The following is a 71,134-nucleotide window of genomic DNA, read 5'->3' as shown; positions in this document are numbered from 1 at the left end:
GTCTCGAACCAGGGTCCTTAGGCTTCACAGGCAAGCGTTTAACTGCTGAGCCATCTCTCCAGCCCTATATCCCTTTTCTAGCTTACTGGACTCTGCTACTGAGTTTTATTCTGACTCATATAGAAGTTCAAACATGTGATGTTTGGCTTTCCGGGCCTGGGTTACCTCACTAAGAATAATCCTTTCCAGATCCATCCATCTTCCTGCAAATTTCATAATTTCACTTTTCTTTACCACTGAGTAGAACTCCATTGTGTAAATGTAATGTGCCACATCTTCAATATCCACTCATCAGATGAGAAATATCTAGGCTGGTTCCATTTTCTGTTTATTTGAGAGAGAGAGAGAGAGAGAGAGAGAGAGAGAGAGATATGCAGGTAGAGAGGGAGAATATGGGTGTGCCAGGGCCTCCAACCACTGCAAACAAACTTCAGACACATGTACCACCCTGTGCATCTGGCATACATGGGTACTGGGGAATCCAACCTGGGTCCTTTGGCTTTGCAGGCAAGCACCTTACTTGCTAAGCCATTTCTCTAACCCATATCAGAAATTTGACACTATCTTTAATTGTTCCCTTTTAACAGCCCCCAAATCAGTCCATCCACAAGCCCCCATGGGCTCTATGTTCTGAATACAATCACCTACCACTGTCATTGCGACCAAGACCACATGAATCTAGACCCCATTTCCTTTCACTTGGAGGATTCACAGCCTTCCAGCTGGGCTGCCTGCTTCCTTAGGGCCAGCCAGCCTGCTCTTCACACAGTGGAATGATCTTACCTTCAGTTTTCAGTTACGGAAATGGCAAGGGAGTGTGCAAAGCTCTTGGGGTTGTATCAGGACACGGAGAGATGAACTGAGCTTATTTGACTCTCTACATGGGAACCCTGGGAGGAAGCCTGGAGACACACTGCACCTCAATGCAGGAGCCATGGGCAGCCAACCACTGGGTCATGAAAGATGCATGTATCTGGAAGAAGATGAAGTCGAGGCATCTCTCCACTCTGGTCTAGCACAGCTCTGACTGGCTGCCTTCTGTGGCTACCGGTGCGTGCCTCTCAATGCTCCCTTCATGGCAAACTTGGAGCCCCATCACAGCAGCACTGCCTCTGTGAAGAGGCCGCCCTCAGCTCTCAAGGGACCTTTGCATAGGGCTGTGTCCTGCTGCATATTTGGTCTCTGTTACTGATGTCCTGGTTAAAGTTTCCATGGCATGGCATGGTAGAACAGTTTGGCTTTAAACGTGAACCTCATGTGACCTCTGAGAGCTCAGGAGGTGGGGATCTGAGAGGAAGGCATTAAACTTCAGGAAAACAGAAGGGAACACTTCTTTTAAAAAAAATTTTTTTAGAAAAATTCTTTTTAGAGAGAGTAAAAGAGAGAGAGAGAGAGAGAGAGAGATAGGGAGAGAGGAGAAAATTGGCATGCCAGGTCCTCAGCCACTGAAATCAAACTCCAGATACCTGCACCACCCAGGGGGCATGTGCAACCTTGCACTTGCCTCACTTCTGTGCATCTGGCTAACATGGGATCTGGAGAGTAGAGCATGGGTCCTTAGGCTTTGCAGGCAAGTACCTTAAGCACTAAACAGTCTCTCCAGCCCAGGTTTTCCTCCCTTTTGGTTTTGTTTTTTGAGGAAGGGTTTCACTCTAGCTCAAGCTGACCTGGAATTCACTATGCATTCACCACCACACCCAGCAACAATGTCTTTTTTTTTTTTTTTTTAATTGGGGCTGGAGAGATGACCCAGTGATTAAAGGTGCTTCCTTGCAAAACCTGACAGCCCAGGTTCGATTCTTCAGTGCCCATGTAAAGCCAGATGCACAAAGTGGCACATGCATTTGGAGTTCATTTGCAGTGGCAAGAGACCCTAGTGAACCCATTCTCTTCTTCTCTCTCTGCTTATAAATAAATAAAAATGTATTTTTCTTTTTAAAAATATTTATTTATCTATTTCAGAGAGAGAGAGGAAGAGGCAAAGAGAAAGAAAGAATGGGCATGCCAGGGCCTCCAGCCACTGCAAACAAATTCCAGACGCATGTGCCCCCTTGTGCATCTGGCTTACGTGAGTCCTGGGGAATCAAACCTGGATCCTTAGGCTTTGCAGGTAAATGCCTTAACTGCTAAGCCATTTCTCCAGCCCTATTTTTCTTTTTCTTTTTCTTTTTTTTTTTTTTTTGGTTGTTTGAAATAGAGCCTTGCTCTAGCCCAGGCTAACCTGGAATCCACTCTGCAGTCTCAGGGTGGCCTTGAACTCATGGCAATCCTCCTACCTCTGCAAGTGCTGGGATTAAAGGTGTTGTGCCACCACGCCAAGCTCCAAAAACATTTTTTAAAGAATTTATTATATATATTAGAGAGAGAGAGAATGTGTGAGTGCACCCTCAGGGCCTCTTGCACATATGGGGTTTTGAAGTTACTATCTTTAAAGGGTTGCTCAGGAATTTGATTGCTATCAAAGGGTGGCTTGTACGCCCATGGGATTATAGTTGATAAGGTAAAACCCTAGATGGTAAGAATTGCACAGGAAGTTAAGACATTTTCACTGTAGACATTGCAAACAAAAGTTAATAGTCTTGTTTGTGAAGCTCCTAGAAAATATCTGGGAGAGTTCTGAGTAAGGCCATGAAAAAGGTCATATGCACTTAGGCCTTAAGCCTGGTTTGTTGCCATTTTAACAAACTTATTTGAAAAATATTTTTATAACAGAAAGGATTGTAGGCCAGCAACATTCACAACAAATGTGAACTCTACTGAATTTTTTTTTTTTTTTTTGAAATAAGGTCTCCCTCTAGCACAGGCTGACCTGCAATTCACTGTGCATATGTAGAACTCGCGGTGATTCTCCTACCTGTGCCTCCCAAGTGCTGGGATTAAAGGACATGTGCCACCACACCAGATTCTTTTCTAAAAATATTTAAATATTTATATTTATTTATTTGCAAGGACAGGGAGAGAGAAAGAGAGGAGGAGGAGGAGGAGAGAGAATGGGTGCCCCATAGCCTTTTGCTGCTGCAAATTAACTCCAGATGCATGTGACACTTTGTGCATCTGGCTTCACATAGGTACTGGGAACTGAACCTGGGTTGTTGGGATTTGCAAGCAAGCACCTTTAACCATTGAACATTTCCCTAGTCCACTCTTCAGGACCTTCAACCAAGTGCCTCAAAGTGTTTTAAGAACACAGATAAAAACGTAGCCTTGTTCTTCACCTTCCTGTCTTCCTCAAAGAACCCCCTCCCCTCCAAAAAAAAAAAAAAAACCTAGTTGACCACTTGGGCATGCAACTTTTATTTATTTATTTATTTTTTTTTTTTTTGAGGTAGGGTCTTGCTCTAGCCGAGGCAAGCCTGGATTTCACTATGTAGTCTCGGGCTGGTCTTGAACTCACAGAGATCCTCCAACCTCTACCTCCTGAGTGCTGTTATTAAAGGTGTGCACCATCACACCTGGCTAAAGCATGTAACAATTTCTTGAGCTTCAGTTTATTCTTTTTTTAAAAAAAAGATTTTATTTTTATTTATTTATTAGAGATGGAAAGAGACTGAGAGAGAGAATGAACACGCCAGGGCCTCTAGCCACTGCAAATGAACTCCAGATGCAGGTGACACCATGTGCATCTGGCTTACATGGGACCTGGAGAATCGGCCCTGGGTCCTTAGGCTTCATAGGCATGAGCCTTAACCGCTAAGCCATCTCTCCAGCCTGAACTTCAGTTCATTAATCTGCAAAGTTGAGGGGGAGGGTTAATAATAAGATGTACACAATAAAGATGAGATGAAAACAATAATACTAAAGATATTATCAGCAGGAGCTGGAGAGATGGCTTAGCCAAATGACCCAGGTTTGATTCTCCAGGACCCACATAAGCCAAATATACAAGGTGGTGCATGCACCTGAAATTTGTTTGCAGCGGCTGGAGGCCTTGGCGCACCAATTCTCTCTATATATATCTGCTCTTCACTCTCTCTCTCTCAAATAAACAAACAAAATCATAAAAAATAAAAATAAAAAGATACCATTAACTATCTCATGCAGTGCTCTGTCTCCCTCAGGTTCTCAGCACAGTGCTTGGCATACAGTAGGCATTGTACACACGTTCACAGGAAGAAAGCATGCATGCGTGATTAGAACGGAAACCAGCCTTCTCCTTTCTCAGAGATGCTATTCTGTTTCCCCAGGCAAGGGGAATCCCACAGCTTTCCAGAAATGGCTGCTTAAGCTTCAGAAACTGGTACATTAAATTGAGAGAAAACAAACAAATCAGATTTTTCTTTTTTTTAAATAATCTCCCTGGAAGCTGTTGGTGAATCAGTAACTAGACATCTGGAGTGAGGTCTGAGCCAGAGCTCATTAAAATCACAGTGGAGGGAAAGCCTTCCTCCAAGAATGTTGCTGTTTGCATATTTACATGATGATACCCATGCAGCTGCCCCTGACCTTATCAGGAAACAGAACTCATGCTGGAGTCCAGATGTGCTGGGCTTCTAGCTTGCTTCCTGCTCTGTGGGACTGAGTCCCTGGGAAACAAGGGTAGAGAGGGCCGGGGCTGCTTCTCCGCTTCCTTTGGCTGCTGCCCCAGCAGGTGTGGTCTCCCATGTCTGGTTGTGGTTCTCAGACTTTACCCTGCATCTTAGTGGGCTCCTAATACACAGACAAGGTAGGGATCAGATGGGGCACCATAATTTCATTTCTAGCAAGATCCCACAATATGTTGGAGGTCCCTGGGCTATATTTGAAGACACGTAATTGGCTTAGGGCAGGTCTTCCAAACTCACCGGGTCATTTGCCCCTGAAACATCAGCAGCAGCATCACCTGGAACCTTGTTTTCATTGTGGTAGTCTTGACAGGGGAAAAAGGTTTAGCCGGGCTGGAGAGATGGCTTAATGGTTAAGGTGCTTGCCTGTAAAGGCCAAGGATCCAGGTTCAATTCCCAAGTACCCACGTAAAGCCAGATGCACAAAGTGGTGCATGTATCTGGAGTTTGTTTGCAGAAGCTAGAGGCCCTGGCACACCCATTCTCTCTCTCTTTCTGCTTGCAAATAAAAAAAAAAAAGTTTTAAAAGCTGGGCATGGTAGCACACACCTTTAATCCCAGCACTCAGGAGGCAGAGGTAGGAGGATGGCTGTGAGTTTGAGGACATCCTGAGAGACTACATAGTGAATTCCAGGTCAGCCTAGGCTTGAGCAAGACCCTACCTCGAAAAACAAAACAAAACATTTTTTTTTTCTTTTTACCTACTAGGGAAGCTAGTGGGAAGATGGAACTGATCATGATACAAGGACAATTTGAAGTTTTGGAAGTCCCCATGAGGCAGAATAGCATCAAGATAGGAGCCAGATTTAGATATGGCCAAGTAGTGCATGTATGAATTGCTCAGTGATGGCTGGGGTGTCTTCTGACGTCTGAAACTCATGGGAGGAATTAAGGGGTGTTTTTTTTTTAAATATTTTTTGTTCATTTTTTATTTATTTATTTGAGAATGACAGACAGAGAGAAAGACAGATAGAGGGAGAGAGAGAGAATGGGCGAGCCAGGGCTTCCAGCCACTGCAAACGAACTCCAGATGCGTGCGCCCCCTTGTGCATCTGGCTAACGTGGGACCTGGGGAACCGAGCCTCGAACCACGGTCCTTAGGCTTCACAGGCAAGCGCTTAACCACTAAGCCATCTCTCCAGCCCAAGGGGTGTTTTTATTTAACACTGGGGTCAAGTTCAGGCAGTACAGTTTAAGTCTGATCATGACTAGGACAAATGCAGCTGTGGTAGATTTTTTTCAGTAACCATAGAGGAGACATTTGGACTAAGTTAACATGTTTGCTTACTTAACTTATTGGCCAATTTGAATTAAACCATCCCGGAGTGGGACTTTATTGTATAAACATGCCACACAACATATATTTAAAGGTGCCATACACTACAAATACATGAAATCATAGATATAGAAATCATAGACTAACAGCTGGACCAGCAGACAACATGAAAAATAGCTACATGAAATCAACATTGATGAACATGTTAACAAGAACCTCAAAGAACATATAAAATTGTATAAAATTCGAGAACACTCTTTTTGATTTTGTTTTGTTTTTGAGATGGGGGTCTCACTCTAGCACAGGCTGGCCTTGAACTCCCAGTGATCCTTCTACCTCTGCCTCCCAAGTGTTGAGATTGTGCTACCATACCTGGCAGAGGAGGCAGGAAGAGACAGAAAGAGCACACTTTATAATGGAGACTCACAGTTTCCTCCAAACATAAAAAAGTATGTATTTTCCAAAACTTTCATAAGAAGAAAGTGTAAAGTTTGTAAAAAGAAAAAAAAAAAAAGGTTATCTTCAAAAGCAAAGAGATGTCAGCCTACAGGATGTTAAAAATACTAAATTAACACCAATTTAAGTGGTGTTCTATAGATGGAAGCACAGCTATATAGATCAAAGGGACATAAATGTGGCCAGAGACAAGCTGCTATGAACAGGAATAAAATCTAGCAGAAGGCAAAGGATGCCATTTGATGGTAGGATTGACAAACTGGATGTGAAATTAACTCATTAACAAGCTGAAGGTGAAATCAACTCATTAAAAATCAGAAGGTGAAACTAACTCATTAACACTCCGAATTCCTAGGCTGGGGAGATGATTCCTAGGCTGTGTGGAAAAGCGTTGCCTGACGCTGAGTGCACAAGTTCCGAACCCCACTTGAAAGGCAGAAGCCAAGCTGGCAGGCATGATGGCGCATGGCATTAGTCCCCGCATTTGGGAGGCAGAGGTTAGAGGATTGCTTGAGGCCAGCGCGCAACTACAGAGTACGTCGCAGGTCAGCCTGGGCTGGAGTGAGACACTACCTCGAAGGAAAAAAAAAAAAAAATTAAAACAGGAAGCCAGTAAGGGAGACCAGCATCTGTCATCCCAGTGCACTGACAGCAAGGTGAGAGACACATACTGAGACGGCAGAAATCTCCCGGAAACTCACAGCGAATCGACACGGAAGAAACACTGCCTCTGTCGGTTCGAGGTGAGCCTGGGACTACAGAGTGAGGTTCAAATTAGAACCTGCGCTAGAATGAGATCTGGCTTCAGAAAAAGAAAGGAAGGAAGAAAAGGGAGGCGGGAGGTGGAGACCCCCTTCTGAACGTGGTCCTCTGAGCTGTCTGGGCTCCACGACACGTGCGCCCTCACGTAGGAACATACACGTCTGCACGTGAGCACAAACGCCACAGGGGACTGAATGCCCGTCCTAGAGGAAATCTAACTCATATTGGGATCGGTTACAAAGCAAATGATGGGCACATTATTTATTTATTTCCATAAGGGAAATTAAAAGGATTTTTCTAAATCTGGTTAGAATGATGTCAAATGGCCTTTTATTTATTTATTTATTGACAGCTTCCATACTTGCAGACAATAAACCATGCTAATTCCCTTCCTTCCCCCACTTTTCCCTTCACACATCCACACTCCATCATATCCCCTCCCAATCTTCATCGGTCTCTCGTTTGTTTTGATGTCATCATCTTTTCCTCCTATTATGAGGGTCTCGTGATGGTAGTGCTGGACTGGAGACCTGCTTTATGGGAGGGAATACATGCCTGGTACTGAAGACCTAATCAAACACCTATGGTGGTAGAGATCATGAGCCTTAGGAGTATAATCCCTGCTGCTGTCTGGCAAAATGCATAAAATATGCCCACCAAACTGCCTTGTAAGTACTTTACTTAAGGTTCATACCCATATGTTAATGCTACTCTCACTTTTAGTTAGAGAATTTTCTCTTTTCAGATGGCGGTGAACACTGGGATTTACCCAAAATGCACCATAGTGCTGAGATGTGTCGGAGTAATGTTCAGCACTGAAACATTTTTATCGCACCCTCCAAGGCCTTTCATTTTAAATCATTCAGTGGTTTAAATTCTTCACAAACCAGGGTAGGCTATTTATAAATTAACTTTTTGGATGAATTATCTCGAGTGTAATAGATAAGACACAATAATAAGGTTATAGGTAGGTAGGCAGATATTAGCAGATCACTGAAGGAAGGACACCATCTTCCCTCCTTGGTATGAAAGAGAGGATGGTTGAAGGATCAGAGCTATGGTCTTCTCCCTTAAGAGTTTAGCCAATGGAGCTCGAGAGGTGGCTCAGAGTTTTAGGCACTTGCTTGCAAAGCCTAAAGGCCCAGGTTCAATCCCCCACTATGTAGACATGTTTCTTTGTAGCAGCAGGAGACCCTCCCTTTTTTTTCTCTCTCTCTCTGTCTCTCTTTGTCTTTCTCTCTCTTTTTTCCTTACAAATAAATAAAAAGTTTAAAAAGTAGATGAACAGATGGGGTCAGGGGGAGAGATTGAGTAAAAGGGTGGGGGGAAGGTTAATCAAAATTTAAAATGTTATGAATAAACCATATGGAAAACTACTTTTTTGGATAATGGTACACCCAGGAGACATAGATTTTTACTAGAAAAATTTCAGTGCCAAGGATGGTAGACCTTCCAGTGAGTTGTTGTCTGGGGAGGGCCCTGATTGCCCCAAAACATTACAGGCTATTGCCAAGGTTCTTGGTTTCCCACCAGGAATAGATGGTAAGACCCTATTGCTGAAGACTCCACATGCTTTGGCTACAAGTTCATTGAGAAATCAAGCTGGAACAGAGCTGAAAACCTCTTCCTTGTATACCAGCTGACAGAAAACTGGAAAAAGCTACGCTGCATGCAGCTCTGTGGGAGAGAGAGAAGTCATCAGTGGAGTAAAACAGCCTCAAGTTTGGCCAGTCAGGCCAAATAGCTCAACAGATGCAATAGTGGCATGTCTGTTATGGGGGAAACCAACTGCCCTCTAATTGGACTGGGAACCTGTTCCATAGGAGGGAATGAATACATGCCTGGTACTGAAAACCTGATCATAAGCCTGTGGTGAGGAAGATCATGAGCCATAGAACTGTAATGCTTACTGTTGTCTGGCTAAACGCATATACTGTGTTCACCAAAGTGCGCAGTAAGCACTTTTATTAACATTCATCCCCATATATTAATGCTACTTGGGCTGGAAACATCCCCTGGAAGGCTTGGCCATCATCCCACAGTCTGAGGAACTTGACTGACAGCTGTCATCAGCAGAAGGTCCCTGTGCACATGGCTTCCTTGAACTTGAATCATTTATGTGCTGTTTTCAAGAAGCCATAGGGATTCACTGACTCCACTGACAGGCAAGAAGTGCGATTTCCCATCTGCTCACTCAAAAACTCATTTCTGCCCAAATGAGGGCATTTAATCAGAAGTTGCTTCCCTTGGTCTCTGCAACTCCCAAATCTCAGATCTTCCTTCCTTCAAATAAAAGGGAAGCAAGAGGATTTCTGAGAAGGTAGGAAAATTCTCTTGAGCATGAAACTTCCTCCCCTAAAGGGTTAGAGAGTTGAGTTACTTGTTGAAGAGGAAGCTTTGGGGGGGGGGGATGTGGTAAGAATTTACCCATTAAAAGCAAAGTAGAAACAAGTAAGTTTATTGAGCACACTGTGAGAGTGTAGTGGGCAAGGGTGGTACATGCCCAGAGGAGACAACAGGCTATGGAGTGTAGTCTGGACCTATCTTCTTTTGGTTAGCTAAACCACCACATAATTCCCATCATGCGAATGAGGTCAGTTTTGGTAAAAGTTTGCTTCCAGGTGGAGGAGGCTGGGCTTACGGGGCACCTACTCTGTGGTACCAGGTCCAGTTAATGCTCATTGGCCATATTCAGTTATGTCATCCAGCCACATGTGGTGTGGCTGGACAGGAAGTGCTGTTTCCCAGGAAAACTAATGAAGTGCCTTTGCTGGGGCCTAGGGAGGAAGGCAGACCTTGAGGCATTTATGCTCCAAAGGAATCTTCTAGCTCTGGCCTCAGGCCTGGTGGAGGAGGGCTCCTGGAGCCATCAACCCCCCCCAGATAGCCATATAGTCCTTGCTATCAGGATACCTGCTGTTCATGCAAGCAGTCATGTCTTCCTTCTGAAATCTAAAGAATGAGGAGAACTGGGGAAGAAGATTTGAACTGAAAAAAATCATGTCTTAAATTCCCTGAAGCAAATACAAGAGAGAGTTTTGTGTGGCCAGAAAGGGGAAAGCAGAGAAAATTGCTTTGGTAACAAATCTGGGAGACAGACTGCTTACAGTTTCAGACATTATCCTTGGTGATATGCAGGGGCTCTGTCCAGTGCCTAGCACCAAAAGTATTCCAAAAGTGTTAGCCTAGGGCTGGAGAGATGACTTAGTGGTGAAGGTGCATGCCTATGAAGCCTAAGGACCCAGGTTCAATTCCTCAGGTCCCACATAAGCCAGATGCACATGGTGGTGTATACATCTGGAATTCGTTTGCAGTGGCTAGGGGCCCTGGTGCACCCATTCTCATTCTCTCTCCCTCTCTGTCTCTAATAAATAAAATAAAAATAAATCTTTTTTTTTAAAGTGTTAGCCCAGAGGCGAATTCCCAGGGAACAGATAGCCCCTTCACTCAATAAGGTGGTCTCAGGGTCATTCAGCTCCCTACAAAAGGAAAGATACTTTCCCAGACCCCCCAGTGTAGCCTCTAGAAAGGGAGAAGAGCTGTGTGCATGGGACAGACAGCTACTCGGGTGCATGGTAGAATGGTGTGGGAAGAATACCACGACAGGGAGACCAGAAACAGAAAGGTTCTGTCGGGAATTTCCATGATGCAACCTGGTCCAGAAAACATCTAAAAGGAAACAGCAACTTGAAGCCTATGTATCATAGAACAGCACACTTTAGAAAAGCACTGTGAGGTAAACCTATATGTAAGTGTGTTAAAGAACACTGTAAATCCAGGTGTGGTGGTTCACACGTGTAATCCCAGCATTTGGGAGGCTGGGGCAGGAGGATTGCTACAAGTGTGAGGCCAACCTGGACTACAGAGTGAGTTCCTGCCTCCAAAACCAAAGAACAAAAACCGATCATGGCATGTCTCCCTCTCCATCTAAAACTCTCCAGTGGAAGCCCATTGAATTAATTAGCATTGCTCATCACTGTGAACAAATAGTGACAAAACAAATTAAAGAGACGAGAAGAGGTTTACTTGGGCTCAGTTTCAGAGATGACAGTTCACTGTTGCAATTACCTTCTTGTTGCTGGAACAAAGCACACAACCAAAAGCAGCTGATGGAAGGAAAGGGTTTATTTGGGGTTACAGTCTCCAGGGGAAGCTTCATGATGGCAGGGGGGAAGCATGGCATGAGCAGAAGCTGGACATCACCTCCTTCCCACAGCAGCTGGAAGAAAGCATTGAGAGGATGAAGCAAGGTCTGGCAAGGACGGGTCTCTCTGGCTATTACAGCCCTAAGTACACCTCCAACAACACACCTCCTCCAGCAAGGCTCCACTTCTCAAATTACCACCAGCTGGAGACCAAGCATTCGGAACACACAAGTTTATGGGAGACACCTGATTCAGACCACCACATCCATGTCAGCAGGAAAAGGCGTGGTGGCAGAGGTCACTTGCTCTGTGGTGCTGAGGGCTTGCTCACAAGACCCAGCAAAAGACAGAAAGCTTGTGCTGGAAGCAGGCTGAGCTATTTGACACTTGAAGGCCCACCCCCAGTGACCCTCCTTTGCCAGAAAATCTCCAACCTCAAAGCTTCCATAACATTCCCAAACAGTGTTTCCACCTGGCGACCAAGTGTTCATACACATGAGCCTGTGGTAGAAGTTTCAGATCGTAAGGATAATGTCCAAAACTGTAGGCAGTCTGTCTCCCAGATTTGTTACCAAAGCAATTTTCTCTGCTTTCCCCTTTCTGGCCACACAAAACTCTCTTGTATTTGCTTCAGGGAATTTAAGACATGATGTTTTCAGTTCAAATCTTCTTCCCCAGTTCTCCTCATTCTTTAGATTTCAGAAGGAAGACATGACTGCTTGCATGAACAGCAGGTATCCTGATAGCAAGGGCTATGTGGCTATCTGGGGGGGTTGATGGCTCCAGGAGCCTTTCTCCAACAGGCCTGAGGCCAGAGCTAGAAGATTCCTTTGGAGCATGCATGCCTTAGGGTCTGCCTTCCTCCCTAGACCCCAGCAAAGGCATTTCATTAGTTTTCTTGGGAAGACATACGCTAATGTATATTCACCAACAACAAACCAAAGAAACAATTCCATTAAAGCCCACCTTGGTGACCCAATGAATTTATTGTTTTATTTTGTTTGTTTGTTTGTTTTTGAGGTAGGGTCTCTCTCTAGCCCAGGTTGACCTGGAATTTACTATGTAGTTTCAGGATGGCCTTGAACTCACGGAAAACCTCCTACTTCGGCTTCCTGAGTGCTGGGATATAAGGTGTGCACCACCACGCCTGACTATTGAGCTTTTAAAAAAATATAGTTGCACAGGGGGATTATTTACAGGGACATGAGTGACTCACAAACAGTTTTAGCTCTTGAAGTCCTACTTGATCATGGGCGATGACATCATGAAAACTGCATCATGCAGTCACACCTTAAATTAACCTTCTGGGTTTTTGTTTGCTTGTTTGTTTTTGGTTTTTGATTTTTTTTTTTTTTTTTTGAGGTAGGGTCTCACTCTAGGCCAGGCTGACATGGAATTCATTATGTAGTCTCAGGGTGGTCTTGAACTCTTGGCAGTCCTCCTCCTGAGTGCTGGGATTAAAGATGTGCACCACCACGCCGGGCTTAAGTTCACCTTCTAAACCTTCCATCTCTGATAAGACTGTAGGCACCTCCCACGATCATAAACAGCTGGAGAGGGGGCTGGAATCACAAGTGAGGGTCCTATGACCTTTCCACCTTCCTTTTGCTAGGAAATATTTGTAGCCCCACTATCATGTCCTTGTCTTTTTAAAAAATTTCATTGTCACAACTACAAGCCAAGTGTATCTCTGCTTCATGGTGGTTATGTTAACCTCAGAGGAAAATGCTGTGCTACCCCACTGGGGAGAATACGTTGTTTGCGGTAGAGGCTGTTTGGGGTACTCATAGACCCATGGAGAATGTGTAGATATGTGTGCAAGTGTGCGTGTGTGTAAGAGAGAGAGAGAACGGTGTGTGAAGAGGATGTGTATATGCATTCAAGTGTGTAAGGGTTTCCAGGCTCCTGTCTCCTCCCAATTTAGTCACAGGACTGGTGCTGTGGAGTGAGTGACGATCTTTCCTCCCAGGCCAGGCTGGGATGGTCGGAGCTTGGCCCCAGCTGACTTCTGAGGGTGGAGCACTGGGCCCATCCTTCATTCCTGGCCTCCTTTCCTGACTTTGAACCAATTCTGAGCATAACATTCCAGGCAGCTCTTCAGAAGCCTGATTTTGAATTATGGTTCCAAGAGCAGAGGTGTTTCCTTCTGTAGGTCCCGGCATCCATGTGCTGCTGGGCCCATGGCTGTGGCTGTTCTCCATCCTCATCCCTCTGCAACATGGCCACAAGTTCTGATCTAGGGCATGCCGCAGAGACCTGTCCAGATGGGTCCTCCTTGCAACATTGGGGGTTCTGAGCCCTTCTTGGTAACCTTCCACTGTATTAAGGGCAGACTGACCCCCACTTCAGTGTAGGCTTTGGAGCCCCCAGGGCCTGGTCTATGTTTCAGCCTCTTCCTAGAGTATGATGTAGCGGCAGACTGCCTTCCCCTCTGAGCTCCATTGCTGCAGCAGTGAAATGAAAATTCCCATGGTGTGTCCCTAGCTCACAGCACTGAGGGAGGATCCCTAGCTCATAGCATTGAGGGAGATCCCTAGCTCACAGCACTGGGGGAGATCCCTAGCCCACAGCACTGGGTGGGGATCCCTAGCTCATAGCTTCCCCTTTGAAGAAGACACAGCCTGTCATGGAGGATTTCTGGGTCCCAACACTGAGGTTCTTTGCCATCCTCTTTATATCCCAGAAGTGCCTATACTCCCTTGATTCGGGCTTGGCAGCTAGGGATCAGGTGGTCTAGGCAACATCCCCCTTACTTGGCCTTTCCTTGGACCTCAGATGGGGCAGCACACACCTCTCTCCCCACTCTCTCCAGACAACACTCCTTGGCAGACTCCGCTCCCTTGGAAGGCTGCCCTCCAGATGGCAGTACCTGATCAATGCTCAGTCTGGGAGGGACAGTATGTGTGTGGGGGTGGGGGTGGGGGGGAGGGAAGGCCAAGGATCTGTTTATAATTTCCACTGTGGTGATTTGAATAGGATGTCCCCCATAAACTCTTGCGTTTTAAATGTTTGGTCCCCAGGTGGTGGCAAATTTGGGTGTTAGAGCCTTGCTGGAGGAAGTATGTAGTTGGCACTGGGTTTTTGGGGTATTATAGCCCAGCTTCTGTTTGCTAGAGTTCAGCTCACTCTCCTGCTGCTGTTTTACTGCTGCTGTGGCAGAGGTGATGCCCAGTCTCTGCTCTGCCATCTTTTCCTGCCATCATGGAGCTTCCCCTCAAGACTAAAAGCCAAAATAAACCCTTCCCTCCCAGCAGCTGCTTTTGGTTGGGTGTTTTGTCCCAGCAATGGGAAGGTAACTGCAACACCCACCAAAGGAACTAGACCCTCTTTATCTAGAGTGAGGTTCCCATGGTTCTCATCCACAAGAGGACTCTCTAGAGCATTCTTAGAGAAAAATGGAGCCCCTTGTTGGAAGGGCTGGGGAAGGACACAGCAAGGGCTAATGGAGAAGAGAAGGAAGAGCCAGAGACACATGTTGGCATTTGAAAGGAACACTGAGATTTAATTTTTTAATTTTTTTTTTTTCTTTTTTGAGGTAGGGTCTCACTCTGGCCCAGGCTGACCTGGAATTCACTATGCAGTCTCTGGATGGCCTCGAACTCACAGCCATCCTTCTACCTCTGCCTACTGAGTGCTGGGATTACAGGCTTGTGCCACCACACCCGGCTGAGTTTAAGTTTTCAAGATGGCATCTTGGCGTGGGTACAGCATGAGCAAGGCCATCACAGTGCCCAAGGTGCCCAAGTGCTGACCTAGAGGCCAGATGAGCAGAAGAGGGAACACCACGGGCAGCAGTGGCACCGGGTAGATACCCAAGACTGCGTCCTACCTCTCAAGACACTGACTCCGTGCCCCTCCACCTGACCCTTCTCCCCAGCTTGCCGTTTCTACTCCTCCCAGCACCTCCCACTTCAGGTCACTCGAGGATATGCCTTCTGGCCTCACTTCCTCAGGTCCCTTTGCCTGACACAGCACCACAGCATTGTCCAAAGTGCTTTTTCAGTTGAATGACCCTCTTCCCCATCAACAGGGAAGTTTCACGAGAACACTCCCACATGTGTTATCCAGAGCCTTCAGTGACCCTCAGTAGACATGTGTGGAACGGATAGGTGAATGACACACACACACACACACACACACACACACACACACACATATATATATATATATATATATATATATATATATATATTGGTTTTTCGAGGTAGGGTCTCACTCTAGCCCAGGCTGACCTGGACTTCACTATGTAGTCTCAGGGTGGCCTTTAACGCACAGAGATCTTCCTACCTCTGCCTCCCAAGTGCTGGGATTAAAGGTGTGCACCACCATGCCTGGCTGGGTGAGTGATTGTAATGAATTTATATCATATCTTTCCTTACATGCTATGTTCCCTAGAGGAACTATCCTGCCTTATCCATCACTTTAGTTGCAGTGGTGGGCTGCTGCAAATATGTCACTGTGTGGGCAGGTCCATCTGCTAGAGGGGGGTCATTCTCCTTAGAGTGGGGTGTGGATGGGCAGAACTATCCCCGTTCTGCCTTTGGAGAAGATGTGAATGAAGGCTTAGCTGTAAGAATTCTGAGCAGCTCAGGGAGCATGCTAACAATAAGGTCTCTCAACACCATGTCCAGTTCTCTACGTGGACCATCTCACATCATCCTTACGATGAGCCCCGGGAAGTGGATCCTCTCCCTGGCACACAGGAGAAGGCCTGAGAAATTAAACGACTATCCGAGGCCACACAGGGAGGCAGAATGACACCACCCAGCCTTTCCTCTCACAGAGCTGATGACAGTCTAGACAGCACAGGTTAAAGAAACAGGGTAGTGACTTGAATGTGGGTTGGCCCAGAAGGCAAAGCCTGAAAAACTTGAACTTGCCTTTGTATTAAACAGTGGTAACTGGGAGCCAGAAAACATGTTCCAGTCCTAGGAGAGCACACACACTCTCTCTCTACCTGCCCCTGTGTGTGTGTGTGTGTGTGTGTGTGTGTGTGTGTGTGTGTGTGTGTGAGAGAGAGAGAGAGAGAGAGAGAGAGAGAGAGAGGGGGAGATTAGTGGTTCTTCTTGTCACAAACTTAAGTCTGATAACCTGCCTAGTGGGATGATGTCAGCAACTCCTTCAGAGAGCGGCACCAAGTTGTCCAGTGCCCCACATAAAGACAGGGCATCACACACTTGGAGGGGGGAGACTTCAGAGTAATAAGAGGGGTTATAGTGCTGGGTGATGTGAACACTGAGGGCTTGAGACCCTAGGGCTGGAGGAGGTTTAAATGAAAACGAGTTCAGCAAGAGTTAGCTGTCTGAGCACTCAAGAGTCAGCTGCTGTAATAACCCAAAGACCATCCCTTGGGGCTCCTGGCTACACTGCTACTGGGTGGACCCCAGGGGTCAGAGAGCATGCTGGCCCCGAGCTGCAGAACTCATTCCTGATGTCCTGGTCAGCACACGGTCCCATCGACAAGGCCATGTATTTCTTTGGTTTTATTATTACAAACACACCATGGCTCCATCACACTCAGGAGGTCTGGGCTCTACATTTCTATACACCCTTTCTTTTCTACCGGGACGGTGCCACAGAGAAGCGTCCGAGCCACACATGGATGTAAGACATACTTGACAGAAACAGTTCAACTCATAGCTTATAATGATGCCATTTCTCCAGCCGCACAAGAGCTTACAAAACCATGCCAGGACTTCCCTGAACGCTGGATTGCTTGATTCACGTCTTGTGAGCTCCAAAATGCTGCAGCTCCCTTTTCCTAGGCATTTGGCATGGGCAGGAAATTCCATGTTTTAGATAGATCCTTCCTGAAGGTGAAGGTCAGACAGTGACGTCCAGATCTGTGCATGCAGTGGATTAACAAGCGTCTTTAGGGGGAACAATAGCCTATGAATAACCCATCTTTCTCCTGCATCCCCTCCTCACCCATCCAAGGCTCAGCTCTCATTTATGGTACAGCCCATGGATATTGAAGTGTGATATTTGGTTTCAAAAACATTCAAATGGTCTGTTTGGCAAATCGAGAGAAATTGGCAGGAAGCTGAGACACATCCCTCCTGTGGTCCTTGTTGCTAGTGTTTCATCCTCTCCAGTAACCGCTGATAGACAGGGGCTGAAAAACAGAAGTGTGAAAGTGAATGGTCGTTCCCAGGTCTGGTTCTTTCTCTCTCTCTCTCTGTCCCACTCTCTCTCTGTCTCTCTCTCTCTCTCTCTGTGTAGGCCAGAGGTCAGATGTCTTCCTTAATCACTCTCCACCCTACTTTTAAATATTTTAGTTATCTACTTATGTATTTATTTGTGTTTGTGTGTTTGTGCAAGTGTGTGTGCATGCGTGCACATGCACATGGGCACATCAGGGCCCCTTGTCTCTGTAAATGAACATCAGACGCTTGTACCACATTTTAAGTCTGGCTTGTGTGGATGGCTTGGGAATTGATCCGGGGCTGTCAGGCTTGGCAATTAAGAAAGAGCCTTTTAACCTCCGAGCCAACTTCCCAGCCCCTCCACCTTATTTTTGAGGCAAAGTCTCTCATTAAACTTGGAGCTCAGTGATTTGGCTAGAGTAGCTGGCCGGCAAGTGGCAGGGATCCTCTGGTCTCTGCCTCCCCAGCGCTGGGGTTATAAGTCACGCCCCGCTTTCCCGTAGATGGGTGGCTGGGGACCCAAACTCAGCTAAGCACTGCCACTCTGGCCCCGCCAGAACTCCCCCCGCCCCAAGGCGGTGCTAAGGATTGATTGAACAAAGGTCTCACATCAGGCAAGATTTACCATGGAGCTCTCTCACTTTGATTATTATAATTTTTTGGTTTTCCGAGGCAGGGTCTCGCTCTAGCTCAGGCTGACCTGGAATTCACTATGTAGTCTCAGGGTGGCCTCGAACTCTCAGCGAACATCCTGCCTCTGCCTTCCGAGGGCTGGAATTAAAGGCGTGCGCCGCCACACCCGGCTCTCTTACTTATTTTTGACACAGGATCTCACTGAGGTGCTCAGGTTGGCCTTGAACTCATTCTGTAGCCCAAACATTGAACCTGAAATCCTCTTGCTCGGCTTCCCAAGTATTTGGGACGACAGGCCTGCACCCTCAGGTTCAGAATCTTGAGGAGAGAGGCCACATGACTGCCTCTCGGCCGTGCTCCCCTCACATATAGGGAGTTTTGGTTTGTGGAACTTCACATTTTACCCAATGTCTGGTGTTACGGGATTTTCTACATCCATCAGCTTGGAACCACATCCTCACCACGGGCTCCTGCCAAGCCCCGTGTCATATTCCCAGGCTCCCAGAGCCAAAACCCACATCACCCTTGACAGACCGTGACCCTTATTATCTTCATCTCGCAGAGATGGGAACAAGGTTTTGCGTCTGACCCCATTCACCCTGCTGATTTGACCCTAAAGGTTTCTTTTGCTGCACGTCACGTGACTGTCTACTCGCACTGCTAGGGGCTGCAAACGCAGACCACACTTACCGAGCCGCACGGACCTCTGGGCAGCCTGAAAGAAAACACAGGTCATCAGGATTTTCTCTTTTCTTCCCCTCCCCTCACACTACCGCCCTTTCTCTCGAGACAGGGTCTTGCTATGTAGACCAGGCGGGCCTTGAACTTGCAGCAGTCCTCTTACCTCTGCTGGTATTACAGGTGTGGGTGCTATAATCCTTCGTTTAAGGACAATCAGGGTTTTCTAGGACATATTGTCCCCGTACCTGCTCATAAAGTGGCTTTGTATATTGCCACCCCTACTCAGAACAAATGGTGAGGTGAGGAGAGGAAGGGGGAAAGTTGGACCCGTGGATCCCAGAGAACTGCTCAGTCGTAGCAGCCCTAGGCTGGACAAGCCTCTTTCAAGTGAGGTCTGAGGTAGATGTTCTTGAGCTCTTTTGAGAGACCTCCAAGCCAGGCTTTTCCATTCAGGGTAGAGCCTAGATCTGGGACAGGGCGTGGTGCTGTCCCAGAGGCAGCCCCAGGAGTTAAAAGTTTAGGGCACCCAGGGGAGCTTCTATTCAAAATAGGAGTTGTTAGAGCTCCAGGCCTCAGGGTTGGGGTGGGGAGAACTACATCCTACAGCCGCTTCTCTGGGGATTGCAAACCCTCTGCAAAGTGCTCCCTGACCCCAGGGCTCCACCTGACTCCAAGGAGCCCATCTTGTGCCTGAGGGGTGGGCTGGGGAGCTGGAAAGGACGCTCAGGCAGAGTGAAAAAGGTTCTGAGGGGTCAGCAGAGCCAGGGCCAGGGAAGCAGGCTCTGCACACAACAGCACTCTCAGTAGCCCCATACGCTGGACCCACGTGCTGCCCCACAGCGCCCAGAAGCCTCAGAGGCCCCACAGGACAGACCACCATAGGGCCAATTCAGAATGGGCTGCTCTCCTTGTCCAGGCGCATTTCAGAGCTGTTCTGTCCAACAATGGCTTCCCAGTGAACTGGGGCTCAGAGAGGCCTCTGCATGGATGTGTGGGCTTTGGACCGCTAAGGACGCAGTAACTGCTTGAATTCTTATCTCTGAACATGAGGATGTCCCAGTGAGAGTGGAGAGAGCACCCAGGCAGGACAGGGTCCAGGAGCCTGTCATGGGCCCAAGCAGACAGAGTTCCCAAGGTTCCCCCTGCTTGGCACCACCTAGCAGTAGGCTCACCCTGGAAAATGCAGATGCCTGTTTGAAGATTTCAAGAGCGGAGTCGGCCAGCTCATCTCCTCGCTCCTGAGGTCGGTTGGCTAGAGAAGAAAGAAAAGTCCACTTTGGTGTGAGAGAGACCCTGGTAGCATGGCATTCCTGGCAGCATGACTGAGGCGTTGTTGGGTTTTCTGGCTCATTAATTTCCTCCTGTAACGTTTCACACTGCGTGGTAGAAGTGAGCCACTGAGAGAGCCCAGGGCCAAAGTGTTTGCACAAGAGAGGAATGACTCAAGCTCAACTGCCCTAAGGGTAAGAGAAAAACCGGGAACATGGCAGCCAGCATCCCCACACAGGGGACAACTGGGCTAGGTCTGTGACACATGCGAGTTGGGTCAGCATGGTTCTAAGACAACATCGGTTTGGCAAGAAACATTTCCTCAAGTTCGGCAGAGTCGTGTTGCCTTTGAAACTTTAAGTTCCCATTCACTAGTTTACCTATTCCTGTGTGTGTGTGTGTGTGTGTGTGTGTGTGTGTGTGTGTGTGTCTGTGTCTGTGTGTGTATGGGCATGTAGGGTCTCTTGCTACTGCAAATGAACACCAGATTCTTGGACCACTTTTTGCATCTAGCTTTATATAGGTGCTGGGGAATCAAACCTATGTTAACAGGTTTTGCAAGCAAGCACCTTGAACTACTGTGCCATCTCTCCAGCCCTTATCTATCTATCTATCTATCTATCTATCTATCTATCTATCTATTTATTTATTTTTGAGTCAGGCTTTGGTGGCCATCCACATAGGCACTGTGTGGCTATCACTGTTCTCCTTTATTCCGGCCTTTGTTCCAGACAGGAACAAAGTTTCTAGCAAGTGCCAACGGCCACATGCAAAGCAGAACCAGCTGTGGAGTCTTGGGGGAGCCTTCAGGGGTCTTGGGGATGTGATAGGTTTGGGTCTTACCCGGAGGCTGCAGAATGCTGGTGATGGCGTAGACCACGCCATTTGTGGCCATGATGTCCGTTTCAGCGACAGGCTCCTTGTTGACACTTACTACATTGTTTTTCTAAGAGAAGAGACAACGGTCGTTAAAAGGGACACACATTTGCTTTGTCCATTCAGCCAGCATTTTCGAGACATGATCACTCCAGGTCCTGCGTGAGGAATGGGGCGTTCCACGGTGTGCAGCTGGCCCCGCCCTCCGCGGGCCTTCACTCCCTGCTGCAGACCAGACACCTTGCAAGTGGCCAGGTGTTGCTCCTCCCAGCAGCATAGCTAAGGTGGGAGGACACGAGTGCCCTACTTAACAGAGGTGGAAACTGAGACATGGGAGAGGCAGCCTTTAACGCTCTAAGCTATGCAGATGGGACAGCGGGGAACAGATGCCCGATGCCAGGCCTTCAGTTCTTCATGAAATTCCCTTTCTACGTCTCCCAGATGCCCAGCTTGACCTTTTCTTTAATTTTTTTGTTTATTTTTGTTTATTTATTTGAGAGCGACAGAGAGAGAAAGAGGGGGGAGAGAGACAGAGAGAGAGAGAGAGAGAATGGGCGCACCAGGGCCTCCAGCCACTGCAAACAAACTCCAGTCGCGTGAGCCCCCTTGTGTAACTGGCTAACGTGGGTCCTGGGGAATCGAGCCTCGAACCGGGACCCTTAGGCTTCACAAGCAAGTGCTTAACCATTTCTCCAGCTCCCTTGACCTTTTCTAAAGGGAGGCCTGCCCAGAGTAATTCTATCCCCTATCTCCCTGAACTCCAACACCTGAAAGTACAAGATATTTGGGTGACCCAAATTAAACAGATCTCTCCCATCCTATCTCTCCTCATGTATTCCCCTGCTCCCCAGGGAAGCAGCACACAAGGGTTACTCAGGAAAGGGGAGCAGGAACCATAGCCAGTCACACAGAAAAGAGTCCATTCACGTGGCAGCTAGGGATTGGCTGCAGAGTGGCACAGTCAATGTGCAGAGCAAGGGTAGCTCTCAGGGCAGGCGTCAGAACTGAAAGGGCGTCTTAAGATCCAGGGCCATGGGCTGGAGAGATGGCTTAGCGGTTAAGCACTTGCTTGTGAAGCCTAAGGACCCCACTTCGAGGCTTGTATCCCCAGGACCACATTAGCCAGATGCACAAGGGGTTGCATGTGTCTGGAGTTCGTTTGCAGTGGCTGGAGGCCCTGGTGCGCCCCTTCTCTCTATCTGCCTCTTTCTCTCTCCCTCTCTCTGTCACTCTTAAATAAATAAATAAAAATGGGGCTGGAGAGATGGCTTAGCGGTTAAGCACTTGCCTGTGAAGCCTAAGAACCCCGGTTCGAGGCTCGGTTCCCCAGGTCCCACGTTAGCCAGATGCACAAGGGGGCGCACGCGTCTGGAGTTCGTTTGCAGAGTCTGGAAGCCCTGGCGCGCCCATTCTCTCTCTCTCCCTCTATCTGTCTTTCTCTCTGTGTCTGTCGCTCTCAAATAAAAATAAATAAATAAATAAATAAATAAAAAATGAACAAAATAATAAATAATAAAAAAAAAAGATCCAGGGCCATGGCGCGACTCACTGTGTCCCTGGGTTTGAAGGACTAGAGCAGTGAGAGGAAAGGGGATGAAGCTCTCAGGGCATCTATGTAATTGCCTACCATCCTCTGGAGGGCGTCTCCACATTCCAAATCAGATACTTGATGCCCCTGAAAATCTGGAGTTTGGTACTTGTATCTAACTACATTCTCACTTGATTTCCCTGAAGAAGTTCCACTCTTCGGCTCTTTTTCTCTGGGCAAATTGTACTCAGAAATTTTAGTATGCAACTTCAAGATCCTACGTAGGGGGAGATGTGCCCTGGAGACTTCGTGCCATTTGCTGGCATACTCACCGAGCTGACTTCCAGCTTGTCTCCTTGGAGGGACTTCAACCGTACCAGGGCCCCAATGCCTCCACTAACCAGGATTTCATCACCAATGTGGTATTTCAGTATGTTGTTAAGTTCCTCGGCATTTCCTGCAAGGTTGTGGGACAGGGAGGCGACGTTCATCAAAAGGCTGGCGACAGACAGGTGAGGTTAAGGGACCAGAGGGGATGCACGTGGTTACTTCTGAGCTAGAGGGTACTTCCCTGCAGAGGCAGAATCTCTCACTGAGCACCCGCTGTGGTTCTCAGTTCCCAGATCCGCCAGAGCCCGAGCGCCCACACGCCATCACAAATGGGTCCTGCAGTTAAGCGGACGGCTGGGGTCAGCAGGGCATCTCGGGAGCTGAGGAGTTAACCCATACTCCTCTCTGAATGACTCATGTTTCCATCAGCTAAATATTTGCCTGGAAAGCCAGGGACCTTTCCAGTCATTGGCATCTGGGACACTTCATCATCTGCGTGGCTCCCGCCCGTCAGAACCCAGTAGTGATGTATTTATACATTCTGCCCTGAAGTGCATCTTGTGTTGGGAGACGGCTGTTCCCCAGTGAGAGAACTGGAAGCAAGTGAACAGCTGCACTCTGGAGCCGATGTGGTTAGGGCCGAGGGGGGGATTCCCTCCTCAGCGTCCTTCCTCTGCCAATCAAGACATTCCTTTCAGCCCACATCAGCTTCTTTGCCTAACAGGGCAGACATCCAAATTGCTCACAAAGGTGCATATATGTCTTGCAAAAGTTAAAAGAGAGGCAGCGCCTAAATCTGCCAGCTGCCCTCCGGTCTCCAATCATCCCATGGCCAGCCAGTGGCTCATGCCCACCGCCCCCCCGGGGGGTCACTTACGGACAGCTATTCCCAGCATTGTGATAGTGAGAATGGGGAAGTCTAAGCATTTTGGAGAGTTTTCCACAAATCCACAGAGTGTCAGGGGATAGAGCCATTTGTACCAAACATACCTGGAACAGGCAAGAGTTCCCTTCCCATAAAAACACTGCCTGAATGGTGACTATTGGTGTGGGGGGGACTCAAAACTCATCAAAATGCACAGAAGAAGGGACAATTCTATGCTCGTCACCGAGAAACATCTCTGCCACTCTCCAAGACTCATGGACCATTGAAGAAGAGACGGTGGAAAGAATGGAAGAGCCAAAGGAAGGGGAGGAGTGCTTTATAATGCTATTTTCCAGACACAAGTTGGCTGTTGCCTTCATGGCTGATGCTTCTGACCCTTAATATGTAGCTTAGTATGAGGACAAAAGAAAAATAGTGACATCAAAATAGAAGAGGGACCAGTTAAAAGAAGAAGGGGTTCAGTGGAAGGAAGGTATAGACTGGGGACCAAATGTGTGGTGGGAAGGGCTTATGATCAGGGTATATTGTGTATATGTATGGAAGCTGTTAATGACATGTTTTACAGGGCTGGAGAGATGGCTTAGTTAAGGCACTTGGCTGCAAAGCCTAACCATCCAGTACCCATGTAAAGTCAGATGCACAAAGTGGTGCATGCATCTGGAGTTTGTTTGCACTGGCTGGAGTTCCCTGGAGTACACATTCTCTCTCTTTCTGTCTGTTTCTCTTTTCTCTGTTTCTCTCTCCTAGAAAAACAAAATGCGTGGAGGTGCAGAGCCAAGCCAGCCCAGGAGGTGAAAACACCTTTCCAGGTCTCTAACAGCAGGGCCGCTTGCTTTTCCCCAGGTGCCACCCTGCCCACAGGCCTGGAGGGGTAGGTGTTTGGGTAGCCATCCTCTCACCCCTCTTCCATCCCCACACAATTAAAAATGAGGGGATCTGAGCAGGCTCAGGCCACCTGGGGAATATTCCATTCTTGCAAGGCTGAGAGAGGATGGAAAGTTTATGTTCCGCGCGAACTTCTCCCCTTTTCTCAGGAACCTACGTCAGCATCCAGACCCAGACGTTCACTTAGCAATAAAGAAAATTAAACAGGACACAAATTTAGCTCATCACTGACTGCAACCTGAACCTTCCATTCTCCTGCAGGAAAGGAGGCGTAAACAACTTGTGTCCAGAGGCTGCCTAGGCTCCACCTTGCCCCTCTCCTCCTCTGATTCACCTTGCTGGGACACAGGGTGTGCGTCAGAGCCTAACCCCACCCCGCTTTCATCACAGCTATTATTCACGCAAATGTGAACCCTGGACTGTGTGCACTGTCCTCGTCAACCCACAACACTGTGAGCCATTGTTTTTCTGACAGGCAAACTGAGGCTCAGCAACTTGCCAGAGGTTACTCATCCAGTAAATGTCAGAGCCAGGATATAAAGTAATCCAGAAGTCCACATTCTTAGATGCCTCAGGGCTGGGACTAACTTTCTAGGGAAGGCTTTTTTTAATCTCTGGGACTTTGTCTGTTTGCTTTGGGTTTTCAAGGTAGGGTCTCACTGTAGCTCAGGCTGACCTAGAACTCACTATGTAGTCTCAGTCTGGCCTCAAACTCACAGCGATCCTCTGACCTCTACCTCTTGTGGGCTGGGACTAGAGGTGTGTGCCAGCTTGCCCAGCTTTCTGAGAACATCTAATGTGGGTCTGTGGCATCACTATCAGTGTCCTCACAGGTCGCCAGTGGGCTGGAGGACGTCCACTCGAATTCCTTTCTAGCTCTCTGCTGGATTTTGTATCCCAAGCAGCTGACCTCTACCAATGGCATCACTGGTCTCCTGCATCCTCCTAGAGTCAGTTAACAGGAGGCCCAGCAGACAACTGAGCTGAGGTAGTAGGGGGCTGGTGGGGACACTGAAGAGCCTCTCTGTCACGGTCCTGACATGACTGCAAATGGCTCTGTCTGTTTATGTGCCTTTTGTCCAAGCTCCCCCTGGTCTCTGCCCTTGCTTCTGTATCTTAACTTCCCACTGTCGTCATCCCTCAGGCCGTCCCTTAGTCCTGCCCATAGTTCCACAAAATGGTCTCATTAATGAAATCCCTTTGAGCCAAGCCATTGTGGAATGTGCCATATATTTCCTACCAATGCCCTGACGGATATTTCAGAGAAGTGGCGGTGTGAACTTAAACTGGTCTTTACCCAGGAGTCGGTTAAGTTCTTCCGGCGGCAGGGCTTGGAAGGCTTCGTTTGTGGGAGCAAAGACAGTGTAGACCCCTTCCCGGTTGAGGGTCTCCATCAGCCCCGCAGACTGGATGGCAGCCACCAGCATGCTGTGGATTGACACAGAGAAAACGTCACTCAGCTGTGTGTATGTAGAGGTGGATCATCACTGGAGGGGGGGGGAGGGACAGCACCCACCTTGCTGGTTTCCATGCCTGACCTATGTATGCCGGGGCATAGAGGCCGGGGGGTGGGGGACTATTACAGTTCACACCTTCTCTCTTCACCGGTATGAAAGCCACACTCAGAAAAATGGCCAGCAGCCAAAGGCCAGAGGGGAAAGAGGAAGAAGCAAGGCAAGAACTTCCACGGCTAACCCAGAGGCTGGCTGAGCCGCTGCGCCCTCAGTGGGTGCTTCTGGGGAGGACAGAGGAGCCTTAACTTCCCAGGCGCTTAGGCCTGTGGCTTAAGTCAGTGACAGGAAATACTGAGTGTGACAACACCCACTGGTGAATTAGTAAATCAGAGACAAAGAGAACACAGCCAGGAAGCAAAGTGACACAGGGCTTCAGTCACTCGTAAGTGGATGTTGCACAGAGAGACTGGCATGGCCAGAGCCACATGCACTCTGTTTACACCCTTGGTGTTAAAAACTCTTTCCATGCGTATGAGAGTCGTACTCTCTGCAGGAGCCCTGCTGCTCAGCTTCAGGTTTTAAGGGGACCCTCATCCTTTCCACACCACAAGCCTAAATGGTCACACCAGTGTTTCACCAGTATCAGGTAACCCTCTGAGCAAAAAGCAGAGGCCCACTTAGACTCCCTCGCCACCACCACCAAAAACAAACAAACAAACAAACCCACAAGCAATTGCCAAGGCTTTTGCTTGCCCACCAAAACTAGATGGTAAGATCCTATTGCTGAAGACACCATGTGCTAGGACGGTAGGAAATCAACCTGAAACTGAGCTGGAAGTCTCCTCTTCCATGCTGCTGAGCTGTTATAGTGCTAAAAAGTGTTATTTAGGTTTCTAAGGGGGGAAAAGAAAAACTCATCAAAAGCTTAACAAGCAGTGGACCCTGTGCAGAACACAACCAGCGAGCTTGGCAAGATGTGACCACTGGTACAATAGTGGCATGACTGTTACAGAGGTAACCAACTGCTCTCTGGATTTGAGGCCCGTGCCACAGGAGGGAATTCATGCCTGGTACTGAAAGCCTAGTCAAAAGCCTATTGCTGAGGAGGTCATGAGCCTTAGTGGGGGAAGCTACTGCTATTCTTCGGCTAAATGGATATGTTGTTCCCATCAAATTGCCCTCTAAAAATACATGTTTATGCCCAGAGATTAGTGCTTATCCCACTCTTGGTCAGAGAAGCTTCTTTTGCAGATGGAGGTGACTACTGGGAAAATTCAAAACTCGTCAAAGTGCTGAGAAGAAGTGACAGTTTGAGTGCTCAGTACTAAATGAGACATTTCTGTCACACCCACCAAAACATTGCAGAAGAGGTTGGCAGAAAGAATGTAAAAGCCAAATGACGAGGATGAGTGCTTTGGAACACTGTCTTCCAAAGATGAAGTGGCCATTGCATTCTTGATCTAACAGTGGCTGAGGTCACCTGCACCATGTGAGGTTCATCGACATGTCATCATGGTTGATGGAGGAGGGCAAAAAGTAAATGACATCAAAATATAAGTGAAGCTAGTGGGAAAAAAGAAGGGGTTCAGTGGAAGGAGGTATGGGAGGACAAAAGAAGGTGACTGGAGGAAATTATGATCAAAATACATCATGCACATGAATGAAAATGATCAATAAAAATGTTGAAACAAACAAACATCCAACATGAGCACTTGGCAGAAGCCCCACCCTGGGATGAGACTAGTTACCTAAAACGATTATCTCCCTTCAAGACATCCATAACCGTCCCCATTGGTGGGGTCAACATTCGGTCCATGGTGAACAGGGTCCCATACCGGCCCCGCTTGTCATGGGCAGCAATGCAGCTGTTTTCAATGCACAGGCTCTACATAGAAGATGGGCAGAGAAAGGGAGGGACAGGGACAGTTATCCTCCCAGGCAAGGGTCTCCAGACTTCCTCAAAGTGTGTCTTGATGGCATCAACCACTGTGGCCAGTGGATAGATACTGAGGTGGGTCATAAAGACTGGGACAAAATGATGTTTTCTTCAGGAAAGGAAACAATAAACCATGGTCTTTCTCATGGGAAGGATGGCCACTGGGGTCCCACTGAAGTCACACAGAAGCTCTGTGAAAACACTATCAGTTTTGGCTGCCCAGTAAGCACTTCTCTTAATGCTCATACTCATATATTAATACCACTCTTACTTTTGGTAGAGAACCTTCTCTTTTCAGATGGTAGTGACCTTGGGATGACTCAGGAGGCACCATGGTGCTGGGAAGAAGTGTCAGAGGAGTGTTCAGCACTGAAATATCTCTATCTCACCTTCCATGGCTCAGGGTCTATTGCTGATGAGGTGGCAGAAAGAATGTAAGAGCCAAAGGAAGGGTAGGACTCCTTACAACATGCTCCTCCAGACACAAAATGGCCTGGACATCCATGACCTCACAGTGTCTGACACTACCTATACAAGACCATCATGATAGGAGAAAAAGATAATGACATTGAAATAAAAGAGACTGATTGAGAGGGGAGGGGATATGATAGAGAGTGGAGTTTCAAAGGGGAAGGTGGGGGAGAAGGAGGGCATTACCATGGGATATTGTTTACAATTATGGAAGTTGTTAATAAAAAATTGATTAAGAAAAATTTTTTAAAAATATCAGTTTTAGGCTGGAGGGATGGCTTCATGGTTAAGGCATTTGCTTGAAAAGCCAAAGGACCCAGGTTCAATTCCCCAGGACCCACATTAGCCAGATGCACAAGGTGGCACATGCATTTGGAGTTTGTTTGTAGTGGCTGGAGGCCCCGGCATGCCCGTTCTTTCTCTCCCTCTGACAAAAAAATAAATAAAAATAAAATATTAAAAAAAGAATATCAGTTTCATAAGCGGTCCATTGATAAAGATCAAATAGACTGAGACAATTAACTGAGTGATTTAGCCAATGACAACCATCTTTGGTCAAATGGTGTCGATTGGTTCTGGGCCAGGAGCAATGCAGATTTGTGCTTCCTATTAGATAGCATGGGGTAGCTTGGGATTTAAAGACAGAGAAGGGGCAGGAGGTGAGTGAAGGAAAAAGAAGCTTTTCAACAAAGGAAGGCCGAGCTTCCGCTCAAGGAGGCTTCTCTTCATGTGAGCTTGGCAAAGTCCGAAACCTTCATCCTCCAGTCCCAGGTGGCCCGATTCTCAACATTTTAGCCTAACAAGGGTGAGCCTTATTCTCCAAGTCTTGCACAAAAGGAGGTTCCAATCCTTCTACAGGATCTCATGCATACTTTCCAGAGATCACTTTCTCCTCAGTAGAAACCAGTTTTTATATAAGTTCTTGCTTATTGAGGTCTTAAACAAAAATTTTTGTCTTGGACACAGGGTCCCATGTAGCCCCAGGCTGGCCTGCAACTTCCCATGTAGCTGAAGATGACCTTGAACTTTTTTTTTTTTTTTTTTTTTTTTTTGAGGTAGAGTCTCACTCTAGCCCAGGCTCTCCTGGAATTCACTATGTGTCTCAGGGTGGCCTCGAACTCATGGTGATCCTCCTACCACTACTTCCCAAGTACTGGGATTAAAGGCGTGCGCCACCACGCCCGGCTCGACCTTGTACTCTTGATTCTCCTGTCTCTCCCTCCCAAGTGCAAGGATTACAAGAGTGTGCCACCACATCCACTTTTATGTGCTTCTGGGGATTGAACTCAGGGCTTCCTTCATGCTAGGCAGGCTCTCTACCCACTGAGCCCTAGCCCGGCCTTTTCTGTTTTTACACTAACAAACTTCCATTTCTTAGAGTTCAGCCAAGGAAGTATGAGTCAGGACCCAGAACTTACATTCCGGTAAACAAAAACTCTCAGCTTCTTGCCACCCAGTGTGTCCAGAGTCTGCCCATGGTATAGGTACTTAGAGGCCAGCTGGTCTTTGACGATGTGGTTCAGGAGCAAGTTCTTCATTTGGGCATCGATGTGAGGGACTCCATCTGTAAGAGAAGAGGCAGACAGGTCCAGAGAAATAGGCTCCTGTGATGAAGTGGGTGAAAACCTATATGGGGTATGGAATGAAAAGGTGCAGCTAAGTGAAGGTGTTTAGAAGCAGACACACCACAGGGGTCCTCTTTTCTGAATTCCTCATGGTGGCAGCTCAGCTCACCCCTCACCCTGGTCTCTTGCCTAGACACTGGCACTGACGCTGCAAGTGAAAAGGCCAGGGATGCGCCACTCTCTTGGCCGAGGCAAAGCATTGTGTTCTGAGGAAGACATCCCCCAATGGATTCTTGGCTCTGTTAAACAACCAAAAGCTACCCTGAAGTTTCTGATGGAGTCACATCTTCTCTGGGCTGAGGTAGATGAAAGGTCTATTGTCCCACTGCTGCTGTAAATCGGTACAGCGCCATGAAGGTTAAGGGTAGGGTAAGGGGACAGAACCTAAGAATGCTTTCCCCCCATTACCTTTGAATACAGAATTTAGGGGAGCCAGGAAGGTCAACTTCTCCTTTCCAGAGAGATGTGTGCTGAGGCCGGCTTGTTTGAGGAGTTCTACGGCTGTGGAGACGTCGGACTCTGTGGCTAACTCCAGCAGCATCTTAGCTAAAGGAAGGAGAGACGGGGCTCGAAAGCTCACAGGGCCATTGGCATGTGCCATTGTTCACTCCAGAGAGGGTCACACAGCAGCATGGACTCACGTGTTATGAGTCACCAGCCCCCTAAACACAGGGAGGCGCGGTAAGTTGATGTCAGTTGATTAAGGGTGGAGCTGTCCCGGGCCTCAGGGTAACTTGATCATGGCTGAGAGGAGAGGAGGTCAAGTGGCCTATAGTGGCTTCAGATAGCCATTCCCATAGAGAGTGCTGTCCCCCAGGAGATTCCTAGTCTAATGGGATGATGTGAACTCAAACCCAAGTCCATTCAGTCATTGTCCCTGGAATGGCTTTGTCTCTATTGGGAGAGCAAATTCTGAGGTGAGCAAATGGTCCTTTGTTCCCGATCACAGCAGGCAGATGGGGGAGGGGTTCTAAGACAACGGCTATCCCTCTCTGGGTACCTTGAGCCATTCCTCATTGCTGCAAGACAATGTCTGGACCTCTATGCCTGAAGCTCTAGAGTCTTTACAACTTGCCACAGCCCCAGGGTTTTCAGATGATGCGAAGCTGGTCTATGGCCATACCACCCTGAGCCTACTCATCTGATCTCAGAAGTTTAGCAGGGTCAGGCCTGGTTAGTATGAGATTAGAAGATGCAGAGCTGTGCACTGTACCTAGGCAGAAAAATGTCCCAAATTATTGCTGAATCTCCCTATTCCTGCCACCAGGAACTGCAGAAGACAGGGGAGGCTGGGCAGGACATAGGCCCATAAGACCTAGCTTACCTGAATCTGGGATGAGGAGTTCATCAATGAAATGGATCACACCGTTGGTGGCCAGGATGTCTTTGTTGGAGATGACAGCCTTCCCATTGATGGTGAGCATGTCTCCGCTGCAGCCCACCTCCAGTGTGGTGCCCTGCAGGGTCTCCATGGACATCCCTGCCACAATGGCCTCGGCGCACATGGCCGACTTCAGAATGTGGTTGTTGAGCAAGTCTGGGGACAGAGACAAAGAGGCACAGGTCTAGAACCTCCTCTGGCCTGACGTCAGGGCCAGCTCCCAGCCTGCCCATGGCTTAGGACTCTGCTTTCTCAGATGAGAACAGGTAGGGCACAGGACCCGGATCCTTCTCTCCCGTCTGCCGTTATCTAAATCCAGTGTGCTCAGACTGGCTGAAGTGGATTCCCTAGCCACTGGGCAGCTGTGGGATTCTGGACCAGTCATTTAGCCTCCTTGAGTTTCCATCTATCTCATGAGCCAAGTGGAGATGAGGCTGTTGTTTGTCTCCTAGATATGAAGTGCATATGTCTGACCACAGAGCAACAACCATGGACTTGTGGGCATTGGGCTCCACAGTGAATTCATACACTTAGACTGGGAGTCAGGGAGAAAGGAAGACCTCAAGCGAGCCCCCATGGCCCTTCTCTTTTTCTTGGCTTTTCAAGGCAGGGTCTCACTCTAGCCCAGAATGACCTATAATTCACTCTGTAGTCTCAGGGTGGCCTTGAATGCTCAGCGATCCTCCTACCTCTGCCTCCTAAGTGCTGGCATTAAAGGCATGTGCCACCACACCCGGATATTTTCCTTGTTTTTTTTTTTTTCTAAGTATTTTATTATTTATTTAAGAGAGAGAGAGGCAGAGAAAGAGATAGCTAAAGAGACAATGGGGGCGCCAGGGCCTCCAGGAACTGCAGACGAACTCCAGACGCATGTACCACCTTGGGCACCTGGCTTATGTGGGTTCCGGGAAATCGCACCTGGGTCCTTTGTCTTTGCAGACAAGCATCTTAACCACTAAGCCATCTCTCCAGCCCCACCATGGCCTTTTCCCTCTACTAGACTTTAGAAAGTGTAAAATCTGGTAGGGAAAGGTAAAACTGCAGCGAAGGTGGGCAGTTACGGGCATATTCCATTCATCTGGGTTCTGTTCACCTTACCCAGGCTCTACCAGCTGCTAGGCTCTGTCTTACAGGACGGGGCCATAGGACATGGCCTTGGCCATACATTTTTCACTCACTTGTCCCGGTGCTGCTTTAGGGGTGGGGCAGAGGCTGGGCGGGGGTTGGGACTGGTGGAGGCTCCCACATGGGCTCATCCCGCCTGACCTCTGTATGGAAGAAGCTAAAGGGATAGGTGGAGGATGACGTGTCCCACTCCAACCCCAGGCTTACGGCTTCCTGTCTCTAGTGTCCTCTCAATCCTTGGTCTTGCAGCCTCACCACAGAGGGGGCAGGGGGATGGTTGCTTTGTCCCTGAGTGTGGGAACCAAAACTTCTCTGTCATGATCAGGAGGAAGCTCTGAGGCTGACAGTGACAGCAGGCTTGGAAACTGGTTTTGGAAGCCAGTGCTGACCTGACTCATCAGGTGGGGAAAAAAAGGACAACCACACGGGATGGGAGCCAGGTGTGGAGGTGTGTGCTTACAATGAGTGTCTCACGTTTAAGAGCAACCTGCGCTGCACAGCGAGACCCTGTCTCAAATATATATATATATATATATATATATATATATATATATATAGAGAGAGAGAGAGAGAGAGAGAGAGAGAGAGGAAATGCAACTTTTTTTTTGTTTTGTTTTTTCAAGGTAAGGTTTCACTCTAGCTCAGGCTGACCTGGAATTCACTATGTAGTCTCAGGGTGGCCTTGAACTTGTGGTGATCCTCCTACCTCTGCCTCCCAAGTGCTGTGCTTAAAGGCATGTGTAAGCCTGCCTGACTAAAATAAATATCATTTAAAAAAATATATTTATTTATTTGTTTATTTGTTAGAGACAGGGAGAGAGGGAGGTGGTAGAATGTATGCGCCAGGGCCTCCAGCCACTGAAAACGAATTCCAGACGCATGCGCCACCTTGTGCATCTGGTTTACGTGGGACCTGGAGAATCGAACCTGGGTCCTTAGGTTTCGCAGGCATGTGCCTTAACCACTAAGCAATCTCTGCAGCCCATCTTTTTTTAAAAGAACCTATGGAAATGAGGCCTTGAGGGAACACTGCTTCTTGGAGAAGCGAACTGAAGCCCTGGGTTTGGTCAGGTGTGACCTGCCGCAGGGCGAGCTCACTCAGAGGGTGAGCAGGGCCAGGCACCAGATAGGACATTGCCATCCCAGGGCTCCTCCCTGCCTACCTGCCAATCTGGTAGTAAAAACTGGCCCATGAGGGCTGGAGAGATGGCTTAGTGGTTAAGCGCTTGCCTGTGAAGCCTAAGGACCCTGGTTCGAGGCTCGATTCCCCAGGACCCACGTTAGCCAGATGCACAAGGGGGCGCATGCATCTGGAGTTCATTTGTAGTGGCTGGAGGCCCTGGCGCGCCCATTCTCTCTCTCTCTCTCTATCTGCCTCTTTCTCTCTCTCTGTCACTCTACAATAAATAAATCAAAATGAACAAAATATTAAAAAAAAAATAACTGGCCCATGACCTTCCTTCAAGTCCTAGCTACGGTGCCAGAGGGCATGCCCCGGGCGCAGAGCAAAGCAGCTCACTGAGCAAGCGCGTGTGTGTGCACTGGTGTGTGTGCACTGGTGTGTGCATGAGCACCCATGTGATGTATGTATGTGTGAACGCAGACGCATGTGCTTCATGCACACACGCACGGAGGCCAGAGGAGGACACTGTGTGACCTCTATCACTCGTCTGTCTTATTTCATTGAGACAAGGTCTCTTATTGAAACTGGAAATTTCCTTATTGTGACCTGGCTGGGAGGGCTGACTAGCGGAACCCAGCGACCCCCCCCGTCTCCACCTCCTCCCGACCCTGGGGTCATAAGCATGTGTGGTCATGCCTGGCTTTTTTTAAATTTTTATGTGGGTGGTGGTAGGGATTGACCTGAGATTGTCATGCTTGTATGACAAACACTCTTGCCCAGTGAGCCATCTCCTAAGCCCCCCAACAGATACAGGTGCTATAATTTAGACCCCGAATATCCTCCTTAGGCCTGGACCCCAATCCCCAGCATGATGTTACTGGGTGGCAGTGAAAGCTAAAAGGGAGGCCCTTAGGTCACTAAGGGCATGGCTTCTCTCTCTCCCTCCCTCTCTGTGAGTAGTCATAAGCCCAAAAGCCATGGGGGTCACTGACTATGAAGTAGAGCATCTAAAACTGTGAGCCGCTCTGAAGCTTTTCTCTTTATCAGTTCATTACTTCAAGGATGCGGACTAACTGTAAAGGGGAAGCAAAATACGCTAAGATGAAATGAAGTCTCTTCTCTTCCAGAAAGCCTTGCAGACCGGCCGCTGCGTGGGCCCCGTGGCTGCCCTCCCTCAGTATTTCAGTCACTATGCGGACTAGATCATATCACACACAAAGAAAGTTCTTCGGAAGCCTGCCGCCCATTCGGCTTTGTTTCCTCAAAAAGCACAGCCTGGACGTGGTCATCTTGTGGACCCGGTTCCCAGCACCACATGTGCTTTGTGAAATGAACCCTTACCCACACCTTCATGGCCAGAAGGAGGACATTTTAAATTTATAGGGTATCTGTAATGCATCAGACCTCATTTAAACTACACTGTCAAGGTGGGTTTAACTACATTCAAAAGAAATGAAGTCATGTCTGGATTATATTTGGGAGGAATGGGGTGGCTGGGATACACAGGGCCTTGGGGCCTACTTTCCTTTCAGGGGTCTTACAGTGAATTTAGAAGTTTGGTCTTTGAGAGGTCCTAGAGTTGAGAGGGGCCGGGTGGGGGAAGGGCGAGCCCCTTCTAACCTACACTCCAAAGCTGACTCCTTCCCTCCCCTCTGGTACCTGCTGTGGCCGCTGGAAGAATGGAACCAACAACATGAGCCTGGCTAAGCGCTGCGGGGCATTAAGTGTACTTCGGCGTTCTACCCATTGAGGCACTGGAAGACTTATGGGTCAGCATAATGATTCCATTTGAAGGATGCCCCAACCAGCCACCTACACTTCAGGCTGCTTGAGCATCAGACATCCACCTGATCGATGGCTTTGGTCACTTCTGGCTTTGATCTCCCCACATCCGGCCAGGGGTCAGCTGTGAGCCTTCAGCGCCACCTCCCTCCTGTGTGGGATTCTGGGCTCACCAGAGAATCAGGGTTGGGCTCGTCTTAAAGATACGATCATGGGGAGCGACACAAGCCAGCGGTGTGGTGGTCGTCCCGTTAGTCACCTCATGACACGACTACACGTCCATCCTTCCACGGAGTAAGCCCAGGGCTCAAGAGGCGGCAATGGGAGCTGAGGGTTCTCACCTCTCAGGGCCTCTGGGTCGCCCAGGATCCGGTTCAAGGTCTCAGCGGGGATCTTCTCAAAGGCCTCGTTGGTTGGGGCCAGGAGCGTGAACTGGCCGTCACCCTCCAGCACAGTGTTGAGTCCTGAGGCAGCCACAGCAGCCTGTGGGGAGGAGGGAGGATGAATGCACCCTAGGTTCTTCCCTGCAAAAATGCACACGCAGCTTGGGTAGTCCTCCCTCCCCCCCCACCCCCGGGGAGTGGGTCATGGCTCTTAGAGAAGTTCAAGATGAGCGAGAGCTCCGTCCAGAGCTACCTGTGACCATGCATGGTCTCCTTGGGGGCCTGGCCTGGTCCGGGCTCCTGCCACACAGACTGTGTCGCAGGTACTGAACGCGCCTTCCCACCTCCCGCCCTTCCTATCTGAGGTTCCCTCCACCCTCTTTTCTCTGCTTTTTTTTTTTTTTTTTTTTTTGACTCCTTGCTATTTCTATGGGAGATGCACTCGGCACCCTTCCCCGCCCCTCAGCACTCATGGATCCCCAGGTGAAAAGAGAGCCTGTCAGGCTCTCTGCTCTCCTCTCACCTTCCACCCCCTAGTTTTTGGTGGTCATTTAGGAGGGCCTGTGGAGTGTAACGGTCACGTGACCCACTCTCTACACAGTAGCGGGAGTGACCTCCTAAAGGCGTACGCTTCCTGGCGCTCTTGGATGGAGACAGCCTCTTCCACCTGCTCAGCAAGGCCTGGCTACATCTGCCATGCTACTCTCCTCCCCTATATCTGCCTAGGGCTCTTTCCTCCAGCTGACGGCCCCTTCTTTACTGATTCTGCCCTCCTTCCAGTAGCTGTGCCCTGGCCTCGGGGCTGCGCAGGACAGAGACGCTCTCATCCTTTTGGGCCTCCACTCAGCGCATCTCTTCCACCCCTCCCCTGCTGCTCTGCCCATCATTCAGTCGCCTGTTGATTTCACAACAGTATCATGTTGGACTGCCTTATAAATGTCTTATCTATTTCCCCAGAAAGAATATTAGCTGCTTTGTCCATCCCCCGCCCCCAACTTGGCACTTAAAGAACAATACCTGGGCTTTCATAAGCTCCTGTTAGAAAAATGGACATCAGGGAGGTTCAAAGGGGAAAAAGGAAAAAAAAAAAAAAAAAAGAAAAAGAAATAAAGAAAGAAATCTGGCAAACCTAATAGTAACAGACTACTCATGGGACCAAGTTCTGTTAATGAAAAGACGTGCTGATAATTTTGGGGCAACATTCCTTTACAGACCCAGAAGCAAAGCATAGGGGAAGAGCTCAGAGAGTCAGGCTCCCCAGAGCCAGCTAACAGCTGTCCCTGTCCGCTGAGACCCATCTACACCAGCCACCCGAGCATGTTTGTTTCTGTGTTGGAGATCTCCAGGGAGGGCCTGCTCCACTCCCTCTTGTGTACTTTGTGGTTAGAAAGTTCTTGAATCACGACAAAAACCCTGACAGGGCAGCCTGTGTCCACTTCCTCCCGTGCGGCTGGCTGCCAACAGGAACTCCTGCTTGCCCCGCTGGTTATGAGACAGATGGGTGCTAGGATCAGGGGAAGGAGCAGTGTTCTTGTGGCCCTGGAGCAGTCAAGAAACACCCCAAGAGTCAGGCTCTAGATCCGTGTGTTAATAGTGGTGGCCCTTCTGCTAGGTCTAGGTTCTAAGGAAATGTGGGTATGGGGTCCCAAGGTGGGCACAGGCAGCCTGACAGGCCATTCATAATAGGGCACCAAATAGAAAGAAGCATCCAGAAGGAAGGACCCCCTACTCTTTCTCTCTCTGGACACCAGGAGTCCAGAGCTAGGTCTCAGATCAGGGGAGCCAAGGACAGGAAAGCTTTGTCAAACTCGGCACTGATTTAAAGCATTCTCCAGGCTCCCTATGAAACATCCTCAGCATCTCCAGCAGAATAGATCCTTCCAGGCCCCTCTTGGAAGGCCACATGTCTCCAGCCTGGACCTCTACCTGAAGCAGTCCCTCACCCGAAGGGTCTCAAAGGTGTCCTCAATTTCGATGATCTGCTGGATGTTGTTGGTGACGGTGGAGATGACCTTATCGATGAGGTGCACCACACCGTTGGTGGCGTGGTGGTCAGCTTTCAGTAGCCGGGCACAATTAACTGTAACAATCTGCCCAGGGAAGGGGCAAAGACAAGCAGTTAACACAAGCAACACAGCCTGGGGCTGAAGAAATGGCTTAGCGGTTAAGACACTTGTCTGAAAAGCCAAAGGACCTAGGTTTAATTCCCTAGGACCCACATAAGCCAGGTGCACAAAGTGGCGCATGCGTCTGGAGTTTGTTTGCAGCAGCTGGAGGCCCTGGCGCCTCCATTCTCTCTCTGCCTTCCTGTCTCTCTCTCTCTCTCTCTTGCAAATAAATAAATAAAAATAAATTATATATATATATAAAAGAAAGAGTCTGGAATCCCCAGGGGGTGCTGGTGACAGTCCATGCATCCACACCCAGGAGAAGAATGTGGGTTCCATTGAGGAGAAACTCTATAGAGCAGACCCAGGAGGAAAAGGTTGACCTGCAGCTTACAGCTCTGTAGGACGGAACTCTAGATAGCAGCACCCCATATGGGTGAGAATGGGGTTCTCTGCACAGGGGACAGTGCTGTGTGACTGGGGGTGCTCTTACCCCATTGGGATAGTGGTGGATCTGGATGTTGGAGTTCTGGTACATGGAGGTGAGGGCCATGCCGTGCTTCAGCTCGTCGGTCAGGACCCGCCTGTCCACCATGTGGTAGCGGAGGGCATTGAGCAGCTCGATGTTGACGTTGCTCACCAGGGAGTCCAACACTTCCTGGAAGAAAGGAACAGCGTGGCAATTAGAGGGCTGCAGACCCCAGGCTCAAGGGATAGATGGATACGTATGGACTTAGACCTCCCTCTTTGGTCAAGGGCCCTTCCTCCGTGAGCACCAGGTCTGTTGGTCCCCAGTGGGAGGGTGGAGCGATAGAAGAGAGGTGTATTTTAACTTTATCTGAGGAGTTAAGGGGGCTAGGCCTCCTGAGAGAGCAGGAAGTCACCACAGAATCCCACTGTTTGTGACAGATGTCCAGTCCCCAGGGAGTAAGGCAGTGCCTAGAAAGAGTCCTCTGGGCAGAGGGAGCTCCTCTCACCGCTGGCAAGGAAGCCCAGGCCTCATTGCTAGGTGCAAAGATGGTGAAGCTGCCGGGTCCCTCCATCTCAGGCCTCAGTTTCTCTGTGCGGTCTGTGTACAGCTGCGTGGTGCTCGAGCCAACGACGCCCAGGGTCTCATAAAGGTTTGAGAGTGGGAGGGCTGCAGGGGCCAAGAACAGAGAAAGGAAGGGCTCAGATCCATCCTAAGCAGGTACACCTCTGCCGGCAAGGGCAGTGGGAACAGATGCAGACAAAGAGGGGTGAGGAAGTGGGGAGAAAAGCCCACACATCCGTTGCTGGGGTGCTAAAAGCTCATTATGTACTTCTTAGACTCAGTAAGCTCAATGCCTCCCTATGTGAACCCGCTGAATGAGTAATTTCTAATCATTTTAATATTCTTGGACATTTAGAGAAAACAGGGAGGAATGTGTAGCAGAAATAGACATGATCACTGCAGGCCAGTCTAACAGATTAATCCAGTTATTGCAACTAGTTCCCTAAGAGCCTCAGCCAGAATGAAATCAACTATGCATGTTTCAGGCATTTTGTGTATTTTCTGGAAATACAATGCTCTGTTTACAAAGTAGCATGCAAGTTGAAGACTGAGTCTTTTCCTTCCTTTTCTCTCTCTCCTTTCTTTCCTTTAATCTTTTTCCTCTCTCTTCCTTCCTCTCTCCTTCCTTCTCTTTTGCCCTCCCTTCTCCTTCCTTTTTCATTTATTCTCTTTCACTCTCTCACTCTCTCAAAAAATATATATTTTAGTTTTTCGAGGTAAGGACTCACTCTTCCCCAAGCTGACCTGGAATTCACTATATAGTCTCAGGCTGGACTTGAACTCACATCGATCCTCCTACCCCTGCCTTCCAAATGCTGGGATCAAAGGTGTGCACTATCATACCCAGCCTTAAAAACTTATTTATTTATTTGAGACAGAGAGAAACAGAAAGAGAGAGAGAGAGAGAGAGAGAGAGAGAGAGAGAGAATGGGTGCCTCAGGGCCTCTTGCTACTGCTAATGAGCTCCAGATGCATGTACCACTTTGTGCATATGGCTCTACATGGATATTGGGGAAATGAACTCAGGTCATCAGGCTTTGCAAGTAAGGGGCTCTAAATGCTGAGCCATCTCTCCAGTCCTCCCTCCCTCTCTCCCTTCCTTCCTTCCTTCCTTCCTTCCTTCCTTCCTTCCTTCCTTCCTTCCTTCCTTCCTTCCTTTCTTTTCTTTCTTTCTCTCTCTCCCTCTCTCTCTCTCTTTCTTTCTTTCTCCCCCTTTCCTTCCTTCCTTCTTTTGTTCTTGGCTTTTTTTTTTTTTTTTGAGGTAGGGTCTTGCTTTAGCCCAGACTGACCTGGAACTCACTATGTAGTCTCAGACTGGCCTCACACTCACAGTGGTTCTCCTACCTCTGCCGCATGAATTCTGAGATTGAAGTCGTGTGCCACCATGTTCAGCCATTCTTGGCTTTTTGAGACAAGGTCACTCTGTAGCTCAATTTGAATTCAGTTTCACTGTGTAGCTACAAACTGGCCTTGAACTCATGGCCCTCCTTCTGTCTCAGCCTCTGAGTGTTGACATTATAGACATGTGCCACCAAACCTGGGCTAATGTTTATTTTAAAGTAGCGTTGGCAGGTTGAGGGCCCTATATGCCAACTTCTTCCCATTATCTAAGTACTCCTCTTGGGTTAGCAAAGCCATGGCCCAGCCACACTGACCATTTCGTACTCACAGCTTGGGAAATAACCAAACTGCCCCTCCCCCTGTTAAGTTTCAGGGTCATATTCTTAACTTAAAAAATCTATCTAAAAACACAAACTGCACAGTTGCTGTGTGATGCTAAAGAAATGGCTCTGATAAAATTCACAGGTGCCTTGTGGTTCTTTGGCCCAGTGTGGCCATTCCCTCCCAGCTCCCTTCATCACCTATGGGTGAGCCCATCTTAGGCTGTTCTCCAGAGGTGAAATTTAGACAAGGCGTAAGGCAGGGGCAGCTTGGGGCACCCAGCTCAACTAGAGATCAGATTGTATCCGATCCCCAGGGAGGCTGATGAGAAATTGAGAAACTGATCTTGGTGGGTACATGAGAATTCCTCTAGCCACAGTTACCAAGACCAGAGCCTGCTCCTGCTGAGAAGAGATCAGGCAGGGGGATGGGCTTTTTATCCACTAGGTTGCTGACAGGCAGGAGTAGCTCTTGGGAGATGCACCATTTCCAGTTTCCGTTCCCCATCACCACACATGGCCATGGGAGGATGTCACCTCACCCTCATCCCAGCGAGCTGGCTCCCACTCTGCTGCCTCTTGCCCTCCATCCCACCCACAGGCAGGGCCTGACTCACTCACCTGCTGGACAGCCTTTTTCTCCAGGGACCTTTTCATATCCAGGACAGCACTCGTAGCTGATGACTCTGCAAAGAGAGACACATGGGTGTGCCAGGCGGCACGTCACTCCTTCTCCCGGAGTTCTCCAGGCAGCGTCCCCACAGGGACCGAGGGAGAGAAGCAGCAGGCACACATCCCACTCCTCGCAGGACATCATGTGCCCGATCCCAACTGTGCCTCTCATTGGCTGGGAGCTTCCCTTTGTAGAATGCCTTGGCTGTTGACAACACCAGCAGCCAGCCAGCTGGGAGACCAGGCCGAGGCAGCACACGGAACAGCCTGCTTAGAAACACAGTTCATCCAGAGCTGATCTCCAATAGAAGAAACTTCGTACTTAGTGTTCCTGAAAGGGAGCCTGGAGGGTGACAGAGTCTTGCCCTACTTCTACGTGTGGCTCTGAGCTTGCCTCATCTGAAGCGGTCCCATCCCGTCTCTGGAGCTGTGTCACCTATAAGGTGCATGTGTGCACAGCGTGGGGCCCTTGGCTGACATCTCTCATGCTCTCCCAGCATTCTGTCCCTGAGGGTAGGGTATGGGTCACATCAAGTTTCTCTGTTTTTACTAGTCAAACTTAAAAGGAAAAAAAAAAAAACTCTGCTTTTTAAATTTTTTTAAATATACTTTATTTATTTATTTGGGGAAAGAGAGACAGATACAAAGAATGGGCAAACTCCAGACACATGCTCCACCCTGTGCATCTGGCTTTACGTGGGTACTGGGGAATCAAACCTGGGTCCTTAAGCTTTGCAGCCAATCACCTTAACCACTAAGCCACCTCTCCAGCCCCCAAAACACTTCTTATAAACATGCTTGCTTTTCTATTTATTGAAATTTTAAGCAAAGACTCGAGAAATTTCTCAGTGGTTAAGGCGCTTGGGTTCAATTCTCCAATACGTAATCACATAAAGCCAGATGCACAAAGTGGCGCATGCATCTGGAGTTTGTTTTCAGCCACTGGAGGCCTTGGCATGCCCATTCTGTCTCTGTCTCTCTCTATATCCCCATCTCTGCTTGCAAATAAGTAAACAAAAATATATTTTCAGAGTTGGAGAGATGGCTTAGTGGGTAAGGCATTTGCCTGTGAAGCCTAAGGACCCCAGTTCCATTCTCTAGGATCCACATAAGCCAAATGCACAAGGGGGCACATGTGTCTGGAGTTCGGTTGCAGTGGCTAGAGACCCTGACATGCCCATTCCCTCTCTCTCTCTCATTCTCTACCTCTTTCTCTCTCAAATAAATAAATAAATGTATTTAAAAATACATTTTCAAATTTCTTTAAAATTTTAGCCAATAAAAAATATAATTATGGTTTCAAATAATGCTGTAATAAAAGGAGAATTCTGGAAGGCTGCCCCTAAATAACACTTGTCTAAAGTCAAACCTCTGGCTGCTGCTAAAGGTTGCCCACAAGTGAGTCTCTCCTTAGAAGGCCTGGAGCCAAATGCAAACAGCTCACCTTCCCTTCTTCTTCCTTATACATGGGTTTTGTTAGATATATTCATGCAAGATGTTTAATGACATAATCAGGAGAGACAGGCAGCTGGGGAAAGAATGTGGCTTTGATGGGCCAGAGGCACTGGCACCCTGCTCTCCTGACTTCATTTGGATATATTCCAGGGAAGACTTAGTCCAGTGAAAAGGAAAACTGGCTCCTCTGTTATCAAGGGGATGTCTCAGGGTCTCAGGCTGTCAGGGACCTACAGGTGTCACTTGCCTAGAAATGGACACCCAGGAAATGTTTGAGAAGTGCCAACCTAACCATTCTTCTGTGTTCTGCTTGCTCCATCCTCCTCTGAATTCTTCTTCCTCTTCCCCCTTTTCTCCATCCTTCCTCTCACCTGCTTCTTCCTAACCTCGAATCCCTGTACTTATAAAGGTAAAACAGTCTGGGGCCTCTGGATTGACTTTGACCAACCCACAATGCTGTTCTCCAAAACCACAGTGAGCCAGATGCGCAAGGTGACACATGTATCTGGAGTTTGTTTGCAGTGGCTAGAGGCCCTGGTGTGTTCATTCCCTCTATCTCTCTCTCTCAAATAAGTTAAAATAAATCTAAATCAAAGTAAATGGCAGCCAGAGTAAGAACTGACTGACCCACAATTTATAAAGGAAAAGTGGAGTTAGAGAAGCAGGGTCCAGAGACTTGGATTATCTCCCCTCTTCGTAACTAGCAAAGGTAAGTTTGAACATCTGCTTTTCTCTCTGGTATGTTTCCTAATCTACAGAATAGAACGAAATTAAACTAGATGACCCCTAATGTTCCTTCCCACATCACACTCACAGCTCTAGCCAACTGACTTCTGGTGTCCGAGAGACACTTTTATAGGATGGAACCTGCCAGCTCAATGCTGGGAGATCCCCAAACCCAAGCCTGTAGAACCAGGACTGCTCCCCCACACGATTCCAGGCTTTCTTTGGCTGATGCCAGGGTAATGGCAAAAGAGCTGGCCTTGATAAAATGGCAGAAAACTCACAGAGATGCCCCTGTCTGCCTATGATCTCAAAAGAGCTCTTCACTTCAGAGCTTCAGGGATCTGTGGCTAGAGCTGGGGAACTGGGATTAAGTTAAGCTCCTTCAAACTTAGATTCTTTCCAGAAGAGTCTATGTGGAATTCCACAAAGTTGGAGAAGTAGCTGGAAAAAATTAAAAAAAAAACAGTCTTATTCAGAAAGTCCTCCTCTCTGGAGTCCCCATGTGCACATGGGGACTTCATGCTCTATGGCTTGGAGTCCCCAGCTACACAAACTATCCAGAGACTCTGAGCCCAAAATGTTGGCTCCTGGGTTCCATCCCAGGAAACCACAGGACGCCTGAATAGCTCAGGTAGCCTGGCCAGGATTTCTGTGAAGACCAAAGAGAACCTGCTCTTCTCTCTCTCTCTCTATTGTGTGTGTGCATGTGTGTGTGCAGAGATGGAGAAGGTTAAAGAATGACATGGGGAGAAATGGACAGCTGAGGGGCCGAGCAGGGTCAGATCTAAGAACAATCTCAGTCTCAACAAGGGAAGGCGACTGAAAATGGAGACAGAAAGAAGGCTGCACACTCTGAAGCAAAGCGCTCTCTTGAGATCTTGAGCGGGCGGGGCATCTCTGTCCGTCATTTGATCAAGGCCAGCTCTTTCGCCATTGCCCTTGGCCTTGCACACATTTGAGGAAAGCAGGTGGATTTGACAGTGGTGTATGGGAGGCTTCAAAGCCTCTTCTAGCCAAAAGCTATTTCCTGGTTAACTGAGCTTTCTGTTAGGGGACATCTCCTCATCCTCTTGTTCTGGGACCTGTCCCTCCTGGGTGCTCCTGCAGCCTGGCCAGGCACCTCTGACTGTCTAGGACTGCAAATATAGGCCACACATCCTCTATGGTGGGTTCCCTGTTCCCAGCTATGTGGGCAACAGAGTCCTTCTCAGAACCTGCCTGCCTGGCTCCAGGGTGGCAGATATCATCTGTAGATTGCAAGTGGAGAAGGCAGCTCATTGGGAAAAATCAGAACTTCTTAAGCTGGTAGTCTCCACAGTGGCCTATCCAACCATCCATGTGCCAAGTGTACCACTGTATTTGGGCTCTGGTCCCAGGAAGAACACAGGCTCTTTAAGGCAAGAGGCGGAAAGGATGGAAATTATGGGAGCCTCTCCTCTGCCTGCCCCCAGTTCCTAGAGTCCCTGCCCAGGAAGGATCATGCTGCTGGTCTACATCTCATTTCATCATCCAAGGCTGCTCTGACTGGAGGCCCTGGCTATACACAGCCCAACAAGAAACATCCCAAGGCAGGAAAAAGTACACTCTTTAGGGAAACGAGATCCTGAGTATTTCGTTTGAGCTTCTCAGAGCAGAACAACTTCAGGAGGAAAGAAAGGCAAGGTACCTAACTACAAAGGGCATTCAAGACAAGTGTCAACCGAGGCGGAAGTGTGAGGCCCTTCCCACTCTCATGCAATGATCTCCTTCAGATTGGATGGGGAAGAAGTGTCCCTCATGTCTCCCCAAACCTAGTCCCACTGAGTTAATACAAAGGGGATACAATCACTCTCCCAAGTGCACGGCGTGGGGTTTGGCCGCTGTTCTGGCTTTGAGTACCAGGGCATTAGCTAGACGGGAGGTAGATGGGGCAAAGAGTGGAGCCTGCACCCGAGTCTCGTGTGACTGAAGGTAAACCATTCATTGTGTCACACTTTGCAAGACACGTGCCAGAGTAAACACAGAGCCACAGCATCTAGACACTGGCATGCCCCGCAGACTGATGGCTTCAAGTGGCTCATTTTCCACATGCCTGGCCTTGAACAGGGCCTGAGCTGACTCTTGAGACTTCCAGTAGAACGTCAGACCTGTCCCTAAGTGTATCCCAGCATAGGTCTCTGCCATGGCCATGGTGAGGGCCATGGCAGAGATACACTGCGTGGCCTGATGAGGGATAAGGATGGAGACGTCAGATGATAGGTGGATATTTCTGCAACGTTTGTTGTGTGTGATGTGTGTGTGTGGGGGGGGACATGTTGATGGTTGTTAGAGGCTAACTGTGTAACTGTACATAACCCAGTTCCTACGTCCACTGTTAATGATGGGCTATGTGGAGCACCCCCGCATCCAGGGACATAATGGCCACCAGACTTAGAGGAGCAACTGGGAGGTGGCTGGTGGCTCCAGGTTACTGGGCTCCCTCTGACTCAGAGAGGGTTTGTGTCTAGGAGCCATGGCTATGGATTTGAGGCTGTAAAGAGAAACCCGGGACAGTCCATGCAGAGCCCAGGCTGCTCACTTAGACACCTGCTATGTTATTGACACCAGCTGCTAGGTGTGTTTCTCCGTGAGGTGACACAGACTCCTCATTTCCAGAGGAGGAAATTGAGAAGGAGGTATAGGCTTTCAGAGTCTCCATTTTCCTGTGTGCAAATGGACTAATAACAGCTCCATTAGATCTCAGAATGACTGTGAAAACACACACACACACACACACACACACTCACACACACATTCACACACACCCCCAAATGGATGTTTGATAACTTCTAAGCACTCTGTGTGATGAAAATATTAAAATGGGAGCTAAATATGAGAAGACTTGTCAAATCATATTATGAAAAATAAATCTCCATCCATATCCACACACGCAGTAGAGAGGGCCATATTAGCTTCCATAGCTTTCCCTGACAAATGACCACAAATGAAGTGGCTTAAAACCTTACAAACTTCTGACGCTATAGTTCTGGTGACGAGAGCCAGAAATGGGCCTGAAATCACCTCCTCGCTTCTGGAGGTGCCTGCTTTCCTTGGCACGTGGTCGCATCATGCCAGCTTAGCTTTTACCCACACTCACTTTCTCTAGCCCTAACTCGATTGCCTCCCTTCATGGGACCCCCCCCCCCCCTGATGACATCATATGCACCAAATAATCCAGGACAATCTCTTGCTGTCAACATTCTTCCTTAATTGCTTTGGCCAAGTCCCCCTTTCCATACAAGGGAAAACAGTTTCCGGTTTTCAGATTAGGATGTGAACATTCATGACCCCAGATGGTACCTGGGTTCAGGTATGTTCTCAGCAGAAAGGAACCCACATTGGCTAAGTGTACTCGCAGTTTCCAGAATGATCTCTAGAACCATCAGGGAGCATTGCCTGGTAGGGTGTTTGGTGTATGCCCAGTCTCTGTCATCTTAGAGTTGATATTGACGGAGTCCCAGCTTGGTTGCACTGAGAATAGGAATTAGGTCTGGGGACAGACAAGATGGTTTCTCACCAACCTCCTCTTTTGCTCTTGGGACCAAGAGGAAAGGATGTGGGACAGGGAGGAAGAGGAGGGACTCTCCTTCACCTTCAGGTCAGGTATCCTCGTGGCTAGGACGATATCTCTTGCAAATAGGCCTTTAGCTGACGGAAAGCTCCACCAGGCCCCTGCTGGCTTCAGTCCAGCCTGTCAGCGTCCACGCAGCGCTGAGGAAGCCGGCTGGCTCCGAGAGCAGCGGGCGTGTCCTTCCCGCTCCTCCTGGCTCTGGGGGAGAATGGCTCCTCATGATGGCAACCGCTGCTTCAGCAACTGCAAGACTCGGCGACGGACCGCTGCCACCCCTCCTGCCACATCCCACAGTGGCGCTCCCAGTGCCACCGTAGGGACGTTACGGTTCCTGCTAAGATCCTGACACCCCTTGATGTCAACTCCAACTCTGGCCATGAAGGAGACACCCCCTTCTCTGCAGGGACGCATGGGAGAGAACTGGGGCGAGGTACCAAAGCCTCCCTCAAGTGCCCTATGTAAAAATGTGCTGTTTCCCAATCAAAGCAGGGCCAGAAATGAGAGGGACGGACTGTGTATTGCCCACAAGCCTCTCTGAGCCATTATGTCATGCCGGTGCTCTGCAAGATCTGACATAAAAATTGAAGTAGTGCTGAGGGGATGGCTCAGCAGTTAAAGGTGTTTGTGTGCAAAGTCTGCTGGCCCAGGATTCAATTCCCCAGTGCCCATGTAAAGCCAGATACGCAAAGTGGCACTTGCATCTGGAGTTCATCTGCAGGGGCAAGAGGCCCTGGTGCACCCAAACTATCTCTCTGTCTCCCCTTGCAAATGAATAAAAATATTTACAAATTGGAAGTGAATTTCCTTTTTTGGCTTTGTTTTGTTTTCAAGGTAGGCTCTTGCTCTAGTCCAGGCTGACCTGGAATTCACTTTGTGTCAGGTTAGCCTCAAACTCACCACAGCAATCCTCCTGCCTCTGCCTCCCTAGTGCTGGGATTAAAGGCGTGCGCCACTATGCTCAGCCAGAAGTGAATTTCTAAGTAATAAAATTCACTCAAGGCACTAGACTGGCTCACTGGTCACCATTTCTTGTAATAAAAATCCTCCTGACAATTTTGGTGCTTTGACACAGAGCTCCAAGGTGTTCAGGTACTTTGGAAATGCAGAAAAGCTACTGTTGGAAGATGCCAGCAGCTCTACCTGATGAGAATAGGCAGAGGCCAGGTCATTCCCTTCCCCACTGAGAGGTGGCGTTTCAGGGCCTCACAGCAGCAGGCAAGGAGCCCAGGCCCCAGTCTCTCGAGGCAGGTCCCTGGGTCTCTCTGCGTGCTCCGTCACACCACATCTCCACCTGCGTGTGTAGCGTCATCCTCTGCTCTCGTGTTCCAACGTGCTGGCTGCTCTGCCCCAGGACATTTTGTTCCCTTTCATCCCAACCCGTTTTCTGCTGATACTTCTCTTCTTGCTGAGAAAATGCCCTCTGTCTATGCTGGCCATGTGCCAATGATGGAGGCTAGGAGCAAGGAGACCTTCCTTTATAGGCAGTCAGCTATGGACACGGCCCCAAAGAATATAGATGCCACCCTGCCCTGGCGAAACCGGACGAGAACCTCAGACTGAATCAAGAAGATGAAAAGGAGAAGCTTCGTGATTCTTCCTGCTTAATTTTTTTTTTTTTTTTTTTGAGGTTCCTCCAACACACCATATGTGGCCTCTTTCTGAGTCTCCTCCCTGGTCCACCAGCCAATCAAAGTTTTTCATATACATTTGAACTTGGCAATGATGCTCATCCTAATCGGATGTCTAATTTATAAAACAGACCCCATCCAAGTCTCCATGTGGATTTCTGGGATTTTTTTTTCCCCCTCTAGAGAAAGCTTGGGAGTCTTTCTGTTTTACTTCTGTCATATTTCTACTCTCTCTTAAAATAAATCTTGCATAACTTACCCTTCCTCATGTCCACATTTTTCAATTCTTTGTTTAATTATAAGATAAAAAAACAAACAAATAAACTTGAGAGTCGCTGGATGAGGGTTTATAAGCCCATCTAGAGCCCAGAGAGGCATCGTTTGCCCTCAACCCTGTAATACCGAAACAGTCCTTTGTTCCAGCCACCTTTCCTTCTCAGTCCTCGCTCAACTTGGAATTAGGACTCCCTAGGATGACATCAACTACAGCCCCACACCAAGCAAATAACTGTGGCCACATGGTGGTCCAGTGGCAACTTCCTCAGAGATCTCTCTGTTCCATGGACACCAGAGGCCCACAAATCTGCCCTTAGCTCCTGGGGACAAGAGAGATGATTTCCATCTCTTCCTCTTCTCCTCTAGGAGTCCCCCATTTCTTTTCCAAGTCAGCTCCATCTTCCTGAGCCTGAATGTGATGTTCCAGAGAGGGTTTCTCTTATCCTGGATCATGAAGATTCTTTTGTTTGTTTGTTTGTTTGTTTTTGTTTTTTGAGGTAGGGTCTCACTCTAGCCCAGGTTGACCTGAAATTTACTATGTAGTCTCAGGGTGGCCTTGAAGTCACAGTGATCCTCCTCCCTGCCTCCTGAGAGCTGGGATCAAAGGCGTGTGCCACTGCGCCCAGCACGAAGATTTTTAACCAGCTTGTTTTTTCTCTCCTCATTTCCTCTTTTTTGAAGCCTTGCAAGGCAATGCCCACATTCAAGAATTGAATGTATGGGCTAGAAAGACAGCTCAGCAGTTAAGTGCACTCAGGGCCTAAAACCACTTGAGTTTGAATGTCTAGATCCCATGTGAATGGCTGGGTGTGACCATGCACATCTATGACCCTGGTCCTGCCAAGGGAAACAGTGACAAGGAAATCACAGGGACTAGTGGTAAAAGCAGCAACTTCAGGTATCAGTAAGAGACTCTGGCTCCAACAAACCAGAATGGGCAGAAGGACAACAATGAACAAAATACCCGACTTCTGTCTCTGGCCGCTTCAGATGAACTCTCCTCCCTCACCCGCCACAGGCAAGCACACAGGGCACATACATGTGCACACACCACACCACACACACCACACATACCACACACACCACACCACACATATACCACACGAATCACACCACTCATACACACCACACACACACACACACACACATGCCCCACATACCACCCCCCACACACCACACCATAATATACCACACATACATGTGCACATACCACACCACACACACACCACCACACATGTACACACCACATTGCATAAGCACAAAGAAAGAAAGGAAAGAGGGAAGGGAGAGAGGGAGGGAGGGTTTGTGAGATCGGGTCGGCAGCAGCTTGGACTGGCACTGAGCCCTGCCTGACTCCATTGTATACATCATCCCTCTACTCACAACCCTATGCCCTGTCCTCTTCCTGAAGCCAGGGCTCCCCTCTTCCCTCCCGGAGGTGGGGTGCTACCCTGTCACCTCACCATCCTTTCAAAACAAAACATGGGTCCAGGGGAAAATGTGATCATCAGGAAGATCTTGTCGATACACATCTCTGTGGCCTGTGCCTCATCCTGGTACACACAGAGAAAGATGTGGGCAGCCAATGTGCCAATGCAGTGTTGGCCTGGCATGCATTCATGCTCTCTCTCTCTCTCTCTCTCTCTCTCTCTCTCTCTCTCTCTCTCACACATACAAATACACACCCACACACACACACACACAATAATTTTAAAAGAGTATCTTCCCTTCTTTCCCTTGGTTAAGCTGGAAAATAAAGCAACACCACAAGCAATAACTTTAAAAATCACCAACATCGGGGCTGGAGAAATGGCTTGGCGGTTAAGCGCTTGCCTGTCAAGCCTAAGGACCCCAGTTCGAGGCTCGATTCCCTAGGACCCACGTTAACCAGATGCACAAGAGGCACACACGTCTGGAGTTCCTTTGCAGTGGCTAGAGGCCATGGCGTTCCCATTCTCTATCTATCTATCTGCCTCTTTCTCTCTCTGTCTCTTGCTCTCAAATAAATAAATAAATAACTAAAATTTTTTTTTAAAGTCACCAACATCGGAATAAGGTCAATCTAGTGGCTTCAAGTCTTTTACTCCTCCAGTGTTGCAGAAAAGAGGAAGATAAGGGTCCCACAGGGGGCTCAGGAGGTTTTGTAGGGCACATCCTCCAGTCTGCAGGAGAGAGCCAGTTGAGTGTGCCAGAACAGATGAGCGTTCCCGGAATTGTTTAGAACAAGCACACGACTCTTTCCACCGGGCAGTCGTAGGACGCTGAGTGTGAAGCCACCTCCTCCATGCCAAGAGAGGCACCAACAAGGCCTTCTGGGAGCACACTGCTCCACATCCTGTGGGTGCCCTCCCTTCTATATATGTGGTCTAGACTTGCAGATTCTGGGGTGATAATAGCAGCTAGCATGTGCCGAGCAGTACCATGTGCCAGGCACCATATTCATTCTCTGGCACGTTATTCTATTCAAATTTTATAACAACACAATATGGCAGGGCCTTTGGCTCTTTCCATGTTGTAGATGAGGCAATGGAGGATTCAAGAGATGAATCCTCACCAAGCAGGTGGCACAGCCAGGGTCTGAGTTAGAGTCTGAGTCGATGTGTTCATCTGCTATGGTCTCTTGTCTTTGGGCTAACGTCACCAATGACTTTTATCCTCTTCTTCCTCCTCCTCTTCTTCTTCTTTCTCTTTTGGTTTTTTGAGGTAGGGTCTTGCTCTAGACCAGGCTGACCTGGAATTCACTATGTAGTCTCAGTGTGGTCTCGAACTCACAGAGATCCTCCTACCTCTGCCTCCCGACTGCTGGGATTAAAGGCGTGCGCCACCATGCCTGGCTACCCATAACTTCTCTTTCCCAGAGGCACATGCTGGTAGCTTCTCCTTTGAATATTACACACACACACACACACACACACACACACACACACACAATTTTATGCTTCATGCAGTTCCAATTCAGCCCCAATACACACATCCAAGTAAAACAAAGTCTGTCAGCTTCCTAAAATGCCTCTGCCAGCATGCATTCCCTGACATGTTTATCCACGCATCTTCACAGCTCCTTAGGCAGCCTGACCTTTTCCATTGCTGGCCAACCCCAGGGGACCTGCAGCCGGCACGCACACAGTGTGGCGTCCCTGGTGACCACAGATACTCACGTTGATTTGCCACAGATTTTCCTCTGGTACCACTGTTTGCAGTTGGTGAAGTACTTCTTATTGGTGCCAATGACCTTCTGCACAGCGCACACATTGGGGCTGGAAACAAAACAGCAGTGTTAGTGAGATGGTCAGTAAGCTCTCTATCCTGTCATATTGGCCTTCTTGGGTTATCAGAACTATCTAGGGAGGAGGAGAGGCAGGCATCTTGGTGGTTTAGGGTACATTCTGGCACTGTCTATGTAGATTCCCATAACAGTGTCCCCTGAAATAAGAAATTCTTCAATTCTATCTTACATACCGTTGGCATGGGCAACTGTTAAAAATCAAAGCACTGTAGAATTTTAGGTTACATGTTACAGATTGAGAAGCCTAAGTTGAAATTGTGTATTTGCTAAGGAGATTTATGCCTATACTCCACACTGAGCCCAGACTTGGTATCACAGGTTATGTTGTCAAGCGGGGAGAAGGCCCTTCGTACTTCTCAGCCAACTCCACAGACACGCTCTGCATGTCTAGACCAGCTGCCTGCCACAGCCCATCAGAAGGATCCACCCTATAAACTAGAGATTAGGGCCAGCTGCTGTCCATATTAATGGAGCATTCCCCCTTCTAACTCTCCATGGTCCATGACCAGAGTCCAGCTTCCTGATCCCTCCAGAAAGCTTCCTCTGCTATCCAGGTGAACTCTGCCTTCGCTGAGCTGATCTGGGATACAACCCTTGTTTCATGATGCGTATGAAGAGACCTGATGTGGCATGGATGTCTCCTCTTCCTGACTCCCCTCAAAAAAAAAAAAAAACAAAAAACAAACAACTTGGGCTGGAGAGATGGCTTAGTGGTATAGGCACTTGCCTGCAAAACCTAACAACCTGAGTTCAGTTCCCCAGTACCCACATAAAGCCATATTCACAAAGTGGCTCAGGTATCTGTAGTTCATTTGCAGTGGCTGGAGGCCCCAGCACACCCATTCTCTCTTTGTGTTTCTCTTCTCTCTATCTCTCTCTGCTTATAAATGAATAAATAGAATATATATATATATATATATGTGTGTGTGTGTGTGTGTGTGTATGTGTGTGTGTGTGTGTGTGTGTGTGTGTATGTTTAAAAGAACCTCAATTACAAGTGTTCTAGTTCTGGATGGAGACAATTTGGCATGAATTTATTAAAAATACTGGCCTAGAAAAAAATCTAGCTAAAATAAGTTAATCCTCAATAACGGGAAAAACAGAGGGCATGTGTCCAGGGAAGTCTTATCGGGAGCCAGAGAATTTGTTTTGGTATATTTTATTCTATTAAGCAAGCAGGATGGCACTGGGGCCGGGTGATGGTGGGAACTTTCTTCGAAGCCGCTGGGCGAGGAGGCTACTGTGGCTGCCCGGGCATCGCTGGGAGGGTCCTGAGCAAGAAGCAGACTGACTAAGTCAGGGAAGGAAAGAATCATCCACAACCGCCCCCCCCCCCAACAACCGTGCTCTCAGAACTTCACGTGTTACCTACAGGCAGGTAGCGCCTTCAATATCTGTTCCTGCTACTTTAAAAATTCAAGGTCGAGGCAGGAGGATGGCTACAAGTTTGAGGCCAGCCTGGGCTTGAAACCCTGATTCAACAAGCAAACAAACCACAATCCTTTCGTGTACACAGTATCTAGGGAGAAGTTACCTATTTTTCAGTGAGAGCTACACCTGCCATTCCATCACTGAGTCAGGTAGTCTTTGGAGACAGGGGACTGGGTGCAAGTTCCTTCGAACCCTTTATTTCTCTGCCCTATGGCTTTTCCATGTAACCAGCACTTCTGCCCTGGTGCTGTTGCTCAACAGGCAAAGGTGAGTGAACAGGTGTATTAAGAGAACTGATGAGGGGCCAGAAGGGTTCAGGTGACACAGGAACCACGGCCAGCGGAAGGCTGGAGGGGGCGCAGGCCACCTTAGTCCCCGCTGATCTCACCAGGTATATGTGGCCCTTGCACGTTTCTATACACCTGGCTTCTCTTTTTTTTCTGCTGCCCGGGATGCACCAGTATCCTAGTCCTTAAGTAACCCCTGAAGAGCTTCCTCAGGCCACGCTCCAGCCCAGAGTCTTATTTATTACCACGCGATCCCAGAAGTTCTTCCATCCGACCAACAGGAAATCATTACTGTCGACGAATTCCCTGCAACTTTCCGTAGGCGTCTGGCAAACGTTCAGTGGGTCTGTGTGGATGTGGCTCCTGCAGGGCTCTGTGGAGTGGGGTCCCCTGCCTGTTGCTCTCTGTGACAGGAGCAGAGGCTGCGCCCAGCCTCCGCGATGCTCCCTCGCTCACTGGGGGGTGTGGTTGAGTTGTGCGCACAGGAAATCTAGGCTGAAATGTAATCAGAATGAACAAGCCATTTCTGGGCCTGGTGCCTCAAGCATCACAGGGTTGCTGTTCAACTTGGAGCCGAAAGCCCGGGGCTTCAGGAAGCTGCCGTCCAGCATTTGCTTGTGGCTGTTTAAGAAGTGCGCCTGCAGGGCAGGAGAGCTGGTTTAGGATGAAATCTTGACTTCTCTGTTTTTTTTTTTCTTCCCTACAGAAGTGTAGATGCAGTCGGGAGCCAAAGGGCCACGTGGTGGTTCCCCAGCCCTTCCCCCAGCTTCCCTGTGTGCACAAAGTCACTCCCTCTCGCAGAGCTACAGCCTCACCATCCACACGGTGGGACCTCGTCATCGCTGTCACTGCAAGCTGAGGCAGGTGCACGGGGAAGCGAAGGGCCGGTGAAGCCCTGCCCAGCCATGGTTTCGCTCCCCTACCCGGTGAGGATGCCACTTTCCCTTGAAGCAGCCAGTTCTTTTCCGTCCACTTTCATCGGCTCCCGCGTTGAATAGAGGGTTGGAACTAGAATAAGGTCATTCAACGGCACAATGCGTATCAGCTCGGCAGTCTGGTGGCTTTTAAGGGCACAGTCAGGTCACAGCAGTGAATGCAGCTGTGCCTGCATCCAAGTGGCCAAGCCTACGTGTCTGTGCCCTGGATTTCATGGCGGGAGGGGAAGAGTTGGTGCGACAGCTTTTTTCCTGCCATGCTGGGGCTGGGGAGTAAACCTCGCCCATGACATGTAAGCACTCTACCACTGAGCTACATCCCTTTTTTAAAAAAATGATTTTAAAAATTATTTATTTGAGAGAAAGATACACAGAGAGAGAGAGAGAGAGAGAGAGAGAGAGAGAATGGGTGCACCAGGGTCCCTAGCCACTGCAAACAAACTCCAGATGCACGTACCACCTTGTGCATCTGGTTTTACGTGGGCAATGGGGAATTGAACTAGGGACCGGCAGGCTTTGCAAGCAAGCACCTTTAACTGCTGAGCCATCTCCCCAGCCCCTCGATTTTTAACTTTTATTTTGAGAGGTGGTGACTCACTAACTGACCCAGGGTGAACTCCAACTGGCTACCCTCCTGCCTCAGCCTCAGGGGTAAAGCTGGGATTATAAGTATGCACCACCTGTATGTGGTCTGTACATGTGATTTCTTGATCATTCTGCTCAACAGATTACTACCGGCTTTTCCACCTGTGTGCTTCGAGAAGTCAGGCAAGAAGTGACGGGGATAGTAGGGAAGGTGTCACACATCCCAAAGAGCATCTGCATTAAAAAAAAATCCTGGGCTGGAGAGATGGCTTAGCAATTAAGCACTTGCCTGTGAAGCCTAAGGATCCCGGTTCAAGGCACGATTCCCCAGGACCCACGTTCGCCAGGTGCACAAGGGGGCGCATGCATCTGGAGTTCGTTTGCAGAGGCTGGAGGCCCTGGCGCGCCCATCCTCTCTCTCTCTCTCTCTCTCTCTCTCTCTCTCTGCCTCTTTCTCTCTCTGTCTAGTGCTCTCAAATAAATAAATAAAAATAAACAACAAAAAAATTTTAAATTCTAAAAAAAAATGTCCTATTACCCCCATGGTCAATATCCTTTGTGGGCTCTGAAAGGGTGGGGATGTGTCACAAAGATAGATTGTGGGGCTGCGAAGATGGATCAGTGGTTAAAGGGGCTAAGATGGCAAAACCAGCTGGCCTGGTTTCAAATCCCCAACCAGCCATATAAGCCCCAATGGGCATTCATTTGCAGCAGCAAGAGACCCTGGCATACCCGCACACATGTGCAAATAAATAAAAACTATACAGATAAAAGATGGGTCCCGGTGCATTCATTACCTTTGGGGACCCTTCACCGTGGCTGTGTGCAGCTGGCATTCTGGGTGACAGAGAGCTGTGGGAACCTGCCAACTTTGTGGTGAGGAGAGAGGAGGACCAGAGTCATCCCAGGTGGTTTATGGTACCCAAATACAAGGGTCAAGAAAGGTAGAAGCATGAGAGGTGGACTGGGCAATACCACAGCCACTTGTCACGGTTTGACTCTGAGGTCTCACATCCCTTCGTCTTTCTGATCGGTCCCGTCAGCCTCCCAGGCGCAAGTCCTAAGTCAAAGGTGATTATCTCACTTCCTAAGCACCCCAGGACTCTCCCCAGTGACTCCCTTCTTTCAGGACGCCCTGTCTTCTGAAACTCAGGCTGTCGTGGCCTGGCTTCCTTCTACTCCTCAGGGTGGCTTGACTGGAGTCTTCAGCCATCTCCCCTAAAACACTGAGCACCCTCGAGGTCAAATGGGACCTGAATGCAACATGCAGGGGGACCAAAGGTAACTTCCGATCCTAAAAGCCACAGACCCATGCCCAGAGCACACCCGTGTGCGTGTGTGTGTGGGGGGGGGGGTGGTGAGGGAGTGGTAAGGCTCTGCCAAGGGACCTACAAATCCACTCTCACTGCAGACAAGGAGATTTTTTGCTTTTTTTTTTTTTTTTTTTTTTTTTTTTCAGTTTTTTGAGGTAGGTTTTGCACTAGCCCAGGCTGACCTGGAATTCACTATGTAGTCTCAGGCTGGCCTGGAACTCACAGTGATCCTCCTACCTCTGCCTCTAGAGTTCTGAGATTAAAGGCCTGCACCACCTCCCCCTCCTCCCCCACCTCCGCCCTGCTGACGAGGAGTTTTGATTGGATTACAGATCTGCCATTCTCCTGGAGGGCTGGGGAGGATGTCTCCTGTGCAAATGCCAGATCCGGGTGGCACCAAAGGCTTCCCCTAAAGTCGCTACTGGACTTTCTCCTGTATAGTTTTACCTACTTGTGAAAAAGAAGTTGGTGAGCTGGAAGATGTAGCAAAGCTTAAGTGGGTAGGAAGGGGGCATGGCCTGGTTCTGAGTGTGTGTGTGTGAATATGTGTGTGTGTGTGTGTGTGTGTGTGTGTGTGTCTCGTGAGCTCCAAGGGATTCCCTCGTCCACACCTCCCATTGCACTGCAGTCACAGACACCTGTTCCCTGTGCTCAGTTTTACAGGGCTTCTGGGGATCTGAACTCAGGTCCTCATACTTGCCCAGCAAGTGCTTTACCCACTGACCCATCTCTCCAACCCATCCCCTGGTTTTGTGTGCAGAAATACGGTTCACTTCCACCTGGGTCTGTGCCAGGCTCTTTACTTGGGCTTACTCTCCGCCTGGATTTGCCTCTCACAGACTACCCATGTTCCATGTCTCCCAGGAATATCTCCAAAGGTGATGCCCCTTGTGTACAAAATTAGGCTCGTCTCTGGGGCGAGCTCCAACCCTGGCTCCTCTCTTATGGCAGGACCTCGGGAAAGGCTGGTGTTCTTTGGGGACTCGATCTTCCAATCTGCGTATTAAATAAGGTACGAGTGAATTCTCTGATTTTTTTTTTTTTTTTTTTTTTTTTTTTTTTTTGGTCAGGAGGTAAATGTGCCACATTGCTCCTCAAAGTTGGCAGGTTCCCACATCTCTGTCACCCAGAATGCCAGCTGCACACAGGGCACTATTTGGTTCCGAGTGGTGAGTGCAGAGCATGGTCAGGTGCACAGGAACCCTGGCACCTATGATCTTTTTATTTTGGCCACCTGGTGTGGCCACAGACTCAAGTCTAAAGTGACTGGCGAACGGGCCTGGCTTGGATTGGAATTGAGCGTTGCTGGCTGGGCTTCCTGTCTGTCGGGGGGCACCTTCCCACGGTGACTCTGGGCAGGGGGCTGTCAATGCCTGCTTCCACCTAGGGTTGGGAGGCGGAGCGGCTGAAAGCCCAGTGTGTCTTCTGCTCTTGATTTGACTGTGGAGTCACCTTTCAGTTCCTCCATCCCCTTTCTCCACGAAGCATCAAATGCAGCCCTCCCTCCCTGCACCGCCTGCGGGGCTGGTGGCTGCTTGCTTTTTGCTTTTTGCTTTTTTCCCAGGCTTTGTTCCTGGGACGCCCAGGTACACTACCCCGTCCCCAGCGACCTGTCCTTAAGCTCTCCCTCCCTGCCGTGCATGGGAAAGCGGAGGCTTACCCGTGTTGGCGGCCCCGGAGGCGGCTGTGCTGCAGCACCAGCTGGTAGGGTGACTTGGAGGGGCCGGCGAGGGTCGCGGCGGGACCCAGGGCCAGCGCCACGCCGAGGCTCAGCAGGCGCACGAGGAGAGCCATGGAGCTGCGGGACGCGCACCGACCCACGACGGGAGGACGCGCGGGGAAGTGAGAGCGCCCGGGCTGCGCGCCCCAGGTTAAGTAGGGGCGAGCGGGAGGGAGGGAAGGGAGGGAGGGAAGGGAGGGAAGGAGCGGCCGGCCGCAGGGGCGGGGACGCGGGGCGGGGGAGCCGGGCTGCCTGGCGCCTCCCAGCCCGCCGGCCTGCGCTCCCTCCGCGCCCTCCCGTGCGCGCCCGGCCCTGCTCACCCAACACCCTGGCGCCCGCTCCCCCCCCCACCCCTAGCCAGTGGCCCCTGGGCACAGAGTGCGGGTGCTGAGACGGTCCCCTTGGGCTTCTTCCAGGGGACAGTGGGAGTTAAGGGACAGTTATCCCTGACCAGGTACTGCAAGCCCCAGAGATGCCCAGAAGAGTCCTGAGATCTGGCTACAAGGCACTGAAATAAGTCTACGGAGCTGAGCTGGCCTCAACGAACTTTGACCCCTCAGACTGACCTCTGAACTCCAGACACATCAGCCTTGCCCCAGACGCCTCCCCCGACTCACCATCCAAAATGTAGGGCAATGTCTTTTGAGGCTCCAGGTACTCTTGGAAACCTGGAGAAGGGTGGGGTTCACCTCTTGGCACTCATGAATCTTCCATCCTCTTTCAATAAACTCCTTGGCAATCTTATGCACCACGGAGATGGCGCGAAGAGATAGAAAAGGCAAGAACCCTGCGCTGGAGGAGCTCAAAGAAAGGCAGCAAACAAGGCCATGGCAGGGAGGGAGGTATTTACCTCAGCACCCGTTTATCCTCCACACACGCGGCACTCCTGTCCACAGTGGGGAGCAGCTCTGTTGGGGAGGTCATATGACACATGCAGGGTGGAAAGAGGTGCCTTGAGGCCTCAGGAGTCCTAAAGGGGCACCTCACTCAGAGAGAACCTGGTGGCATGGGCTCTTAGACCTGAAGGAGGAAAAGGATTATCCAGGCAAAATGAGACATGAATTCAGGGCACTGTTATCCAGCTGACCAAAGCATTAGACTGGTAAAGAGGAAGGCAGGAGGGTGGCAGGGTCCAGAGCCCAGCTAAGAGTCCTTCAGGTGGCATGCAAGCAAGTGACAGGGTCAGTGTCAGGAGTGGGCTTTGAGATGACCAGCCCAGATAAGGCAAGATGGGAGGCGGGAAAGTCCGGTAACCAGGAGATGACCATGTGGCAGCTTGAACCTTGATAGTAGAGGAGGAGACGGAGGAGGTGTGATTAGGAGGTGATAGACTCAGGAGGACATGGAGCTACATAGGACAGTTAACTTGGATGGCCAACTTGATTGCATTAAGATATGCCCAGGGTATTGGTAAAACACACATTTGGGCACATCTGTGAGAGGGTTTCCAGAAGGGATCCACTGAGGGAAAAAGAGACCTGTCCTGAATGTGGGTGCTGCTGTGTCATAGGTTAGGGAAAACAAAGAGCAAGCAATTTTCTGCAGCCTCCCACCACCATGACATCCTCACCATGGCGGGTTCCATATCCTAAACTGCGAGCCCAATTCAATCTTCCTCCTTAAATTGCTTCTAATCAGGTGTTTGACCTCCGCAATGAGAAAAGTAACTAGCACACAGTCTATAAACACTGGGGGGAGAAAGAAGAGTCAAGGGCGGGAAAGGTGGTGTTGGCTCGGGCGGCCTGGTAGATGGCGGTGCCAGCTTTAAGACAGGGAGGTGAGTAATTTGCTGAGTCTGGGGTGTGTGTGATTCATTCATCCACAGGCAGCTGGATCCCAGGCTTGAGAGAGGTTTTGTAAGGATGGAGGGCCACATCTGAGAGCTGCTCTCCACTGAGGACATGTGGAGCAAGAGGTGTGATGATCCGGTGGGGAGGAGGTAGGGAGTGTCCGAACAGAGGTACGGAGGGCAGAGCAGGCGCAGACAGCCAGCGTGGAGTTGTGGAGAGAGGAGGGAGGCCTGGAAGGAGCTGTTAACGCAGAGACAATGTGCTGCACACAACACGGATCCCAGCAATCCGCCTGCCGCGTCGTCCTTCAAGAGTCAAGTGCACGCTTGATCCCAGAAGACTTCCCCGCCGAGACCAGGAGAACTGGCTGTTTTCACTTGCAGGGAATGACTACCCTGTAGGAATGGGCTGGAAGCATGCCTTCTAGTGCAGCTCCCCGCGAGGGAGATGGAGGGGCTCGGGCAAAGCAAATGATCTCACCGGGCCTCACCCCCCCCCACTCTATAAAACTAGCATTGGATGACTTGAGTTTTTCCATGAACTCAGTGACGAGATCACAGTAATACTTCAGTTACTGTTTAGATATTAAAAAAAAAAAATTCCACCCCATGCTCCACCACCCACCCCCGCTCCCAAGCCATAAAAAGCAGAACCCATGAATGTAAACATGTTCTCCGGTGGCGGCAGCTGTTTCAGAGGCCCCGGCCGAGCTGCAAGAAGGGGGAGTGGGTCTTCCACCCCCAGATGACCCACGGCCAGCAGCGGCGTGCACACAACACAGGCCTTTCATTTAAGAAGCTTGCAGGTTTTTTTTTTGTTTTTTTTTTTTCTCTCTCTCTCTTTCCATGTTAGAAAATCTAAACAGGAGAAAATGAGGCTTGCTTGGAAAGATAATTACCAGACGTTTTCAGGTACTTTAGGAAAATGACTACTTTCATGTTCTGTGGTTCCATACATGAGCCCTAAAAGTTGTTTAGGTTTTGAAAATCACTGTAGTGGATGACAATGAGCCTTCAGGGTCAAGAGATGAACCAGGAATTCCACCAAGCTTCCGGCCCTGGAATCTGACTGAGAAGGGAACTGACTCTAGATGTGAGGTGAGGGACACTCTGCAGCATGATCACCCTTGGGTCACACTACTGTCACCCTCTCCACTGCTCCTGGTAATGTTTACGTATCAGGGAAAACAGCCAAACTCTTTTCCAGAGGAGTCTTAGCCTCTCTAACTTGCCCATACAATGACTTAAAGGCAATCACCATGACCACCACCACCAACAACAATAATTTTATTTTATTCTATTTTTTAAATATTCATTCATTTATTTATTTGCACACACACACACACACACACACACACAGAGAGAGAGAGAGAGAGAGAGAGAGAGAGAGAGAGAGAGAGAGAGAATGAATAGGCATGCCAGGGCCTGTAGCTGCTGCAAATGAACTCCAGATGTAAGTGCCACTTTGTGCATCTGGCTTTATGTGGGTACTGGGAAATCAAACACTGGTTGTTAGGCTTTGCAGGCAAAGTACCTTAACCACTGAGCAGTTATTCCAGCCCAGTAATAATTCAGTTTTAAAAGTATGCGTTTGGCATGAGCGCTCCAAATTAACACATGAATTGAATTTAAGGGGAAATCCCAGTCTCTGGATTCCACACGGCACTCAGAACACAATGGTACTCTGCGCACAAGAGATCTCCATTCATTTAATAAAACCAGGCAAGAAATATCCAGGTGTACTAAGTTTTAGGGATGATTGTAATACTGCTTAGGGGATTTGGGATTTGACTTTTCAAAGGCCTTTCACAGCCTTGCCACTCAAAATTTTAATCTGTAGGGCTGGGGAGATGCCTCAGTTGTTAAAGGAACTTGCTTGTGAAGCCTGCTGGCCCAGGTTCGATTCCCTAATACCCATGTAAAGGCAGATGTGCAAAGTGTCACATGTGACAGGAATTCCTCTTCAGTGTCAAGAGGCTCTGGCTTTCTCATTCCCACCCCCCCATCACAAATAATTAAAATTTTAAAAACTTTTATCTCTAAACAATAGCACCACTCCAGAGCTTGTTAGAACTGCGGGATCACAAGCCCAATGCAGACCTACTGAATCCACCAGGGTGTTCTTACAGAATCTGCCTGGAATAGGTCAGAGAAGACCCCCACCCTCCAACCCCAGGTCTGGCCCGCAGGGTCATGTTTAATAGCTAACAGTTCAGGCAAGAGTGAAGCAACACTCAACTGATATATCTATTGGCAGCAAGAAACTCGCTTGTTTATCTGCCCCTGTGAAACGATCACAGAGGAAAACTCAGCTCCTGCTTCAGGCCACCGCCTGCGGTAGATGACTGTCAAAATGTGACCACCAAGTGGCCTTTTCTCTAGGCCTAGTTGTTGATATTCAGTGTCGTTGACACACTGCACAGGGACAGGAAATTGAGTTGAGTCATCTTCCTTTCTTCTCCCCTTTCAAGGCAGGCTGCGCCAGACCACTGGTTAGTGACAGCAAGACCTTAAGACAACCCTGTGGCTTCAAACTCCCCAGTGGACGGGAACACAGTGACTGTCACAGCCCTGAAACGCCACTCGTTCCCCAGCGCTTGCTCTTCTCAATGACTTGCTGTTTCCCCAGCTTCTCTGAACACTGCCTTTCTCAGTGAGGGCTTGCCAAATGCTACTTTCTGGTTAGAACCCAGATTTCTTTTCCAGGGAAATTGATTTTTCATAAGAGAGTTTCATTGATTTGGCTCAGTCAAAAGACCACAGGAGAATCCAGAGGCACTCTTGGGGTTGCTTTCATTGCCCGTCTCAAATAGCTCTGCATAGAGATGCCCACAGATGACCGTTGGCTGGGTTGTGGAGCTGAGCTTGCCCGTGCCTTTCCTTTACTTGCTTGGAGTTTTCTCACAAGGCAGGCAGTGGACGCAGAGAACCAGAGGCGTACCTGTGGTCACGCACTCCAAGTGCAGAAATCTGCATCCAGCTCACTTTCTTAATTTTGCCGTTGCTGACAAGGCACCATTCAAGGCTTGAGCCCTTGCATTCAGTTTTGCATTTTTCCTCTTTTTGACCCCTAACATCTTCACTCACCAACGTCATACAAGTGCTTTTTCCAAATCTCTCCTCAAAGGTTCTGTTTCACCTTTACTCTTTGAACACCCAGTTTCCTACTGCCCTCTCCTTTCATCACACATGGGCCAGAGCCAGCCTCCTTAACATCCTTTCTCACTCTGACCCTCACCTCTGAGCACCCACCTTGCCAAGTACAGCCTCTGTTATCGCCCTGAAACATTTCCTCCCAAACACTTCTCTTCTAGACACTCGTGATGGCTTCCACTGGAAAGAAAGGCTAGACAGCTCTTTTTTCTTTCCTTCTTTCTTTCTTTCTTTCTTTCTTTCTTTCTTTCTTTCTTTCTTTCCTTCCTTCCTTCCTTCCTTCCTTCCTTCCTTCCTTCCTTCCTTCCTTCCTTCCTTCCTTCCTTTCTTTCTTTCTTTCTTTCTTTCTTTCTTTCTTTCTTTCTTTCTTTCTTTCTTTCTTTCTTTCTTTTATGAGAGTGGGAATGACAGAAAGAGAGAGGAAATTGGCACACCAGTGCCTCCAGCCCCTGCAATCAAACTTGACCCATGTGCCACCTTGTGCACAGGCACGACCTTGTGCTTGTGTCACCTGTGTGTCTGGCTTACATGGGACTTGGGGAGTCGAACATGGGTCCTTGATTTTCTCAGGCAAGTGCCTTAACTGCTAAGCCATCTCTCTGTTGTTGTTGCTGTGTTTTAAGTATACATCCTGTCTTCCTCACCCCATTAAAGAAAGGAAAGAGCTTGGAAAACATTGAAAAGGCTAGGTCGTTGGAAAACACTGACCGAATTCCCTATATGAAAAGATCTTCTGATGCATTATTGTCCTCCTTTTATTACACCTGACATCCAAGTGTCTCCCCTATACCCCTTCGCCCCAAGACCCTTCTTTTGGTGGTGGGAAGAATATGAGTGCTGCTCTCACTGCTACCCAGAGAAGCTTCTCTGTGGAGACAGTGATATACCATAAAGAGAGTCAAAGGTCAACAGAGCTGGAGATAAGAGACTGCTAAACAAGACCCCTCTGCCACGCCCTCCACGGCTCAGGCAACATTGCAGAACAGGAAGTGGAAAGAATGTAGGAGCCAAAGGATAGGAAGGAATACTTTGGGGTACTGTCCCCCGGACACGAGCTAATGGGTGCACTCACGACCTCACAGAGGTTGCCATAACCACCACAAGACCTGCACGATTCTGGGCCCATCAACATTTTCACACTGAGGACGGAGGAGGACAGAAAGAATGAGACATCAAAACAGAAGAAGGACTCATTGCAAAAAGCAGAATGCTCAGGGGAATGGGGTGGGGGAGGGAGACAAAAGCAAGAGGAGAATGCTATCTGATTAGAGTAGGTTCATGTATTAAAATTCTCAGTAAAAATATTTTTAACAATTCCGCTTTTTAATCCATGCCACTGGCTTGAGTGCTGGTATCAGTTCACCTCCTGTGGAGACATGCCTCTTTCCCGCGTTCCCCCACAGGGACCCATGGGCCCTCTTCTGCTGCCCTTTGCTCCTCTGGGCCTCATGTGCACATATCATGTGCCCCCCCCCTTCAAGAGTAGAATCACCATTAAAAAGTCTTTTTTTTTTTTAAGTATTTTATCTTTATTTATTTGACAAGAGAAAGAGGGAGAGAGAGAGAGAATGGGTACTCCAGGGCCTCCAGCCACTGAAAATGAACTCCAGGCACGTGCACCCCCTTGTGCATCTGGCTAATGTGGGTCCTGGAGAATAGAACCTGGGTCCTTTGGCTTTGCAGGCAAACGTCTTAACCGCTAAGCCATCCCTCCAGCCCAAGAAATCTTTTTAAGTAAGTATTTATTAATTTGTAAGCAGAGAGAGATAGAAGTGAGACAGAGATAAAGGGAGAGAGAAAATAGAGAGAATGGGTCCCCCAGGGCCTCCTCCAGCCATTGCAAATAAACTCCAGATGCATGTGCTACTTTGTGCGCCTGGCTTTATGTGGGTACTGGGGAATTAAACTCGAGTCATTAGGCTTTGGAGGCAAACATCTAACCACTGAGCAATCTCCAGCCCTCATTAAGAAGTCTTGCTTACCCTTTCTGGGCTGGGGTATTTTCAGCTATCCTTGACCACCAAGGCTACTTGATGGTGTTTCTCTTATGAAGTAGAAATTCAGTCTTCCCAGGTGGTCCATCGTTTGTGCCTATAATTCTTTCTGGGCCTCATCGTAAGCCCACTTAATAGTTAAGGTTCTGCCTGGCTGTGTTTTGAAAGGTTTTGCCTAAATCCTTTCTGGTGTATTCTCACTGTTTCCAGTGGAGACATCCAGATTAGTGAGGAAACCATAGTGACATTGCTCCGCAACACATCTGGAATTAGACTGGCATGAGTGCTCCTCTGGGCCAGGCTGCAACTCTGAAGGGCTTTAACGAACAGTATTACCGGTGGCCTCCTGCTGCCTTCGAAGGAGCACCACAGTCTGCAGCATGGTGCTCCCTACATCACATCCTGGTTCCTCCAAATCAGGTGGAAGAAGATATGGTGGCTTGAATGTAATGTTCCCCGTAGGCTCTCGTGTTTTAAATACTTGGTCCCCAGCTAGTGGCAAGTTGGGAAAGTTGTTGGGTCTTTGGGAGGTGGAGCCTTGCTGGAAGAGGTGTGTCCCTGGCGAGGACCTTGAGATTTGTTAGCCCAACCCACTGGGGGTCTGGAGCTGGCTCACTCAGACCACATCCTTCCTGTTGAGAATGGATTGCCTCACCTCTGCTCTGCCATGGTGAAATAAATCTGTTCCTCCCACGAGCTGCTTCTGCTCGGGTGTTTTGTCCCAGCAATGCGAACACTGGAGCGTAGTCATTGTCCAGATCAGCACTTCTGCTTAGGCATGAAAGGATAGAACTAAATCCACACAGAGTACCCAGCCATACTCAGATAAGCCACGTGTAGCAGTTACTTTCTCATTGCTTGGATAAAACACCCAACCAGAAGGAACTTTGAACTGCTCCAAACTCTTTATTCCATACACCTAGCAGTCAGGCACTGGGTCCAGCCAGGAAGACAGGGCCCAAAAGCCGGTCTGTTAGCATCTTCATCTAGCTCCACCTCCATCCCCCAAGCCTTCCATCCACAGGGCCCCTGTTGCGTCGATGGGTCATGAATGTGGTAAATGCTGAGTTCTACACAAGATACACAGTGCCCCATACTAACTATCACATATGTTTAGAATGACAAGAGAAGGCTGTTAAAGTGACTTGGATGGCACTTTCCAAAAGCAGCAAAGGCAAGAATCAGCCTCTAAGGTCCCTGTAGACCAGGCTGTGTTGAAGAAAGGTTTAGAATGCTGCAGGGAAGCATTTGTGCATGCATGTGCACACACAAAACACCAGTCTACTAACACATCATTATAGCTGACTGAGGTCAGGTGCTAGCTAAATACCTTCACTCATTAAGTCATGTGAAGCAGTTACTTTCTCATTGCTTAGATAAACCACCCAACCAGAAGCAGCTTATGGCAGGAAAGGGTTTATTTCTTTTCGTTTTTGCTTTTTCAAAGTAGGGTCTCACTCTAGCCTAGGCTGACCTGGAATTCACTATGTAATCTCAGGGTGGCCTCAAACTCATGAGGATCCTCCTACCTCTGCCTCTGGGATTAAAGGCGTGCGCCACCACAGCCGGCTCTAATTCTGGCTACAGTTTCAAGGGGGAGTCTGTCATGGCAGGGAAGGCTATCACAGCAGGGAGGACATGGCATGAGCAGTGAGTCGGCATCACATCTTCATGATAGCAGGGAGGAAGTAGACAGAGAACAGAGATCAGCAAGAAGGCCTGACTATAACACACCAAAGCTTGCCCCAGTAACATAATTTCTCCAGCAAGGTTCCACCTCCCAAAGGCTCCATGATCTTTCCAAACAGAGCCACCAACTGGAGACTCATTATTCAAATAAATGAGGCTATGGGGGACATTTTATACCCAAACCACCGTACCATTCCATCCTTGAAATAATCCAGTGGGTTTAGCCTTGTTATTTCTACTGTTGTACAGGTGGAGAAGACAAGGCTGGACAGGAAAAGAAACTTGCATGAATGCTAACAAAGCTAACAAAGAGAAGACTCAGCATTTGTAGGGAGTAGCCCACTGCCCAAAGCCTACACCCCGTCTCCAGGCAGGGCAGTTGTGTACCTTTGGAAACCTCTCAAACCTTCCCCACTTGCACATTTACTGAGCAAACCCTTCCAGATTCCCAGAAGCCATCATGTGGATGAGGCAGCTTTGGTAAAGAGAGTGCTACTTGTTCCCTTGTCGAGACAAAAGGAAGACCCTGAGCTGCCGGGGTCATGTTCAGAGTCGCCTCGAAATCGGGAGTCCTTTGAATGGATCAGCTAATATTACTGTATTGATCATGTTGCCAGCGCTCCCTGCCTAAAGAGAACCCTGTGCCTTGACAGTGTGGTGAGTCTCAGTGGGCTGAGGCCCCGCAGGCCTGGGAAAAGGACCAGCCACTGTTAGGCTCCTTCTGCGGTAACTCTGCTCCTTCCCAGCAACCCTGCTTCGGGGGCTGACTCCAGTGCAGCCTGTAGGGTTTCAACAAAAACTGAAACTGCTACTCGCCAGGATGGGGCTTCGGCTCCACGGTAGAGTGCTTATCTAACAAGCGTAAGGTCTGAGCTTGTGGCCTAGCATTGCAAAAGGAAAAAGCTGCTCAGCTGGCGTGTGCCAAAGCGGGGGAAAAAATCTGCTTTCTTGAGTTTATAGCAAGGGCCTCCTTGTCTCTTCCTCAACATCTGGATGGGCATCAGAGATAGTTGGCAGCAATGACATCTGACTTTCTGTGGCTTGGACCTCCCAGGGGGATCGCCTTCCAGGCCCATCCCATTAACCACTAGGTATCTTCAGCTCATTAGAGATTCTTCAGCAGCCAGCAACAGGAGCCAGCCAGCTTCCAGCACTCAGCCACCTAGACCCATCTTTAGCCTTCGCACTTCAAACAATGGCCTTTGTCTGACTCTTCAGGTGACAACACTGATCATTTTTTCCTGATGTATTTCATGTTGGAGTTGGACTAATTATGCTAAGTGGTCACATTTCTCTGAAAGCACACAAAATAAGAAATAAAAGGGGGTTCGAGAGATGGCTTAGTAGTTAAGGCATTTGCCTGTGAAGCCTAAAGACCCAGGTTTGATTCTCCAGAACCCTTGTAAAGCCAGATGTATATGATGGCACATGCATCTGGAGTTCGTTTGCAGTGGCTAGAGGCCCTGGTGCATCCATTTTCTCTCTCTCCTATATAAGTAAAAATAAAATATAAAAAATAAGGAATAGCCAGGCATTGTGGCACACACCTTTAATCCCAGCACTTGGGAGGCAGAGATAGGAAGATTACCATGAGTTTGAGGCCAGCCTGAGACTACATAGTGAATTCCAGGTCGGCCTGGGCAATAGTGAAACCCTACCTTGAAAAACCAAACAAGTGAAAAGAAAAAGAGACGGAGGGATGGCTTAGTGGCTAAGGAGTTTGCCGGCAAAGCCAAAGGACCCAGGTTCAATTCCCCAGGACCCATGTCAGCCAGGTGGTGCATGTGTCTGGAGTTTGTTTGCAGTGGCTGGAAGCCCTGGTTCACCCATTCTCTCTCTTTCTCTCTCTCTCTCTCTCTCTCTCTCTCTCTCTCTTTCTTTCCCTCTTTCCCTTCCCCCTCTCCTTCTTTCTTTGTCAGATAAATAAATAAAAATAAAATATTTTTTAAAGGGATAAAAGGAATGAGGGGAGAGGGGTTTTCTTGGCACAGCCCCAAGAATGACAACACTTTGGCCAAGCATATTAAAAGAAAATAACAAACTTTTCTGTAATCCCTCTTTCAATGACTGCTCAAATATCAGTTATCTGCACGAGAACTAATCAAACTAATGATATTGTCACTTCAGCTGACATTTAATACACCAAAGTCATAGGACCACAAAAGAGTTAAGGTAGTCTCAGAGTCTGTGGGAAAAAAAAAAAAAAGTCATGCACATTAGATAGCCCATTTCTGATGAAAATCAGATTAGAAGTTGAGTTAGTCCTATTAGTCAAGCACTGATCACTGATGGTGTTCGGATGACTGGCAGAGTTGGGTCTTGACTGGGTCTCCTAACCCTCGCCTGAGCTCACGCTGCAAGCAGGCTGCACACCCCTTCCAGACAGGAGTGAGTCATGCTCTGGCCGGGAGGCGCTCAGCCCGCGGGGAGCCAGGCACGTATATGGTGAACTCAGCGCCTAATGTATCTGTGGCTCTATACGAACGCATCTCCAGAGGGAAGTGCCAACCACACACCACACGGGTGGGTGGGTGTGGGTGGGGAGCAGGGGCTGCAGGGAAAGCTGGAAGAGGAGCCGGAGGGTTGAAGATTCTTCCCAGAAGTGATTCACCATCTGCTTGAGAGAGAAGCCAGGTCAGCAAGGTAGACTGCTGCTCATCCAGCTAGAAACCGGAGATGGGTTAGCACCGGTGACAGCTGCTGGACTGGCTCTCTGGTTCTTGTTAGCACTTGACAATTCCAGAGAAAGCTTGAAAATGTCACCCTTTTTTTTTTTTTCTTCTTCTTCTTAAATGCAACTCATTCTGACTGGCCACAAAAAATGCCATCCTGAGGTTTTTCTTTTCATTTTAAGATCGTCTTTTATGCCTCCCTCTATGGTACAGAAATCTACTAAACACCCTAAGGCTTAAGTTAGTCCTCTCAAAAATCAGATCTACATTTTTTCTGTGATCACTTTTCTTTTTAAAAAAATTTTTTTAATTTATTTTTATTTGAGACAGAGAGAGGAAGAAAGAGAGAGAATGGACACGCCAGGGCCTCTAGCCACTGCAAATGAACTCTAGAAACATGTGCCACTTTGTGCATCTGGCTTTACATGGGACGTGGAGAATCAAAACTGGGTCCTTAGGCTTCACAGGCATGCGCCTTAATCATTAGGCCATCTCTCTGGCCCTGTGACTGTTCACTCTCCAAAGCCAGTAAGCACCTGTGCGGCTCCCTTCACCCCTCCAGCGCTCATAGATCCTGTTCACATCTTCAGGACATCACCATCACCCAGTCACGTGCTGGTGCTGCACCAAACACGGTTCCGTCTTCTCCGAACTTTCTAGTTGCTCACAGTTTAAAGCGCGCCAGGAAGGACAAGAAGCGTGTTATCTGTGTGATGTGCAAATATCAGACTATCTGTGTGACCGCATCCAATGAACACAGATTCTATTGAACCCCTGGGACCCATGCGACAGACTGTGCCAAGTTTGGGAGAAACACCAAACTCAAGTCAGGGCTCACAAAGGCTTGGAATGGTGATTAAAGTGCAATATGATATGCAACTTCAAACAAGTGTTTATTTAGCTACACAGCCCACACAAGCCCCCCCCCCCAATACACACACCAAAAAAACAATAATAGTGTTGAGATAGTCATGGGCCGCTTTTTAACTTTAGTTTCTGCCCCGACTCTGATCGCTCCTACCCAGTGAATTCATAACTGGAGCAGCAGAAGGGAAGAGCGCAGGGTCATGAGACCCAGGCTTTCATGCTCCTCTTTCTTCACAACTGCTTCCAGATGTGGGGATTGGCCCAGTGTCAGCTCCGGGACAATAACTAATGGAAGTCCTTTCCCTCAGCTAACAGCGAGCGGCTACTGGTCCCAGCAGCATTGGACCTGTGTGTTTTCATCTCAGGGGTTGGACTTGGCTGTAAGCATTTTGGCCCTTGTGGAGGCCACAGCATATATGACAGCAGAATGGGACAATCACAGTGTCAAATGGCACACCTTACCCCTTGCCCCCCCCCCAAAAAAAAAAGGTTGCAGAGAAACTACATGCTTCTACTGATAAATTTGAACACTGGTCATGACAGGGCCTGGATTTGGGGTTGAAAGCAACTT

General features: G+C 48.7%; 1 protein-coding gene across 1 annotated transcript; it reads right to left on the bottom strand.

Moving 5' to 3' along the window:
- Positions 1-16,648: 16,648 nt before the first annotated feature.
- Tgfbi (transforming growth factor beta induced) lies at positions 16,649-58,496 on the bottom strand. Its single transcript, XM_004665082.2, has 17 exons — positions 58,340-58,496; positions 52,001-52,099; positions 41,118-41,182; positions 38,780-38,940; positions 38,296-38,460; positions 37,638-37,784; positions 35,653-35,794; positions 31,225-31,437; positions 30,309-30,446; positions 29,694-29,839; positions 27,617-27,753; positions 25,712-25,842; positions 22,646-22,770; positions 20,753-20,855; positions 19,813-19,892; positions 18,650-18,674; positions 16,649-17,295 (listed from the first exon to the last, which is right to left on the bottom strand). The coding sequence occupies exons 1-17, from the start codon at positions 58,471-58,473 to the stop codon at positions 17,255-17,257; spliced, it is 2,052 nt and encodes a 683-aa protein (XP_004665139.2). The 5' UTR covers positions 58,474-58,496; the 3' UTR covers positions 16,649-17,254.
- Positions 58,497-71,134: the final 12,638 nt, after the last annotated feature.

Source organism: Jaculus jaculus, chromosome 6, assembly GCF_020740685.1.
Source record: "Jaculus jaculus isolate mJacJac1 chromosome 6, mJacJac1.mat.Y.cur, whole genome shotgun sequence".
NCBI lineage: Eukaryota > Metazoa > Chordata > Mammalia > Rodentia > Dipodidae > Jaculus > Jaculus jaculus.
The sequence above is the reverse complement of the archived record's forward strand: the minus strand, read 5'-3'. Positions and strand labels throughout refer to the sequence as shown.

Excerpts from the sequence above, each read along its gene's own strand:
- Tgfbi (XM_004665082.2), bottom strand. The coding sequence starts at position 58,473 with ATGGCTCTCCTCGTGCGCCTGCTGAGCCTCGGCGTGGCGCTGGCCCTG. Across the intron at positions 37,785-38,295 it reads TCCACCACTATCCCAATGGG|ATTGTTACAGTTAATTGTGC; the intron begins GTAAGAGCACCC and ends TTCCCTGGGCAG. Across the intron at positions 31,438-35,652 it reads CGACCCAGAGGCCCTGAGAG|ACTTGCTCAACAACCACATT; the intron begins GTGAGAACCCTC and ends CTCTGTCCCCAG.